This window comes from Crinia signifera, chromosome 11 (assembly GCF_055691185.1).
Source record: "Crinia signifera chromosome 11, ASM5569118v1, whole genome shotgun sequence".
Classification (NCBI taxonomy): domain Eukaryota; kingdom Metazoa; phylum Chordata; class Amphibia; order Anura; family Myobatrachidae; genus Crinia; species Crinia signifera.
Genome location: NC_139227.1, coordinates 73905047 through 73977135, shown reverse-complemented (window position 1 = coordinate 73977135; position 72089 = coordinate 73905047). Strand labels below are relative to the sequence as shown.

The 72089-nt window shown below is 44.7% G+C and overlaps 1 protein-coding gene across 1 annotated transcript; it reads right to left on the bottom strand.

Moving 5' to 3' along the window:
• Positions 1 to 27295: 27295 nt before the first annotated feature.
• LOC146045784 (solute carrier family 22 member 6-A-like) lies at positions 27296 to 65108 on the bottom strand. The gene is made up of 12 exons (XM_083164840.1): positions 64782 to 65108; positions 49068 to 51342; positions 47787 to 48656; positions 45492 to 45595; positions 45226 to 45380; positions 41822 to 41990; positions 36141 to 36264; positions 34391 to 34506; positions 32858 to 33072; positions 32668 to 32776; positions 27559 to 27762; positions 27296 to 27405 (listed from the first exon to the last, which is right to left on the bottom strand). Exons 3-12 carry the CDS (start codon positions 48177 to 48179, stop codon positions 27321 to 27323), a joined length of 1674 nt encoding a protein of 557 aa, XP_083020966.1. The 5' UTR covers positions 48180 to 48656; positions 49068 to 51342; positions 64782 to 65108; the 3' UTR covers positions 27296 to 27320.
• Positions 65109 to 72089: the final 6981 nt, after the last annotated feature.

Below are 72089 nucleotides of genomic sequence, written 5' to 3'. Positions count from 1 at the left end.
CATTATTATTATTTTTATTGTGCATCTTTATTGTATTTGTTCCTATACAGTACATGTTTTTATTCAATTATAGTAAAATTATAACCTTGGACCAAACCATTGCTATATTAGCGCTGCTCACATGCCTTGTGTGTGATTGGTGTTGTGTGCTTTTCTCTAGGTGGGGATTGACTACCCCCCCCCCCCCCCCCCCCCCATTTTGAGCAGCTGCTTCATCTGGAACTACTGCCAAATTATAAAACCGGTTGTGGCACTAGGCTAAGGTTCAAAAGTGATAAAATGGAGAGTGATAAACATCCAACCAATCAGCTCCTACTACCTGTCATGTCACACACTGTGTTTGAAAAATGGCAGGCAGGAGCTGATTGGCTGGCTGTTTATCACTCTCCATTTTATCACTTTTGAAGCTTAGTGCATGTGGCCCTATATTTGTTTGCAGATATCTAGCTGTCTATGTTCATTGTTGTGCGTCACTTATATATAACTGGAAAATTACGTTCAGCATTTGGGTTAACTTTATTTAAAAATGATACTAAACATTAAACATTCAAAACACAGCACACAATGTAGTTAATGGGTGAAACACACATTAATTGAGTCCACAACTGCAAAAAGGGACCACTGCTGCTTTGTGCACTCTGTTGTAATGTCTGTGCGCACGCTCATTGAGTTGTGTGCGCGCGCACGCGCGCACAGCTTAGAGGGAACACTGGTCACAAGTATTTGTTGATGACCTGAAGATTTGTGGCAGGAGCCATTTTTCCCAGAAACTGGTAGCAACACCGGAATGTGGAAATACTAATCACTCACTTCTCTGATTCTTATAGGAAATATGCTGTGCCTGTCAGCAACATCTGTAGTATCTACACATCATAGAACTGGCCATTGAGGCAAGTCATGTCATAGCTGTCAGTCATATCCTAACCACACTATCCTCTCTATGGAGTACATTTAATAAAACAGAAGTTCTAATGAAGATGGGATGTTGCCCATAGCAACCAATCAGATTCTATCAAGGATCTCATAGAAATAAATAAGAAGTAGAATCTAATTGGTTGGTATGGCCAACATCCTATCTTCAATAGAAGTCCCATGTTAGGAAATGTACCCCTATGACAAATGTTGTGATGAGAGTGATTTACATGAGCACACAATAAATATTAAGCTCACTCAGTGGCCACTGTAAGTGGGAAGAATGCCGGTACCACTTCCATTCTGCAAAATGCTAGCATGTGGCAATTGTGGATACATATAATATCCTGGCATAAAGGCTGTGGGCGGTCAAAAGACCGACTCTGGCATCCCAATATGGAGAATCTAGACAGGAGATCCCTTCCCCACAGCCTAATGTAGGGTACACACCAGGATGACCCGCTCACGATGCACATCATGAGCGGGTCGTCAGTGGCTCGTCCGACCCGCTCACGGTGACGCGGGGGGGGCACGACCCGCTCACGATGTGCACCGTGAGTGGGTCCGATCCGATGGCGACCCGCACCCGGCTGTATGGTCGTCATTGAGATCCTACCTGCAGCAGGTAGGATCTCAATAACGACCGACCGACCCGCGGGACCGCGCATCGGTCCACACTAGGACAGAAAAGGGCCCAATCAGCACACAATCTACATCCAATTGGTCGGAATTGGATCTAGATTGAGGGGATCGGGCCCTAGTCGTCCTGGTGTGTACCCAGCATAACTCTCCTTGCTAGTGCCTAACCCTAACCTCTGTACCTCACCACCTAAATCTAACCCCCTGCCCTACAGCATAACCATCCCTTCTAAGTGCCTACACATAACCACTCCTCCCCACAGCCTAACCCTAACCTTTCCTCTGTGCAGCCTAACCCTAAGTCCCCCTACTAGTGCCTAAACCTAACCCCGGCCTGACCCTAACTCACCCGCATACTTACCTATGGGGTTGTTGGCTGTGGGTATTCCAGTGTCGGCATCATGATAATTTCGAGGTTCTGGTGCCGATCTTTGGGCGACAGCCGATACTGGTGCCAGTATATTGAACGATGCCATCCTGACTGCCAGGATGCTGACCACATCCTGGCTAATGTACTTATGTATGGTGCAGCATCCAGATACTTAGGGATGAACAGGGGCTTTGTGCTAATGGACTCCCGAGGCCTTGATGAGAGGAACACTTATTGATGAACACATACAAATAAGTACTATAAAGACATTCAATATACTGACACTGGCATCCCAACTGCTGTAAAAAGACCGGCACTGATGCTGGAATACCGACAGCTGTCATCTCGATCGGTGAGTAGGCAGGGTGAGTTAGGCCCGGGATGGTTTAGGCACTCATGGGGAGATTTTGGTTTAGGCTGCAGGGGGGCATTAGGGTTAGGCTGCCAGGAAGGGGGATTAGGTTTGGGCACTTAGAAGGGTTAGGCTGCGGGGGAGGTGTTATGCTTAGTCAGTAGGGTACAGGGGTTAGGGTTAGGCATTAGCAGGGAGGATTAGATTAAGGCAACAGGGGGGTTAGAGGTAGGCTGCATGCAGGGAGAATTAGGGTTAGGGGTGTAGAGGAAAGAGTAATCTCATGGTTAAGATTCTCCATGTCAGCATGCCGGGGTCGGCCTTTTGATATTGTATATATCCCATATCATTGTGGGGACCCCCTATTTGTAGACTGTAAAGAGAAAGTCAGTCCATATAAAATCCCTCAGCGATTAGGTTCCCCAAATATATTAGGAAATTCTTGGCTGATCCTTGTTGCTAGCACTCCCTTCCATAGGAACATCAAGTGTTATAAGTGAAAAGTTGTGATTGACCACAAAAGCATACCCTGAATACTAGCGGACAGGACTGGCCATTAGTTATGGCTCCACTGGACTGCAAAATGCTGCAAATAGAGACACATGGAAAGTGGAATCCTCTTCTTGTTCATTTTACTCACAGGGCGCAATCCAGTTAGGTACAAGTCTGTGAATGTGAGTTTGTTAATGAAACTTGCATACAGTGCATAGCACAAATGCGTTTGTCTCAGAAAGGTGAGATTAAATTAGAAATGCTAAAATTCTGGTAGTCACGGCGAGGATGTGCAAATGTTCTACAAAATACTACCTGGGGAACTGCATGGAAAATTGGGAGACCTGACTGGACCCCAAAACATTGACAACTTCATTCGAAAATCATACAGAAAGCAAACAAATGTAATTTATTTACAAATTAATTAAACATAAAATTCAAATAAAAGTGGGAAAAGGGTTAATTTGAGGAGTCTCAATAAAAACATGTATTAGAATAAAATTACAAAAAGCTATTTTTTTTTTTTTTGCTGAAATAAATACTTAATGGGGCCTACACACATGCCGATTTTGTGCCATTTTCTAAGCGATTTAGCAAGGTCGCTTAGAAACTAAGCATACATCTGTGTGTGTGTGGGGGCTAAACCGATATAGATGCGCGGCCCCGCGCGTCTAAATCGCATTAAGATGAAGAATGAGCATGTCCCATCAATCTAGCAAAATCGTTTAGCAAGACCCTGCATATCGGGTGCCTTCTGTTTGGTGTCTTTTTTTTGTGCTCAAGTGACCACCGATTTTGCTCATCTGGACACTCCCTGAAGCCCTCCTCTCCATTCTGCACATGCTGCTGCTGTCAGACACCACGCGCTGTGAACCCTCCGGAGCTGGTAAGTACTATGCTCTCCACTATGCACCACCAACGCACTGATCACAGGTGGGGTGGGGTGGTAATGAGAGGGGTCCACTGTGCCACCAATGTAAACTTCATGGGTGAGGGTGTCACGTGATGCGCGCTGCACCCACTGCGCGCTGCCCCCCCAGCGCAAGAATATGGGCACAATGATGTTTGGGGGGATGAGAGGCGCCCACTGTGCCACCAATGTTATAAAATAAAGCATGGGTGAGGGTGTCACGTGATGCGCGCTGCACCCGCTGCGCGCTGCCCCCCCAGCGCAAGAATATGGGCACAATGATGTTTGGGGGGATGAGAGGCGCCCACTGTGCCACCAATGTCATAAAATAAAGCATGCTTCTGGGTGAGGGTGTCATGTGATGCCCGCTGCCCCCAGCGCAAGTTTGGAGAGGGGTGATGGCACATTGCTAAGCTAGCCATGTGGTTTTTGCTTGCATGCTCTGGGGTGTTGGCACATTGTAAAAGCTAGCCATGTGGTGTTTGCTTGCATGCTCTGGGGTGATGGCACATTGTAAAAGCTAGTCATGTGGTGTTTGCTTGCATGCTCTGGGGTGATGGCACATTGTAAAAGCTAGTCATGTGGTGTTTGCTTGCATGCTCTGGGGTGATAGCACATTGTAAAAGCTAGCCATGTGGTGTTTGCTTGCATGCTCTGGGGTGATGGCACATTGTAAAAGCTAGTCATGTGGTGTTTGCTTGCATGCTATGGGGTGATGGCACATTGTAAAAGCTAGTCATGTGGTGTTTGCTTGCATGCTCTGGGGTGATGGCACATTGTAAAAGCTAGTCATGTGGTGTTTGCTTGCATGCTCTGGGGTGATGGCACATTGTAAAAGCTAGTCATGTGTTGTTTACTTGCATGCTCTGGGGTGTTGGCACATTGTAAAAGCTAGCCATGTGGTGTTTACTTGCATGCTCTGGGGTGAAGGCACATTGTGAAAGCTAGTCATGTGTTGTTTACTTGCATGTCTATGATGGGGTAAATTGTCTTACCAGACCCCCTAAAAAACAGTGAACGTGTGCGCATGCACATGTGGTAGGGACAATAGATTGTAAGCTGACCTAGTTTGGACTGTTTATGTACATAATGGTGGATGCCTATTTGTTAATTATGTATTTACATTTTATACCATATTATTCACACAGAAATGGCAAAACAGAATAGCTCCAAGAAATTCACCACTGGGTTCATCGACATATATCGGGCCCACGAATGCCTGTGGCAAATTACAAGCAAAGACTTTTCAAACAAACAGAAAAGGGATCAGGCCTACAATGCTTTGCTGGCCTATGCTAAAGCCAACAGAAGTGATGCCACCATGGAATGTGTGAAGAAGAAGATAGCGAATTTGAGGACCGTCTTTGTGAAGGAGCACGCAAAAGTGACTGAGTCGCAGAGTTCTGGAGCCGGTGCCGATGACGTATACAAGCCAACGTTATGGTACTACGACCAGATGCACTTCCTGCTGGAGAAAGAATCGAAGACGCATGGACAGAATAGCATGGATCCTGTGCCTCCAATTAGGCAAGAGGAGGAGAGCCAGGATCTGGTAAGTGTGAACACATATAGATATGCTACATGTCATCATTATTCATGGTCCTAAAGTATTTTATTTTACAGGATGCTACTCCGGAGCTGTTTGCGGAGACGTCCGAGACTACAGCGGCTACAGATCTAGAGTGCGAGGAAGTGGAACCCTCGACCTCTACCCCCCTGCCAACGCCAACGCCACCACCCAGGCAGAGGAAGAAGGCAGCCAAAAGATCTGTAGCCGGCAGCTCAGAGCAATTTTTTCAATTTGCGGAGGCAAGGCTTAATAAGCCTATTGATTCAATTCGGCAATTTTCAAACACGGTAGACTCGGAGATGCGTTCTATGGATGACGACACCCGTCGGAAATTCAAATGCATCGTGTACGACGCAATAATTCGGGCACAGGATAAAAACATTCCTGATGACCTCAAATTAATGCGCGACCCGATGCATTACGCATCTGGCGGACCCTCACCACAGTATCCCTACCACCAACCCTATATTAATCCGGCGGCAAATCCTCCGCAGCTTGCCCCAGCTAACACGACGGGAGCCCCTTCACCCAACCCGCCCACATCAGCCACCACCAGCAGTCTGTCCAGTGGAATGTACTCAGCGTTCTCGAGTACACAAGGACAGGACGATGCTGTTTATTATCCATTATAAATTTCAAAACCAAAAAAATTCCAAATTTTAAAAGTTGAAAAAATTGCTCTTCCATGCGTTTTCGATTCCGTGTAGACTATAATGTCTGCTTGTATACGTCATTAGGCCCTGACTCCAGAATGATGCGTTATCAGTCACTGTTGTGTGTCCTTCACTGAAGACTGTCCTTACCTTTGCTATCTCTTCTTTGCACATTTTGTGAGTCATCACTTCTGTTGGCTCTAGTATACTGTTGTGAGTTTGTTGGCCTGATCCCTTTGTTTGTTTGAAAAGTCTTTGGGCCAGAGGCATTTCTCGGCCTGATATTGTTGATGAACCCAGTGGTGTTCAATTTTATACTTTTATAGTATTTATAAAAAATTATAAAAAACACGGTATGGTGTCATTTCATTTCAAAATGTTATTTATTGTTAATTTTAAGTTCAATTATGTACAGGTATGGTTCCTGTTTGCAACACTTCTCCTGACTTCTCTCCCCTTGAAAAATAATCTTTTTCAAGGGGTGAGGAGTGAAGAGAAAGTGCTGCAAACACTCTGGTAAGGTGCTATTATGTACAGGTACTCTTTGCAACACTTCTCCTGACTTCTCTCCCCTTAAAACTCCCCAAGAACTCCCCCAGCCCTTTGAACTGCCCATTTTTATTTAAATGAGTTTTTTTTTCTTTTTCACATGCTTGAGAAGAATCTGGCATGCTTAAATCGCTAAGCAGAATCGCTGAGGCATATCGTTGACACATTTTGCACGTTCTAAGCAATATAGATGATTTTGTGCTTAAAGGAAATCTGCTATGCTAAATCTGGCATGCTATATCTCTGGCCAAAATCGGGATGTGTGTAGGCCCTATAACTTAAATTTGAGATGCCTAATAAAAACAAGTACATATGTTTGGGGTGATTTAAGGCCATGGCATGTAATTATTGACCCAATAAAGCTAACTGAAATCTTTCAAATGCCGGTAATTATGTAATATCTGGGCTCCCGTTTTTCTTATGAGACCGTGTGCGCTCGCCACGCTTCGGCCACGGTGGCTCGCTGCGCTCGCCACACTATATAAAGTCAACTCCATGCGTATTTGGATAGTAGGGGTATGAAAAAATGGGGTGCATTTAACATGGGAGTCCAGATAATACATAAGTACCTTCATATGTTTTTGTTTCCTCCCGCAGTTTTGTCCCGCTCTCATCTGATGAATAGGGAGCCATTGAGGAAACACTGAACCAGCTACTAATGGTGTGATTTCCGATCCCTCCTATTTCATTTGTTTGAAAAATTGCTCATTATCTGTATTTGAACCAGGTTCTAACCATATCAGAAGAATCCTTATTTCTCAGTAAAAATGTATCCAATTTCTGCTTTTGCCGGCTCTTATTTAAAGATTGATCAGCACTGCAGATATACCCCTGATGAAGTCTCTGTATCCGCAATCTTCAGTAACGGTAAGTGAGGAAGGCCAATTTTGAATACAGATTTTTATACCATTCTGTTTTAAAAAATGAGAAATATTGTGACATTTTTAATTTTCTAAAATCATTCAGCGTCGTGGTCCAATATTGACATGGTCCAATATTGACCTTGTAGAAACGTTATAGATCAGAGGGCACACACTCATTATATTCTCTCATCGTTTCTTGTAGATTCTTGCTAACAGGGAGCCAACTGAGGGTTGCTGCCCAGTTAACATTATCACACTATGCAAAGTATTAAAATTAGCGCAATAGGTGGGTATTGTTTAATTTATATCAGCGGTGTAGCTTTGTTTGGGGAGCCCCCCCGCCGTTATTGGGAGGGCGCCCCCCCTCCCCGTCCGTCCGGCCGCCCCCCCGTGCCCCCTCCCCCCATTGCCGCATGCTTACCTGTCCACGCATCCCGGCTCCCCTCCTGGCTTCAATAAATTATATGCAGACGGACCACGATAAAATGGCTGCCCGCAGACAGTTTCAGAGAACAGTCTGCTTTATGGGGCGGCCATTTTATCGTGGTCCGTCTCCATAGCATTGATTGAAGCCAGGAGGGGAGCTGGGACGCGCGGACAGGTAAGCATGCGGGGGATGGGGGGCGGGGGGATTACTATAGCACCGCAGCCCCCCCGGCACCCCCATATGCACAGCGCCCCCCCGCGACCGGGGGGCTGCGGTGCTATAGTTACGCCACTGATTTTTATATATATAGATATATATATATACATATATATATCTATATATATAGACCTATATATATCCTCCAAAAATATTGAACACATAGTCATATTATATTCATTTAACTACAAATCCGCAGCAAGTTTTTAAAAAAACTTTTTGCCACTTGACAACTAAGAAGGATATTCAATCCCGGGTCACGATTGTCAGGCTGGCCCAACAGCTGTGACCCTGTCCTGTTCTTGGCTGGCTCGACAAAGAATCAGCAGGCGGGATTCAATGTCTCGCTACCATACACCGAAAAGGGGGCATGGCCGCAAGATACGGCCGTGGATCGTTGAGCTGTGGCTTCTAAAGTCGGGTCCGTCCGGCCAAGATCCCTCGGGAAAGACAGCATTGAATAGGACCCCGCCGCTATTTCCCCCATCGGGAATAGTGGCGGGAGATTGAATACCTCCCTATAAATTAACCTCACGTCTCATGGGACTTTGCACAAGAGGTCAGAGGCTGAGAAGCTTGTGCTGCGCTCTGATTAATGATGCTGGGTATCGGGAGCTAAGGCTCACTGACTGCACAAGTGTGCAGTGCATTGGTGGAGCTCATCATATGCTTCTCAGGCCCATGAAGGACAGCAGCAGCAGCGGTCTAGTCATAGGAGGGTTTTTAATCAGAGGCAGTGCTGAGCCTGTCAGGACTCCTACAGAGTAAGGTACAGAGGGACAAACACAGGCTTTTCATGTAATATATATATATATATACATATATATATATATATATATATATATATATATATCTCTATATGGATATATAGATATATCTCTATATCTATCTATCTATCTATCTATCTATCTATATATATATATATATGTGTGTATATTAACCCCCCCCCCCCCTTGCAGTTACCCATTGAGACCAAGTTTATACTGCTTTACTCTGTGTTTTGGCAGTGTAATATTTTCCTGTGCAGTTTGCGGCCAGTAATGGCAAGTGGTAATCCAGCCTTGAGCGAAGCGCATTATTTGCTGGACCATAATCATGGCTTGCCAACACACTTCATTGCAGACCTTGATGAGTTGCATGTGGGCTGTCTACCCAAAATTACCCAAAGTGTCCCAAAATTCAAGAGTATCCTGGACATTCAAAGACATTCAAAGACAGTATTCAAATATGGCTTAATTTTTCTGTGCTGCTGCAACACCAGGTATACACATAGGATAAGGCCCCCATACACTATGTGTTTTGGGCACGATTTCACCCGATTCGAATGAATTGGGTCGTGAAATCGGCCTAAATCGCACTTGTAGACCCGATGCACGGTCCCGTGCGCATTGGATCGGAGTCGGGAGGTCGGATAGGCTGCACATAAGATTTTCTAAATCTTATGTGCAGCCCAGCCCCGAAGCCATGCGGGGGACAGCAGTGGGCGGGGGATGCCGGCTAATAGAGAGCCAGGCGGAGGGAGCAGGTGGAGGCTGCGGAGGGAGCCGGGTAGGCAAGGAAGCTGTTGCGCTCAGAAGTGCCAGCAGGAGCAGGGCGCCAGGCAGTAGAAGACGCTCCCTGAGAGAGGTCTCAGCCAATCAATGGCTTTCTAGTCATCTGTATGGGCTTTTTTTTTTTCAAGCTCTCTGCTCCTCCTGCCTGGCACCCAGTGTCTTCTACTGCCCGGCGCCCTGCTCCCGCTTGCACCGCAACAGCTTCCTCACCTCCCCATGCTCCCTCTGCCTGGCTCTCTATTAGCCTACATCCCCCGCCTGCTGACGTCCCCCGCATGGCTCCCTCCTGCAGCTCCCCGGGGACTGCATGTGATAAATCCATGCGATTTATCATATGCAAAACTTGGCACATCAAGTGCCTAATTTTGTGTCCCCCTCCCGGGGAGCTGCAGGGGATATCAGGTCTGACTTGTCCCTAGAACAAGTATGGGGGCCTTTACTGTGTGCCTGTAAATCAAGGGATTTGGCCACAGGTGCACTTGCACTTGTCATTGTAAGCTAATCATATTTAGTTAGGGTAATTTCTAATTGGTAGCGATGCATGCAAGTGCAAGAATTGTTAGTAAAGTACTCTAAACATTTACTAAAAAAATATATTTACACAAATCAAAGGAAGAGAACAAGGAGTTCCAGTTAGATGTTAGCCAAGGGTAACACTAGAACAGCATACATCCAAGTTTTTGTTGACACAGACAGGAACATGTCTCTGATGCTTTATTAATGTGTAACTCAGCAAACCACAGTGCCACCATATGCCAATAGACAGGCACATCTTTATGTGCACGCAGAAATTTCTCACCACTTAATGATAAACGGAGTTGAATGTTTCTCACCTGCTGATTATATATCATACTTGCCGACTCTCCCACAATTTGCGGGAGGCTCCCGCTTTAGACACCATTCTCCCCGTCCCCCGCAAAGCCCCCCCAATCCCCTGGAATTGCAAAGCTGAGCTTAAAAAAAACGGACTGCGCTTGCGCTAGTCCGGCGCGATGTGGTCGGGGCTTGGAAGTACTACGCATCGCAACATCAGTGTGAGAGCCGCACGAGACCCTGCTAGCAGTCACAAGCAGGGAGACTAGGAGCAGCAGTGAGTGAAGCCCGCCCCTCTGACCTCTTCCCCTCTGCCTCATCTGAGAGCTGCTGCTGCATGCTGGAGACACAGAGGAGGGGGAGAGACGGGGACCAGCATAGAAAGCAGCTGTGAGGACTGACAGACCTGCCAGCTGGGAGCTCGGAGGAGAGGCTGGGGGAGGAGCAGGAGTGCTCCGTTCCCAGGTTAGTAGTAGTACATGATGTTGTTCTGCCACAGAAGCTCCATGCTGGCTGGTCCTGTGTGTAGGCAGATATGTCATGTGATCTGTGTCATGAACCTGACTTGTTTCACATTTATTTTCTGATGTTCCATGCCTGTCTGTTTCCTAGCTGCTGCTGCTGCTGTTGCAGCTGCTCTGCATTCTCAGTGATTAAAACTCCAGTGAGGCTCCCTGAGTTCAGCACCAGTCACATGATCCAGGTAACTCAAGGCATACTTCCTGGTTCTGTCTGTTGCTGCAGACAATCAAGCAATCACCTGGAGGAATATAAGCCGGCTTCCCAGACTCCTCCTTGCCTTGGTGGTTACCCCAGAGACAGAGAATTCCAAGGCTCCTTGCTATCCAGTCTCCAGCGATACCTTCTCCAAGTGTCCTGCTGCTACTTACCTGGTTCCGTTCATCTCCAGAGACTCCTGCTAATTCCATCACTGCGGTTGAGTGAGCAAGGTATCCCCTGCAGAGGATACCGCTGGCACTGGCTAGCAAATCCCCACTAGCTCCTAGGCTAGACCCCTTGGCTCCCAGGCCAAACTACCTTCAAACCTATCAGTGACTTTTTACCATCACAGTCCTGATCTGTCGACAGGCACTGTCTACCTCACAGTCGACACTCAGCTTCTGCCGTCTATCCCTGACTAACAACATCTGTGTCATCCCTGACGTCCATCAGTTGCTGCATCCGAGTATTGTCACATTATCGTCTATTGTCGACATTGTGTCAACTGTTTTCCAAGTGCCTCCAGAGACTCTGTGCTTCTGTCGTCTCCTGGTGACTAACATCATCTGTGTCATCTCCGACGTCCACCAGTTGCCGCATTCAAGTATTGTCACACATACACCTGTTGTCGACATCCTGTGTCAACTGTTTTCCAAAGTGCCTCCAGAGACTCTGTCATTCTCTTATGGTTATCGACATCATATACCACCGACTCCCAGGTCGTCATCTCCGGCTCCCAGGCCATCCTGCAGCTCCCAGGCTGCCAACGGTCATCACCGGCTCCCAGGCCACCTCGCAGCTCCCAGGCTGCCAACTATCACCTCCGGCTCCCAGGCCATCCCACAGCTCTCAGGCTGTCTACTATCACCCCCGGCTCTCAGGCCATCTCCAAAGACATTCTCTCATATCTCCTGTGTCCTCACTCCCAGCCTGCGTCCAGAGGACCAGGGCAGGGGGCCGCGACCTGCCTGTCAGACGCAGCTAAGCCCAAAGTTCCTTGCGGGACTCCCTGGTGAATACCGCTGGCAAGTTAGACTCCGCGCCCCTGCTTCTGGTCTCTGCCAACCCTCTGGTTCGCTGTGCCCGGGTCCCCAGTGTATGTCATATATAAAGTCTCTTGCTCTATCTGCTCCCAGAATTACTCCTGTGTCAGTGAAGCTCCCAAGGCTCCAGGCTTCCCAGCCTCACCTGAGAATCCATCCTGTGTTCTCTGCTGTTGCTATACCTGTGCCTCCACTCGCCTCCCATCTGACTGCCGACATCCTACGTCGACAACTCCCGCAGCTTCCAGGCTGTCCACTGTCAACCCCGGCTTTCAGGCCGCCTCAAGGCACATCTCCAGTCTCCGTCCCAGCCTGCGCCCTCCACTGGTCCACCACGGTCACAGCCGGGAACACAAGAAACCCCGGTGCTGACAATCTGTTTGTTTTTTTAGCTTGGCATTGACTTTAATGTGTGTATGTAGGTGACCTATGGGTGTATCTATTAAACCTGGCACTGTGTGTGTCATTGTGTGTGAATGCACTGTGTGTGTATAGCCTAACACTGTTCTGTGTGTGTGTGTGTGCGCACGCGTTTACTGGCAGCGATCTCTGTGAATTTTAGGCTGGCACTGAGCATTTGTTCATATGTGTAGGTAGGATCCCTGTGTGTGTGTGTGGGGGATGGCAAGGTAGTGGCCCCTGTGTGTGTTGGCCGCTAGTGACCCCTCTGTGTGTGTGTGTGTGTGTGTGTGGGGGGGACGGACGGTAGTGACCCCTGTGTGTGTGTGTGTGTAGGCTGGCAGTGACCCCTGTGTGTGTGTGTGTGTGTGTGTAAAAATCCAGACCGCACAGTGCGAGTCTGTCCGCAATGGGGACATGATCATGCCTAATAGGCCACGCTCACTTTGCTGTGGACCCCCCCATTCTGGGTCGGTAAGTCACAAGTTGGGAGGTATGGAATCTCCCTGAAATCCATTTAAAAAAGTAGGCAAGTATGTTATATATAACTATCAATAACCTGCACCCCTGCTTCTAAACAAAAAAATTTGAACTGGAACCATGTCAGTTGAGACCTTAAATTTCTGATATTTGATCTTCATCAGAGATCTGCCCCTTGTTGAGTACTCCGCTCCCCTGCTGCTGGTGCAGCTTTCTCTGGAGAGCCCAGTCAGCCCAGTCATTCACTGCCAGTATCTTTAAAGACTGATCAACAGTACTGGCTGGAGCAAAGTGGAAGGCCTAAACATAATTCTACTATAGTTGCTTACCCTCCTGAATTTTGCAGGAAGCTCCCTTTTCAGTCATAAATCTCCTGCAACCCAGCATTGTACTTCAAATCTCCCAGATTCCTCAGATTTTCCCAGGGATCTCACTAAGTTTTTTTCAAAGGACAACAATTTGCTGTAATCATTTTTATTAAATGAGAGAAGGGGTCTCTGTTGAAGACCTCTTATTATCTCATCTTGTGTCAGGAGAGACAGCACAACATGATCACACTGTCTCCCTATCTATTCTGTGCTGGTGTGCACTCATCTATAGCGTGCTGCTTCTGCTAGTGAGCTGTGACGTAAGGTAAATATTGCTTTTAGTAATCTTTCTTTAGATAAACACTTTGGTACTTGTGTATTATCACAGCTCCCACGATTTCCATCTTATGGCATCTTATACAATTTAAAATTGTATACCATTGTATATGGCATACGATGAGATGAGATTTTAAATTGTATAAGCACACTAATGGGTGCTTTCAATGTTAATTGGCCCCCCTATAAGATTTTTAATTGTATAAGCACCCTAATGGGTGCTTACAATGTTAAATGCACCCCCACGTCACCACCACTATCAACGCCAACCCGAAGCGTGGCGAGCGGCGGCGGTACGCGTCCTCCGACCTTTTCATACCCCCACTATCCATGTCGGCGTGGAGTTGATTTTATATAGTGTGGCGAGCCACCGAGCCCGGAGCGTGGCGAGCGCAGCGTGCCCCGTGAGGGGCCGCGTTTTACTTTACATGTATTACAGGCTCGGTGGCTCGCGGCGCTCGCCACACTATATAAAATCAACTCCACGCCGACATGGATAGTGGGGGTATGAAAAGGTCGGAGGACGCGTACCGCTGCCCCTCGCGCGCTCGCCACGCTTCGGATTGGCGTTGATAGTGGGGGTGCATTTAACACTGTAAGCACCCATTAGGGTGCTTATACAATTAAAAATCTTATAGGGGGGCCAATATGCCATATACAATGGGATACAATTTTAAATTGTATAAGATCGGGTCCCATCGCAGCACATCTCATCTCATTGCATACCATCTTAAGCCTTATGGTATGCAATGAGATGGGATGAGATGGGAGCCGTGATAATACACAAGTACCAACACTTTTTTAAATTACAGTATCTGGTGTATGTAATAATTAGTTTAATTATATTACTGCTATAATGGTATGGAAAAGAGCACATCCAACAAATATAGGAAGCCAGAAACACTTATGGTGTTGGATCCACATGATTATTGGAGGGGCACATAGGTGTACCCTATGAGGATCCTTACTGCTTAGCATTTTTGAGGTACAGTATCTTGGATCTGCTATCTATCTGGATAACTAACAGACTAACAGGATAAAGGACTTTTCTGACTCTCAATTAGCAGGTGGTGATAAATGCAGGCACCCAACTGCACCCTATTTGAAGCACAGGTATTTTACATTCCTTTTTCTTTTGTTAAATATACAAAGTGCTTAGAATACTAATATGCTTAGGGACGAATTGCATAGGCATCACATTAATCATGTACTGTTGATTAAGAAAATAAAGTAAAAGAGAAGAAAATAAATACAGTATGGGTGACCCTTTTTGTCCACCATATATTTTTGGATCCAGAACCAGTCCAGGAGCCCAGTGATGGATTCTCTTATACAAGAGGGGGGGGGGGGGGGGGGTAATTTTACTTCCGTATTTGGGAAACCAGGACTGGCTCAAGGAGCCAAGCATGCATGTATGGCGACCATTGCCGGGCAGGGTTCTAGAGTATCCCTCTTCCAGTAATGTGCAATGTGCGGACTTCTTACCTATAGGATGCTATAGGTTAAAGCTGTCTATACTGTAGATGGCATTATCTGATTTGGGTGGTTTGCGGTCCCTGGGAAGACAACTTCTAGGTTGACAGTCACTAGATCGACCACTAATAGTTGACAGTGACTAGGTAAACAGGGCTGATTAGAATCAGGCTGCGGGGCATGGAGATAGGTTTGGGTGGCAGGTTACGGGAGTTTGGGTTATGCACTTTTGGGGAGGGTTAGGCTGCTAGAAGGGAGGGTTAGGTTTGGGGGATGCAGGGGAAGGGGATGTATACTTACCTGACCCCTGTCCTTCCTTTGGGATGCCGGCGTCCGTATTCTGACCGCCAACATCATGAACGCCGGTCATCCATAGGTATCCTGTTTAAAGCATTAATTTTACAAAGCATCACTATTATACTCTGAAAAATGTGACCTGCTGGGTGGACTAGAAACTATGAAAATGGGTAAAATGTTCCTCCCAGCAAACCTGTGCCCGTTTCGATGCCCCTTCCGCTAGTTAATATTATCATTGTAAAATATATTTGTATGTTTGTTTTAAATTTTGCTTTATAGTTAAAACATTTTAAAGAACAGACAATCTCTTGTTATTGCTGAATTCTGCCATTAGTTGTGTACAATAAAATATTTAAATTGCCTATGAATTTTAAAGTGCCATTCAGTTTTACTGTAGCTGTTGAGTTGAATGCGATCTCTCCATTCAAAATGCAGCAAGTTATTCTGTAGGTTTTGCTTGGTGGAGTGATATTTTCTCATCAGTTTCAGTGGTTTATATTGTAAGAGGAAATCCTGATTTGGGCAGATTTGAGAAGAGACTTGGCAACAAAAAAAACACGCGAAACTCGGCTCCACAACGAACTGACAGGAGGAGATGCAGGATGTATTTACATCCTGCTGCTCCTCCCCCGAATAGCGTTATTGGCCACCTAGTGGCCAGTCAGGAGTTGCTAGGCCGCTAGGCGACCAATAGCACTATTCGGGAGACCACAGCTTGACACATATTAGTAATACTTCTACCTGTTCTCACTGGTGATATTCACTTGCATGGTATGGTCACATGCAACAGGTAGGTGGGTTTTCTCTGACGCGATCACATCCAATGCGATCACAGAATCTGCTCCTCTGCCAGCCTATAAGTGCTCACAGCTGGCCTGGTTTCCCTATTCTTTACTTCCATCTCGGGCCAGGTTGTGATGTCAACAGGTTGTGATCCGATTTTGATGGTTCAGGAATCTTTGAATAGATCGTGATGTAGATCTGCAATAAGTTTGCATCATTTTGATAAGTGGTCAGGTTGTAGAGGAATAACACATAAAAGTTGTGTGCATGTTTTCCCTTTTGAGTTGTAAATTGCAGCAAAGCCCTGGCCAAATTCAGTTGATATAATGAATTATTTCTAATAATTTTGATACAGTACAGTTTAGATGAAAGTAGTATATTAAAGATAAAAAACACAGTAATTCTTTTTATTTTGCTCGATTTCGAGCAATGCAGTTAACTTGTTACAGTATGATTTATGTCAACAAATATTTTCCTTATACTCATTGCTTCTTCATATATTTCATTAAATTCTGCATTCTAGTTTGCTTTCTTGATGCCTCTAACGTTCCTGTGTTTTTCCAACACCTACTTGTTTCAAAGTTCACTTCTGCATCACCTTTTCCCAAGATACAACTTCTTGTTGTTACAAGGTGTTTACCCGCTAAAATTCCATCTATGAAAGTTTCTGCTATTTTTCTTCTAGGTCTCTACATCAGAGGTAGCCAACTCCAGTCCCCAGGAGCTACCATCAGTTTAAATATTCCACTGCATGTTTTCGCAGGCTAACGCCGCCCTGGTGAATGACCCCCCTCCCCCCGCACCACACAAATCTCTGTTCACATGCATCCACACAGAGGACCAATGATTCAATGGTTGAATGAATCATTGAATGATTTTTTTCCTGCTGTGGCCACCGCTCGCAGCCGCCATGTGACCCAGGAGTCACTTTGTGGCTGCATGCATCCATGCAATTTTGGAGCAGGCGCCAACGTCGTTCACTGACCCCGAACAAACAGGAGTATGCCTGCGTTCGATGGGGCCTGCCTAGCATTTCTATGGGTGCGCTCACCGGTTTTGTGAGCACGTCCATGAAATGCTGGAGGTCCACCAACCGCTGCCTGTCACTCAGGCTACAAAGCTGGCGACAATGCGCATACCGGAAAAAAACATCGGGGGCCAAATTCGTATATGTGTGAATAGGTCTAAATCAGCTCCTCTGTGAAGAGAACTGAAAAACAGTAACTGCAGGTAGCACTCGAGAACTGAGGTGGCTACAACTGTTCTACGTCATTCTCCATTTGTTATTTAATTTGGTACATTGTGTAATTTCAAGGCGGCAGTTATGCCGTTAGCGTAGTGTCCCTGTCAGAATCAGCGTAATGTTCCCGCGCCAGCGTAGTTAGAGTAGTCATTCAGAAGTAGCGTAGTGTTCCCGCGGTCCTGTCAGATCCTGAAACACCCCCACTATCCACGGCAGCCCGAAGCGTGGCGAGCACAGCGATCCCCATGAGGGGCCACGGCATGCGTCCTCCCAACCTTTTCATACCCCCACTATCCACGTCGGTGTGGAGTGGTTTTTATATAATGTGGCGAGCGCAGTGAGCCACGTGAGGGGACACGGATTATGTATGCGCTCGCCACGCTTCCGTCTCGGTGGCTCGCTGCGCTCGTCACACTACATAAAGACAACTCCGCGCTAACGTGGATGGTGGGGGTATGAAAAGGTCGGGAGGAAGCGTAACGCGGGGCTGGCCGCGCTCACCACGCTTCTGGCTGCCATGGGTAGTGGGGGTTTGAAAAGTAGGCATTTGCTAGTATGTAACATGGAACACTGGCAAATGCCTCCTTCATTGTGAATGAGACGCACTTGCGTCCGCACCCCCTCTTTGGACAGAAGACACACGCACTACAGAACCCCTAACCCTGTCGGCTGGGTTGATGTACCCTGCCGCAATAGCTACTCAGACGCAGGAGCGTCTCATTGCTGGAGTGTCTGAGATGCTCCTGCGTCTCAAACAGATGAGCACCTCTCCGCCGGCGCCAACATGATCTCCTCTCCGCCAAAGAGAAGGGATCATGCTCACATCAGCGGTGTGAGAGAGGCGCTGACTAGGCTTGCCACACACGCCAGGGACAGAGATGCAGTTCCCGTCAACAGTACGGTAGTTACTTGTGTAGTTTCATGGCGGCAGCCAACGCTGATAATGTAGCTTAGGCTGCCGCCGTAAAACTACACAAGTAAGGCAGCCGTTGAGCTACGCTATTAGCGTAGCTTCAAACGTAGCGTAAGCTGCCACCGTGAAACTACACAAGTACCTTTAATTTTCCTGCTCTTATGTTCCCTCTTGTTTTTCTTCAATTGCCCATTTTACATCTTGGCTGTAATTTTTTTTTATATTCAATAACTCTGTTATATCTTATCCTCTATGTCAAATCCCTAAGCCCTCTGCTTTCCCTTTGCATGTCATTTTTTCTTATATTGCAGTCATTACTTCTTACTATTACTACTAATACAATGGCTACTATTGCTACTACTACTACTATTACTACTCTTACTACTACTACCACTACTACTATTACTACTACAATGGCTACTATTACTACTACTACTATTACTACAACTATTACTACTACTACTAATACTACTACTGCTACTACCACTATTACTACTACTACTACTACTGCTACTACCGCTACTATTACTACTACTATTACTACTCCTACAAATACTACCACCACTACTACTACTACTACTACTACTACTCAGGGGTGTAAGTATGGCGGTATGAGGTGGTACGGCGAACCAGTAAAACATATAGTGCCGGTACCCCCTACCGCCATAACAAATACCCCCTGTGTAATGCGCATTCTCGCATATGTGGCCTCCGCCGCCCCGCCACAGCTGATTCCCTTCGGAGTCCCTTCGGAGTCCCTTCAGAGTGCTGTCACTCTGCTAGTGAGTGGCACTGCGTTCTAGGCTAAGGATATCTCCTGGCTGGGTGGCATTGATCCCTTTGGGCGGAGCGAGCGGCAGAGTGGGCGGCACCCCTCCAGGGCTTCTGTGAGGCTGCTATAGGCAATGTCAGCGTGGTGCCTCTCCTCTGGCTGGATGGGGCGTGAGTGGGCGGCACTTCTTACCCCTCCTGGGCGGAGCTTATATGCAGCTGCTATAGGAAGTGTTAGCGCGGCGCCTCTCCTCCGGCTGGATGAAGCCGAGAGTGGGCGGCATTTCTTCCCCGGCTGGGCGGAGCTTATATGCGGCTGCTATAGGCAGAGCAGCGCATCTTCTCCAGCAACAGCCAACAGCTCTTCCACTCCCCTGTCTGACTGGGAACTACAGCAGCGGCAGCAGCGGCTCTCTCTCTCTCACTCTCTCTTTGCAGTCAGCTGGGAGCATAAGTTCAGCCTTCTCCCCATGTATATATATATACGAGTAGAAAAGTGGGAGACACTCACCGGACTTGCTGAAGCAAAAGTTTTTAATGGTACATACCACCTTTCAAGTCACCATGTGCATAACAGTGGGTACAGGTCGACGTTTCGGTCCTGGCTGGACCTTTATCAAGACCCCCTTTCTGCCTCCTCCAGTGTGCAACTACCCATGCTCCATGTGGGTCTTTTATACCAAAGGTACACCACTCCCCCTACTCACAACAGGAAGTGTACTATAACATGTTAGTCAAGCAATAAATGTATATATTTTCAAGATATATGAGCGGGGACCACATCCCTGTCACTCATATTCACATATGATAAATCACAGAATACATCAATATTATTTTTATGCTCTTACCATGTGTTAATATACATAGCGTGCAATTCATAATCAGCAGCCGGAAGTGTGCAACAGGAAAAGCGCTCCTACTTTAAATGGGAATTAGGTCAGTAGCTTTTACATTGCCTTACAATGTTAAGCAGGCTGTCAGTGCACACTTAACTGCGGCGCTACAAACATCCGTTCATCAGAGCAGGATATCTCCTGCTGCGTACCTGACGCGCATCCACCCTGTGCGCGTCACTACGAGCTCCAAGATGATCACTTCCGCCCTTTGACACGCGGAAGCGCATCGCCAGTTGGAGCGCATAATACTAAAGTCATGTGCGCTTCTACTTAGTGGCTCAATGCTGTTTACTTCCGCCTTTTGACACGCGGAAGCACACTATTGGAGCGCATCGTCATATTATCAAAAGGGCCAGCGTCTTTCCACAAATCATGCATGCTCTGTTGCACCCTTGGTATTTTAGACCCACATATTGGAGCACCCCCATCAAACATTATACAAAAATAACAAACAAGTTTATATACAATAAAAAAGAAATACATTCTCTAAGAAAATATATTTCTTTGAAAAAACTTAAAAACAAGTGAAATGTGTGCCAGACGTAGCACAATATTTAAACAACAAAAATAATGCGAAAAAGATTCTATTTCATTGTGCACTACTGACGCCTATGATCTAGCGGGAAAATGGCTTCCTTTAACGTTTCAGAAGCTATAAAAAGACATTAAGAGGATTAACTTCATTTAGTCCCCTAGGGGCGACCATATCCAGCCTCATAATCCATTTAGCCTCCTTTCTCAGGAGTAAGAGGCCCCTGTCACCACCTCTCTCGAGGGGGGGGACCCAATCGATGATCATATATGTCATGGCAGACACTTGATGTTTCAACCTGAGAAAGTGGGCTGCTACCGGTTTGTCTGTGCTTGAGGTGGCATAGGCCAAACGGATCGAAGAACGGTGCTGATTCATACGCTCCCTAAATGTGCGTATCGTCTTGCCCACGTATGTGAGCCCACACGGGCATTTCAACGTGTACACCACATGATCCATGGTGCACACTAAATGGTGGCGGATGTTAATTTTCAAGCCCGAATGTGGGTGGCAAAAGGTGCTCCCAGTGATAAGCGCCCTGCAAGTCACGCATTTTAAACACTTAAAGCACCCCATTTTCTTTTTAAGCCACCCTTCACCACCTTGGGTGTGGCGCATATTTGGGCGCATGAGGAGGTCTTTCAGATTTTGACCTCTCTTGGCTCCAATGAGAGGGGGAGCTGAAGAAATAGATCTGAAGGCCGGGTCTGTCGCCAATAATGGCCAGTGTCGTCTGATGGCATTGGTGACTGTACTGTACCCACTGTCGCACTTCATGGCCAAGGTCATACGAGTACTGTCAGTTTCCCTTTTCCTGACAGTCTCTGGGGAGCTGTAGATCCTTCTGGCCTTGGTCAAGCATCGGTTAATGTCCATTACTTTGTATCCACGATTTTTAAAACGAGTCGCGCACTCCTCTATTTGCTTCTCAGCTTGAATCGTATTGGAGTTGTTGCGTAGTACTCTAAGGAATTGGGACACAGGCAAATTGGACTTTAATTTATCCGGATGATGGCTCGTTGCCCACAATAGAGCATTCCTATCGGTTGCCTTCCTGAATAGTGTGTAGTCCAAATGCGAATATTTGTTAATCACAGTCACATCCAGGAAGTCGACAGTATTCGCGTCGACATGGGCAGTAAATCTAATGGGACTATCAATCTCATTTAATTCTTCAACCATTGATAAAAAAGACTCTGTAGTCCCCCGCCATATCATAAATAGGTCGTCAATAAACCTTTTGTAGTGCACAATATTTGTAGCGTACTTTTGCAAAATGTGGACCTCTTCATACTCGGCCATATAAAGGTTCGCGAACCCCGGCGCGAGGTTCGATCCCATTGCCGTCCCCGATATTTGCATAAAGTACTCCCCCTGATACTGAAAATGATTCAGGGTTAGCACTTTATGAATCAGGTCACAAATAAATTCTATTGGTGGACCATTATAAGGGCCAAGTGTCAGGGCCCTCCGTACAGCCTGAATACCAGCCTCATGCGGTATTACCGTGTATAGCGAAGCTACATCAAGTGTCGCAAGTACACAGTCTTCAGAAAGCCCCACCACATCACGCAGTCCCCCCAGGAAGTCACCCGTGTCCCTGATGTAACTGGGTACTATCTGCACGCATGGTTGTAGATAAAAATCCACTAATTGGGCCAAAGGTTGTAAAATGGACCCACATGCGGAGATAATGGGTCTTCCTGGGGGGTTTACTAGCGTTTTGTGGATCTTGGGCAGGGTGTACATCAGGGGGCACCTAGGAGAATCCACCACCAGAAAGTTGAGTAGCTGCTCATCAATCCACCCCATATTAAGTGCAGATCTGAGCATCTTATCTATTTCTTTTTTTATCCGGGGCATAGGACTGTACTCAATCCTCTGGTAGGTGTTAACATCTCCCAATTGCCTCCTGACCTCTCTGTCATAATCAGCAAAATTTTGGAGCACTATAGCACCCCCTTTGTCAGCACTTCTTATTACTGTTGATGTATTATTTTTTAGCTCATCCAAGGCCAGTCTCTCTGCGCGAGATAGGTTGTCGAATGTGCATTGATTCTTCAAACCTTTCTTCACATCCTGATCAACCATCCGCATAAAGGTTTTCAGACTGGCGTTGGTGGAAGGGGGGTCAAAATTGCTCGGTCTCTTAAGACCAGGTACACCACTACAAATTTGTGGGGTGTGTTTATCCGAGAAAAACTCTTTGAGCCTTAGTTTACGGCCCATTTTGTACTGATTAATGGTCCAGTCAATCTTATTAAAACTACAAGTCGGTACAAACTTTAAACCTTTTTTCAGCAAGGTCTCCTCAGCCGAGGATAACGTATGATCAGATAAATTGAATATGAGTTGCTCTACCTCCCTCTTCTTCTGCCTCCCGTACCTCCCCCTCCTCGGGTGCGGTCTCTGCCGCTTGATCTTATACCCGTCTTGGGTCTGGTATCTGGGCCTAAAAAAGACCCAGATGCGGAATCCTGTCTCAGGGGGGGTAAACTACCCGATGCGTCGGAATCAGCAGAGGAATCAGAGTACTGAGAATGGCCCGCCTGGTCTTGGCCCCTCCTATTATACCTTGTTCTGGGTCTGAATCGGGTACCTTGTGAGTCTCCACTTAGCCACCGATAGACTGTATGTCGCTGGTAGTCTGATTCGACCGTTTCCCACTTTTTGCGTTTAAACGCAATCAGGTCAGTTTTATATTTATCAACCAGTGCCTGAATTTTAGTCAACCAGTCGTCAGTCTTATCTTTGGCTAGAGTGGGTTTATGTTTTTTCTCAAACTCTTTGATCTCTGTTCTCACCTTCTTTAACTCACACCCAACCTCCTCAATAACCAGGATCAATAAATCAGCAGAACATTTATTTAATATACCGCACCATTTGACACAAAAAGCGGAATTTTTGCGTCCAATGGTGGGGGCGTTGCTGACTCTGAAGCCCCTTGGTATCCTTTTTTTCCTATAATATTCGGATAGGAATTGCCCGTGTAAAATCAGGTCTACTTCACGTTTTTTCAAACGGGTCAATTTAAAATGGAGGTCCAAAGGGGTCTCAGCAGGCAACCTCTCAAACTCTACCTGATCAAACAAGACTCTATCAGCCTCGTCATCAGTGAGGCTTACAAATATACTCTCCGCCTCATGCAAGGCCTCATCATCAAGAAAACCTGGTAATTGTGACATCTCACACTGGTCCACACTTTGCAAAAAGAACAGCTACACAGTTTTAGCGTCTGGTCCACACATACACAAAAATTCACAATAATTGGCGACAGACCCGGCCTTCAGATCTATTTCTTCAGCTCCCCCTCTCATTGGAGCCAAGAGAGGTCAAAATCTGAAAGACCTCCTCATGCGCCCAAATATGCGCCACACCCAAGGTGGTGAAGGGTGGCTTAAAAAGAAAATGGGGTGCTTTAAGTGTTTAAAATGCGTGACTTGCAGGGCGCTTATCACTGGGAGCACCTTTTGCCACCCACATTCGGGCTTGAAAATTAACATCCGCCACCATTTTGTGTGCACCATGGATCATGTGGTGTACACGTTGAAATGCCCGTGTGGGCTCACATACGTGGGCAAGACGATACGCACATTTAGGGAGCGTATGAATCAGCACCGTTCTTCGATCCGTTTGGCCTATGCCACCTCAAGCACAGACAAACCGGTAGCAGCCCACTTTCTCAGGTTGAAACATCAAGTGTCTGCCATGACATATATGATCATCGATTGGGTCCCCCCCCTCGAGAGAGGTGGTGACAGGGGCCTCTTACTCCTGAGAAAGGAGGCTAAATGGATTATGAGGCTGGATACGGTCGCCCCTAGGGGACTAAATGAAGTTAATCCTCTTAATGTCTTTTTATAGCTTCTGAAACGTTAAAGGAAGCCATTTTCCCGCTAGATCATAGGCGTCAGTAGTGCACAATGAAATAGAATCTTTTTCGCATTATTTTTGTTGTTTAAATATTGTGCTACGTCTGGCACACATTTCACTTGTTTTTAAGTTTTTTCAAAGAAATATATTTTCTTAGAGAATGTATTTCTTTTTTATTGTATATAAACTTGTTTGTTATTTTTGTATAATGTTTGATGGGGGTGCTCCAATATGTGGGTCTAAAATACCAAGGGTGCAACAGAGCATGCATGATTTGTGGAAAGACGCTGGCCCTTTTGATAATATGACGATGCGCTCCAATAGTGTGCTTCCGCGTGTCAAAGGGCGGAAGTAAACAGCATTGAGCCACTAAGTAGAAGCGCACATGACTTTAGTATTATGCGCTCCAACTGGCGATGCGCTTCCGCGTGTCAAAGGGCGGAAGTGATCATCTTGGAGCTCGTAGTGACGCGCACAGGGTGGATGCGCGTCAGGTACGCAGCAGGAGATATCCTGCTCTGATGAACGGATGTTTGTAGCGCCGCAGTTAAGTGTGCACTGACGGCCTGCTTAACATTGTAAGGCAATGTAAAAGCTACTGACCTAATTCCCATTTAAAGTAGGAGCGCTTTTCCTGTTGCACACTTCCGGCTGCTGATTATGAATTGCACGCTATGTATATTAACACATGGTAAGAGCATAAAAATAATATTGATGTATTCTGTGATTTATCATATGTGAATATGAGTGACAGGGATGTGGTCCCCGCTCATATATCTGGAAAATATATACATTTATTGCTTGACTAACATGTTATAGTACACTTCCTGTTGTGAGTAGGGGGAGTGGTGTACCTTTGGTATAAAAGACCCACATGGAGCATGGGTAGTTGCACACTGGAGGAGGCAGAAAGGGGGTCTTGATAAAGGTCCAGCCAGGACCGAAACGTCGACCTGTACCCACTGTTATGCACATGGTGACTTGAAAGGTGGTATGTACCATTAAAAACTTTTGCTTCAGCAAGTCCGGTGAGTGTCTCCCACTTTTCTACTCGTATATATTTGGAAGCACCCAGGATTGGGACTTTCTGGCTTCAGGCACCCCGGCAGTTGGCTCAAGGATTGGGAGAGTGCTATCCTCTACGATATGGACATGTATGTATATATATATATATATATATATATATATATATATATATATATATATATATATAGTTATATATATATATAGTTATATACATGTCACATTAACCATACAGTATACATGTAAACCTGAAATAGGGTTACACTTGGCATAAGGGGGGAAGTAGGTGGAGCGAGGGGGTTATGCCATGTGTTTGCTGCTTTCAGAGCAGTGTGGGGGCATATATGTATGGCACTGTGGGGGCATATGATATCTGGTACGGGGGGCATATCTGGCACAGTGGGGGCATATCTGGCACTGTAGGGGCATATGTGTGGCACTGTGGGGGAATATCTTGCAATGTGGGGGTATATAAGTAATGGGCATCAGTTGTGCGGCAGCAGCGCAATGGGCATTATAGTGTGGGCCACAATGGGTAACGGGCATGGGTAATATGTATTTGGTGTGTGACGCGTAACAGGCATTACTGTGTAAATTTTGTCCAACCACCTTCGGTGCAAAATATCCCTGTTTGTAGTTAATCTGGCTACTACATGTTGTGTGCAGGATCCAATGCACAAGCCCAAACAAAAATGTAATTGTGTTCTAAAGGTTTGTCATGTAGCCCCTCCCCCTCATGTCATATGAACATGCCCCAACCCACGCCCATTTTTGCCGCACGCCTTCGGCACTCAGCACAGTACCACTAGGTCCTTTTTTCTACTTGCACCACTGCTATTTTACTGCTGCTACTACTACTACTGTTGATATTACTACTACTACTACCACTACTGCTGCTACTAGTACTATTACTACTACTGCTACTACTGCTATTGTTATTACTACTATTACTACTACTGCTACTGTTACTACTACTACCACTACTATTACTGCTACTACTACTACTATTACTGCTACTGTTACTACTACTACTACTACTGCTACTACCAACACTACTATTACAACTATTACTACTACTGCTATTACTACTACTACCACTACTATTACTACTATTTCTATGACTTTAGCTTAACCCCATATTTGCACTTTGCAAGTAAGTAAATATGTGTTTATAATATAGAGTCATTTTAAATTAGTTGCATCTCTTGCAGCAGAAACATGCCTTGGTTTTGCACTGGAGTGCACTCAGCTTACTTTAAGGTATATGACTAGACTCCATGTTTAGGAGCCATGCTCCTCATCAGTTGGTGCACTCTCTACCTGGCTGGAATCCATCCCTATATACACAGTACTAGCAGAGAGGATTTCAGAATGTCCCTTGGCCATTGTACACCTTGGAAATGAGGACATGTACTATTTTAAGTATAAGAAGACTGTTCAGTTATGATTAAGAAGTACAGTAAAATGTTTGTTGTATGATCTTGCCCTTCTACCAGATCCTCTCCAGAAACCACCTGCATGCAATCTGAGCTGTCTTTCATTATCTCGTCATAGCTGTAGGGAGGTGGTCCCATGGATTTTAAAAAGTTAGTAGGTAATTGTGTGCCCCCCCCCCCCCCTAAAAAAGGAAAAATGTGACAGTAAGACCCAACCTGCACTCTATATTGTGCTGGAGGAAGGGTTGGTGTTGGCTTATTTTTATACAGTTTCCTTAAATCAGGTTAATTCTATTTTTGATGGTATTATTGACATAATTAAACATGCTGAGATACATTATGAAGGCTATGTTGTTCCATGTCAGGCAGTATTCTCTTCAGGTTCCCACAGTGATCTTCACTGGATAAGTCTCGTGAGGCCAAGTAAGAACTCACATACAGTAAATAAGCTAAGATTCTGTTATCTTTATTGACATCACAAAACATCATGTACAGAATTTGTGGTCACTGCCTTTAGAGGTGTTGTGTCCTTCTTCTCTTCAGCCACATGTGGCTTTTTTCTGTATTACAACAAAAATGACATTATTACAACCATTTTGTGATTACAGGATTTGCTCAATTAAACTCATATTTTACTATGTTATACATATCAGCTCTTGTTCCATGGGTTACACTTAAAAATGCTTAACTGGTGTAATAGAGACTGGACTTACCCTGTTACCATCTCTTCTATGGTGTCTGGCAGGGGTTTGTTGACTGTCTCCGGTAAAAAGTAGATGAGTATTCCAGATATTATAGGTGCACCGCCGTATATGAGCGCAGGCAAGAAAGGATAGAAATCACTCAGCATCTTTACTAGAGGAGCCACGATACCTCCGACACGTGCCATGGTGGAACCCAAACCCAGACCACTCTGTCTGAGAAGAAATTATGTCATTAGTGTCCCATATGCTACATATGTGATAGATGTATTGTACATATGTATAAAACATTGTATAAAGGATACACGAAGAAGGCAAATATAACCTAGAGGGAGAGACACGTAAATCTTTCTTTGACACTTTATATTGAAACACTATTTTTTTACCCATTTTGAGCTCATGGGTAGCTCTCACTTAGATCACTCTGCAGTCTCATATTCCACTTGTACCCGTTATCTGACAGACCCATGATACAAGGTGTCCCCTGACTTGCTCTTGATGTGTCAGCCTCTGTGTTTCTATTACCCCTTTTGCACCGCACACCGGACGCGGGTAATTGCCGGCCCAGGTCAAAGTGCGGTGTGAAAGCACCAAAGCTTATAATTCTGGTCGCCAAATCCGGCAATTCGACCCAGGTTACTTAAAAGAAGGGTTAAACCAGGACTGCTCTCTGTATAATGGGAACCTCGGGTTTAATGTGAAAATGATAGACCTGCATTGGACCTGGGATCACGTTCCTGGCTCTGACCCGGCATAGCGACGTGAAAGGGGGTATCTGCAGGATAGTTATGGTTTTTATAATTTGTTCTCCTACATCACATTTTTTCAACCACTGAGCAGTTCTCAATTGTGCTGCCACAGCCAGAGATGCATTTTTAACTCTACACCCTGGGGCACATTGAAAACAGTTGGCATTGGCATAAGGTCTCTCCTGTGTTCTGCAAGTGTGAAATATTGGGGTTTTTTTTATTTTTTTTTTACGTGGGGGCCAATTAGATTTTTTTTTCATGTGGGGGCCAATGTTTTTTTTTTCCTGTGGGGGGGCAGTGTCTGTGTGTTTTTCCCTGTGGTTGACAGATGGTGTGCCTTTGCAATTTTAAAATCTTGTTCGGTGTGCCGCAAGTTGAAACAGGTTGAAAATCACTGTCATACTGTAGATCCCTGTGGGAGAATTGTGAAAGCTAAAATGGGCCTGTTAGATGCAATAGAAGCCATATACTGTATATAATATAACTATACTGGTATCTGTATTTTTTTTGTATTCATGACATTACATGTTCATTCTTGGGTAGTGACCATGCTCTTCTATTCCCTGTCTTCCCTTGGTCCATGTTTTATGGCTGCCTAAAAGAACTTTGATCTTTGAATAAAGCGTTGTACAAATCGTTTAACATGAACAACTGTATAATCTTATAGCAAGTCTGTGCAATAAGAGCTACTCTGAGCTAGTTTGTCTTCTATATCCCGTTAGTCTGATGCATAGCCTTGGGAATGGACCTATCAGAACAAACGGAATGTTCTGTGAGTAGCGGAATATGTGGGAATAGTATAACATGCATTCTACTGTGAATTCAAGCAACCTCCTGATTGCGGAGGGTGAATTCTGCCAGAGGATGGATATGTTTATTTAATGTATTACATGTACATGTATATGTAGAGAAATACCTAAACTCAAAGGTTTTTAATAAGTTATATTATATTGTTATTTATTCAGAATCCTCAATTTGGATAAATCCTTTTAACTGCAAATCTTTGATATAGAAGCAATTCTGCTTTAATTATGTACTCACCCAAAAGGGCTCATATCAGGCATATCTTACATTTAAACTCAGACGTAAAACACAATAAGAGAGAAGGTGCAATGTATGTCAGTGTAATGATCCGACTCTGCGACTAGCTAGATGTACAGTATGGCAGGAGAAAGCAGCATACAGTACATTCCAGAAGTGACCAAAGCACAGAAAGGTCACATGATACAATACCTCCCAACTTGTGTCCTGTTCTAATCGGGACCTACTGTGTTGAAGGCGCAACCTGTCTGATAAGAGGGTAGAGCTACATGTGTTGTGGGTGTGGCCTCAGGCAGAAGGGCGCGTGGTCATCTATTCAATGATCACCGGCTGCTCTACACAGCAGCAGTGATCACTGGCTCCCTCAACCTGCCCCCCTATCCGGGGGAGGCAATGCAACCTGCGGGAGGAACAACCTTCAATTATTGGGACTGCCCTGCTGTAATTCAGACAGTTGGGAGGTATGTGATGGTAAATGCTAACATCAAATTTCCCAATTTGTACACAATATTATATAAGACTAATCTTACTAATAGGATGTACATATGGTTTGATTTTGTCTATTTTGTCAATTTGATCCAAATGCGCTGCCCCGTGGCATTAAAATCGAATAGAAAAATAGACTATACATTACAGATCTTACTATATAGTGAGCCTGCTCAAAGCAAATGCTTCGAAAGCTAGTCTGTTATCTTGTGATTGCCTCTGTGTTCATGCATGGGTGAGAGTTCGCTGCCAACAGATGGCAGTGTTTCGAAGACACACAAACAAACACTAGAGTGACTGGATATATATATATATATATATATATATATAGTCTGAATCGAATGTGTACATGGTATTGAATTGGGATTGAGTAGCAAGTACATTGCACCATTTGCACAACCCTTAAATATAAAAGTTACATTTACCAAAACAATAAAAAAGACACAATACAAAATAAGAGTACAAAATGAATTCAATTAAAATCCGTCATTTGTTGTCTCACCCGTTATAAATCTACATGCTGAACTCCAAATGCCAATATCAAGAAAGTAATGTGATTTCATGGGTACAAGTTGATACAATACAACAGCCACACTTATTATTTTTTTTGGGGAATCAGTGGGATGGATCCGATTCCAGACACAATTAGCCAATCAGAAATCGCTGTCTGTTGAGCAGGGGTGTGTGTTTTGCATCCAGCACCAGCAAGAGATAAGTATCCAGGTATAATTTGCTCAAATTTGTATGACAGCACCATCACTGTACTTGGCCTATGCTTGCCTGCCTGCCAGCTCCCATCCCTGAGTTGCCTTTGGGCCAGATGTATCAAGGTTCAAAAGTGATAAAATGTAGAGTGATAAACAGCCAGCCAATGAGCTCCTACCTGTCATGTTACAGGCTGGGTTTGAAAAATAACATGTAAGAGCTGATTGGCTGGCTGTTTATCACTCTCCATTTTATCACTTTTGAAGCTTGATACATCTGGCCATAAAGTGCATAGTTACTGACTCTCTGGCTGCTCTCTCTCTGGGAAAAAGCAGCCAGGTCGACTCAGCAGGGGGCGGTGCAGGGGTGTGACTAATCACAGCGGGTGGGGTGGAGGCCTGATCAAAGAAAGGAGGTGGTATGGGGCGTAATGGCGATGATTGCCTCATTGTAGCTATACAATGCCGGGATGTAGATGGTCTGTCATGTCATCAAGTAAAGCCAAGATAGAAGTTCGTCGGTCTGCAGGTAGCGGGCAATGGCTAAGTGATGTCAGAGTTATCTTTTGCATTATCCCCTTCAGAGTGTCATTAGGTTTGCAATGCTTTTATCCTCATCCTGACAGCATCACTAGGAAGTGGGCAGGATGCTGCAAGATATGGAAGAGCCAGCTTAAGAGGGTAGGCGGGCATGTTGTGTATGTACATAGGGCCTATTTCATGTATGTATGCTATGGCAGACCACATGTGCTGAGATCACTCTGCACATGCATCAATGTACAGTACTGCTGTGATCCCACTCACAATGATAATTTCATGGAGAAGTGAATGATAGGAGGTATTAATGGGTAGTGGTTGCAAATATGCAGGTGTTTCATAGCCGTTTTTGGGGCAAGCTTGTACAAATAAACACATGGCACCTGTATTGCTACTGCCATGTCCAGTCGGTATAGTCATAGGACTGCCCTTAAGGACCTCATACACTATGAGATTTCACCCGATTCTGACGGATTGGGCCAAGAAGTCAGGTGAAATCAGCCTACATCGCACATGCATGACATCCGATGCCCGTGCGAATTGGATCTGAGCTGCAGGTTGGACCTGCTGCCTGTCCGACCTCCGAATTGGCCCCCTCCCGGCGGCAGGGAACAGGATCAAATGTGATACCTCACATGCAGAAGGACCACTTGCAATGTCTCGGGCAGCTCAAGGGGGATCTGCAGGTCATACACTTCTGCGACTTCTCACAATAGCGTATGGCCTCCTTTAGACTCAATATTTCACTTTTTGTATATAGGCCGTGAATGTGTGCACGATTGCAAATGAGTTTGCAATAGTTGCAGTAGTTACCTCTTTTCATTTCTGGTACTCACTCGCAGAGCAAAGCAGCCGTGAGCTCCGCCTCCCCCCCCCCCCCCCACAGGCCATTGCCAGCCGCGGGAGGAACAGCGGGACAGTCTTCATATCATATAGTGGCACTGGCCTGCTGTAATTGGGACAGTTGGGAGGTGTGGTTATAGGCACAAATATGTACATTGGCATCAGTGCTGTGTGCACGTTTAAATCTATGCGCAGAGATCCATCCAAGAAAGGATCAGCCGGAGAGTGTACATGAAAAGTTTCTGTGTAATGATAGAGATGTAGAGAATACAGTATATATTTTAGACTGCTAACATGATGAAATTCCTTGCATCGGGCATGTACAGTAAGGTCAATAAAGCAATTACAACAGGAGAACACTTTTTAAAGCAGCATTTGCTTACATGACATTTAAATGTTTAAATAATCATCTAAAAAATCAAAGAAAAAAATAATAGATTTCTTTTCTGTTCAATCATAACTATATGTAACATACAATTACATTTTCTGAATGCAGATGCAGCAGCAGTGCCCCCTTGTGGCCTAGCATCAATTCTGTTTATGATACAGTTATTGCATGTACTAGCTAATGATTAACTTTATTTATTGTTTTAGCACTAGCTAATTACATAGGGGCAGATGTATTAAGCCTGGTTAAGTGAGAAACTGGCCGGTGATAATGCACCAGCCAATCAGCTCCTTAGTATCAAGTTACAAGTATCAAGTTAAAAAATGACAGTTAGGATCTGTGAGGCAGAAATGCATGTAAATGGCGCACTCACCTGATGACTGTAGGATACAATTCTGTGGTGTAAAGAAAAACACAACTAAATGAAGCAGCCAGACAGCCTTTCCCAAATACTGCCAGGCTGGTCCTCAGTACCTGAAGGTCTAAAAACACAACATAAATTAGATTTTAGATCTATTTGGGAGACACTTTTAGAGAGTGCATTAGCTTACTTTATCTCTCACCATTTGGTACAAAGATGTTTGCTAATATAGCCAATCCACCAAGGAGGAGCGAGAAGAACTGTGTAACTCTCCGACCAATGTAGATCATACTGGTAGTAGAAACTAGCTTGGCTGGGAAATCAACAGACCCAAAGATAACCTGAATGAGATAGATGCTGACCCCAAAGTTTTGTAGATCCATCGCCAATCCATAGTAGGCAAAACTAGTGGAGAACCTGGGAAAAAAAGTGAAAATGTGCAGCTTGGTCAAGTTTTCTATATATAAAAACCACGTGTTCCTCGCCTTGCAATACCCTGTGAGGCTGACTGCTCTATGGCTGCGTGCCTAAAATGACCTCTACATCATACTTACCTACTCTCCCAGATCCTGCAGGAGTACCCAATTTACCGGCTCCTGCTCAGTGACAGCAGCTAATGCCGAAATACTGACGCTGGAATCCCGACCGCCGCACAATGCCGACAAGGGGGGGTCGAGGATCGTCGACCCCCCCCCCCCCCTTCGGGCTCGGCAGCACTCGCCACGCAGCAGGTTCGGCACACTATTTTATTCTCCCTCTATGTGTGTGGATACCCATAGAGGGATAATGTGCCGGCATTGCGGCGGTCGGGATTCCGGCGGCGGTATTTCCACCCCCGGGATTCCGACCGCCGGCATATTGACCGCATCCCCGTGTAGCACTATGCTTCTGACACAGTGCAGGAGCCAACACAGCAAACAATCTATAGGAGGCAGCCAACATCTCCTGGACCTCAGGAGTTATAAAAACGGAGATCAGGCAGTGATGCAATGTATCTTCCCATTCCCACAATCCATTCCCTCTATTTAGTAAAACAGAGCACACATTGACACCTTTCTTCTGTGTCACTGAGGTGAGTGATGCTGCGGCTATTGTATAGTCTACCAGATAGATAGATAGATTTATCAGTTTGACACCCTGTACACTAGAAATAGCTTCATTTGTACGTAGTGTCATGGGAATACTGCCCTTCTGCTCCACGGGAGGATTCTGTCCTACCTGAGCTCGCCTTAGGACCCCTGCGTCTGACAGGTGTACCGCCCCAGTCAAACTCCCCACCTGCCACTGTCCCCAGAGTGTAATGGGTGTAGCCAATTATTTTAAAACATACCATATCCTGAGACGATGGCAGCAGCACTGCCGTAATAACTGGGAAAATACCAAGCACACTCTTTTCACGGAAATCTGCACATGCCAATTAGAGTCTGCATCCTCGAGCTCAGACTTGGTACTGCACTGCTAGTAGCGGATAGGAGGGGGCATGCGGGACTCCTCCTCTCTTAAAATGGCATTTCTCCTGTGACAGTGGTCCTCAACTTCAGTCATCAAGGCACACTATCAGTCCTGGCTGTTTATTTGCTTTATTATTATTAGTATTGTTATCATTATTGTTATTAATATTGTTTGCTACAACTACTTTATTGTCTGCATGCTGTTTTTTGTACTTTAACAAGTGGCTTTGCTATTTTCTTTGTGGTCCATATTTCGAGACTAGGGAGGACGACTGCTTTCTTACCAAACAAAGCTCAAGGCAAAGGATATCCTCCGCATTATATTAGTTCGAACCAAATCCAAAACTGTATAGGATGTTTTTGCACAAGCCATCTCTTTCATCATGTCAGCTTTTAGCGTCTATATGGAGAATAAAGGAAACATCTAATAAGATGCATAAAGGACATATAGCTACAGTTTATGCATAGGGAGAGGTATCAGCCGGAGCAAAGAAGTATTAATGCCACTGTATAGGTCATTGGTACGATCTCGTCTAGAGTACTGTGTTTAGGTCTAGAGGCCATGGGGGAGATTCTCTAAGAATCTCCGCCCCCCTTCGCCACCCATCGCATTTATAATTATCGCATATGTTCTAACATATGCGATAATTATAGCAAAGGACAGCTCTTGTGTTAAGAGCTGTCCTTTGCGGTGAGAGTCGCCGGGTCCCAGCAGGTCCCGGCTGCTCCCCCCTCCCTCACACACCCAGCGCTGCTGCGCCGGGCTCTCCTCCTCCCTGCACCCAGAAGAGGATCAGTGCAGGGAGGAGGTCACAGGTCCGGGCAGCACTGCTCTGTGCTGCCCGGACACAGGTGAGGGGGCGATGCGGGGCGGCGGGGGTCCGTGCGGGGCGGCGGTGGGATGCGGTAGAAGCCCATTGGCTTATATGGGGCATTGCCAGAAAAATCTCGGTAAAAACCCCGATAACTGGGTTTTTACTGCATTTCTTGTTTAGAGAATCTCCCCCCATATCTCCAGAAGGATATAAATATATTAGAGGTGGTGCGAACAAGGACAACTAAAATGGTGCATGTCCTACTGTACATCACAAAACATACCCAGAAAGCCTAAATCATCTCAATATGTATAGTTTGGAGCAGAGAAGGGGCAGGGGGGACATGATAGAAACTTTCAAATATATCAAGGGTTATAACAAGGTCCTGGAGGGAAACATTCTCCAAATAAAGAGAACTATTAGAACACAAGGACATGCACTGACACTGGGGGGAAGGGAGGTTCAGGGGAAAATCTGAGGTAAAATTACTTCACAGAAAGGGTAGTGGACAAGTGGAATAGCCTCCCATCAGAGGTGGTAGTAGCTAAGACAGTAGAGCAATTTAAACAATTTAAACATGCGTGCGATGCGATATCGCATCGCACCGCTTAAGGGCTGAGAGCAGTGGATTAATTACATACATTACATAGGGAAAAATCGCATCGCATCGCACGCCCAAAAAAACAGCATGCGATGCGATTTTCTTACGCAGAATAGCCCACTAAGCAAATAGCTTAGTGACTTTGGGGGGTTGGTGGCACTCGGAATGAAGTCAGACCACACAGTGAATAATACCGATGGTGCACCTTGATAAAAGAGCCGCTGGGCTCAGAAACATCGGTATTATCCACTGTGTGGTCTGACTTCATTCCGAGTGCCGCCAACCCCCCAAAGGCTATATGAGGATTGCTTAACTGGAGGGAACCGGGTCTGTTTGTACATTATAATTAGTCTTCACTTATTGGTCGTGTGGGAGTGCCTCCTATCCAAGAATATATATATATATATATATATATATATACATATATATATATACATACATACATATTCGCTTTATCTGTTCTCTTTATCTACATAATTGACCACCTACATCACTATTCTGCTTTCCCACACATATGTAGCTATGATTACTCTGTCCTCACCTTGAACATCTGTTCACATTTTGGCTACAACCACATACCAGATCAATATTATCCTTCTGTACATTACCATTGCATACCTCTAGTGTTATGCTCTCACCCTCTTCTTCCTTCCCATTGTACTTGGCTACTCTCTTCATCTCTTTGACAGCCTTAGCGGGATTACCAGAGAGGACAAGCCAGCGGGCAGATTCAGAGAACCACCTGTGGAGTAGATTAGTAATATATTGTAATATATAAGTTAGAGGCTTCTGTTTACAGTTATTGGTTCTTAAGCAATAGTTATGCTGCCCTGTGCTTGCACTGCACCTAAACCTTTGACATCATGCTCAGTAGACAGCGCCACCAGTTCCAGGAAGTAGCGCACTGGCTAGAGCAGGGGTGGCCAACCGGTCAGAGGTAAAGAGCCGAAAAATATCGGTAGTCAAGCTAAAGAGCCAACATCATGCGCGCGCCTAAGGCGCATGCGTCAAAAAAGGGGCGTAGTCTATTTTGACCCCTTGGGTGGGTGTGATACAAATATGCCTCCAATAGTGCAGTGCCATATATACATATGGCCCAATAGTGCCAGATACACATATGCCCCCCACACGGTGCCAGGTATGCCCCTATGGTGCCACAAACTGCTATGCCCCCACAGTGCCACAAACTGCTATGCCCCCACAGTGCAAATTTCCCAGCAGCAGCACTCACCGTTGTTGCTTCCGGGCTGGGAGAGGACAGTCTGGTGTCCCCCTGCAGTCCTGTGATGTCACCGAGGGGAGGAGAGCACAGCACACTGCGCGTCTCCTTCCCCCTCACTTCCCTGTGACTGGGCCGTCCACCAATCAAAGCTCGCTGGCCGGCTCCTGATTGGCTGCTGGCCCACGAGCTCTGATTAGCGGACGGCCCAGTCACAAGGATGCACAGTAAGGAGTAGGAGAGATGCGCAATGCGCACTCTCTTCCCTTCAGAAGGAGAAGGGATTCAGGGAACCGGCAGCAGGGGGGACTGGGACAGACGGTGGGCAGCGGGCAGCAGTGGGAGCAGGAGCCGCACTTTACAAGGGGGAGAGCCGCATGAGGCTCAAGAGCCACGGGTTGGCCACCACTGGGCTAGAGGGTCATTCCCTGAAAATCACAGGTTAGCACTGCAGCGCTATTGGTTGTAGCGTGCTTTCCCAGGCTTCCTGCAAGCAGGTGATGTGGGGAAATGTTTGCGCCACTCCCAGTCCCTGCTCACACACCCCTAGTTATGGCCTACAAATTAGTATTATTTAGGTTTAGACTATAGGTTTAAAGCGACAATAATTTCAAAGGCAGAACGGTCCGCATTCAGAGATGCATGTAAATCAGGCCCAGAATGCACTTCTTAAATGATGACCCTTGTTCTATGTAGATATACAAATACTGAACATTTTAATCAAGATCATAAAACATAATTCTACTATTACAAGGGGAAAATTGCCAAGCAACACTTTTATTCATTATAATGACCTGTAATGGTTACCTTATATAGGATATATCATCTTTTTTAACACAACATTTTTTTATTTAAATTTATATAACAAATGTGAGCAACGTTGGTGTTTTTAGCGGATATTTTGGACATCTCTGATAGAGATGTTGACACTTAAAGGGTTAATACGTTTTCACAATCCCATGCATAATTCTTTACATACAGATTAACATTTCACAACATTTAATTTTTCCATACCAGAATTAGTACAAAGTGCGAGATGATAATGCCGTGCAATTTCCTATCTGCCCCATGGACGCTAGGCATTGAAACCACATTTGAAGTCTAAAGGTTAGCAAACCATAATCACATGTGGCAAGATACAGATGTGTCTATGTGGTGCCCCTGCCAAACCCACTTTGACTACATTAGCATAAAGTAAGAGCGGTCATTCTGTAAGACCTGATGCATAGTGCATGGTCTTCTAGGGGTGTAAGACCTGAGGCCATGTGGTAAAGGGCATGGTCTTCTAAGGGTGTAAGACCTGAGGCCATGTGGTATAGGGCATGGTCTTCTAGTGGTGTAAGACCTGAGGCTACGTGATAGAGGGCATGTATTTTAGGGGCGTAAGACCTGAGGCCACGCAGTATAGGTTTTCTAGGGGTGTAAGACCTGAGGCCACGCAGTATAGGACATGGTCTTCTAGGGGTGTAAGGCCTGAGGACACATGGTATAGGACATAGTCTTCTAGGGGTGTAAGGCCTGAGGACACATGGTATAGGACATAGTCTTCTAGGGGTGTAAGACCTGAGGCCACGTGGTATAGGACATGGTCTTCTAGGGGTTTAAGACCCGAGGCCACGCAGTATAGTGCATGGTCTTCTAGGGATGTAAGACCCGAGGCCGCGTGGAAGAGGACATGGTCTTATAGGGGAGTATCTGCAACTACAAAGTAGAATCCCAATGTTGAGTATAGCTGTGTACCACATAGCTCTAACATGCAAGCTCTAACATGCACGTGGACACTAAACTATGCCTTGTAATGCCATCTAGTATATACTGAGGTAAAACAAAACAGTAAATGTTGTTATTAAACATTATTCTTCAAGGCCTCTCTATAACTTTAATTTTATCTTCATTGCATCCCTCACATCAAATAAATGCTGACATTTACGCTGTATAGGAAATAGAAGCCTTGCAACATTTATATGTGAGCTAGCTGGAGTAATCTGTGTTATACACACATTTACATAATGTGATAACATTTCCCATTCATTTTATATTTCTGAGATAAAACAAGGGCTGTTTGTTTGTAAGTATTTTATCTGATGTGCGAATGATTGCAGAATAGTGTTGAGCAGATTGTAGAAAGGGCGCTAATAACAGATGTCCTTTACTTTTCTCATGGAGAATACAGACAGGGCTAACAGATGGTTTGGCTGCAGCTACATACAAATCTACATTGGGTTAATACTGAATAACTGCTCTGCTTGTTCCAAATTCTCCAGGGCTGTTCTTTACCACACATGCGCAACTGTGAGAAACGCCACACCATCTATCGCCAAACACATTAACCCACTTAGATACAACACAGCTACAGAAAAAGTCTCCTTTTCATTTGGGCACACTATATATACAGGGGGAAACCGGGCTGTTTCCAGGTGGACCAGTCCAGACATGGCCGCTTTTCCCCCTGGCTGGGCCACGGACCGCGCTACCACAGCAGTTAGCGGCTGCAGCGTCCGATTCTTGCCCAAACCAAATATGGCCGTGGCCGGCCGCGGCTTTGACCGGTTCAAAGATGGCTGCGGGAGGGCTGCTGCACATGCGCGGCCACAGGTTAAAAAAAAAAGACAGAACCCTCATACAGTAGGTGTTCACCTGACCTTTATGTGTCAGACAGATGCACGGCCCACTCTGTTCACAGTGGATTTATTTTTTTGAAGTCCGAATGGTTTAGATCAGCTTTCTTTATAAGATTTTGGTATAAACCTTAAGGACACAATACTTGTCATTGTATTGTTTATATCACTGATATAAACATATTTATGACAGTTTTAAATACACATCCAAATATCTGTTATCCAAATTATTCCAAAAACGATAGTCTCCAAAAAATTTATTATTTTTTGCTAAAAGGGGCATCTGTAACTGGCACTACTGGGGAAATGATATGTAACTGGCACTACTGGCACAATGATATGTAACTGGCACTACTGTGGAAATGATATATAACTGGCACTACTGGGGAAATGATATGTAACTGGCACTACTGGGGAAATGATATGTAACTGGCACTACTGGCACAATGATATGTAACTGGCACTACTGTGGAAATGATATATAACTGGCACTACTGGGGAAATGATATGTAACTGGCACTACTGGGGAAATGATATATAACTGGCACTACTGGGGAAATATGTAACTGGCACTACTGGGGACATGATATGTAACTGGCACTACTGGGGAAATGATATGTAACTGGCACTACTGGCACTACTGGGGAAATGATATGTAACTGGCACTACTGGGGAAATGATATGTAACTGGCACTACTGGGGAAATTATATGTAACTGGCACTACTGGGGAAATGATATGTAACTGGCACTACTGGGGAAATGATATGTAACTGGCACTACTGGCACTACTGGGGAAATGATATGTAACTGGCACTACTGGGGAAATGATATGTAACTGGCACTACTGAGGAAATGATATATAACTGGCACTACTGGGGAAATGATATGTAACTGGCACTACTGGGGAAATGATATATAACTGGCACTACTGGGTAAATGATATATAACTGGCACTACTGGGGAAATGATATATAACTGGCACTACTGGGGAAATGATATATAACTGGCACTACTGGGGAAATGATATATAACTGGCACTACTGGGGAAATGATATGTAACTGGCACTACTGGGGAAATGATATATAACTGGCACTACTGGGGAAATGATATGTAACTGGCACTACTGGGGAAATGATATGTAACTGGCACTACTGGGGAAATGATATGTAACTGGCACTACTGGGGAAATGATATGTAACTGGCACTACTGGGGAAATTATATGTAACTGGCACTACTGGGGAAATGATATGTAACTGGCACTACTGGGGAAATTATATGTAACTGGCACTACTGGGGAAATTATATGTAACTGGCACTAAATATGCCCAAGAAAATAATTACTTCAAGGTCAGTGTTTGAGTTTGTACACAAACTTTGATTCATGTTTTAAAACCTTATTTCATGTACAAATAAAATATATTTGTGTGTATTTCCTGTGTTTCATGTGATTATGCAACATAAATGCAAGTTACCTCACTGAAATATAAAAATATTCCAAAATACGGAATAATCCAAAATGCTTCTGATCCTGAGCATTTTGGATAAGGGATACTCAAACTGTACTCAGGAAGAAGAATTCATTTCTAAGGGAATTTTGCTGTAGGATGCTGACCAATACCACGAATCTGCTGGTGGCTTGGCTATTTGCTAGCCATTGTGCATCGCCTCCAGGCTGCTGAGAAGTAAATCTGATGGTTTGTACAGGGGGTCTGCACATGCACAAATATGTGCATGTGGAACATCGCCAAATTCAGCCCCTTCTGCATGGGTTTGAATTAGGCCCATTACGTCTTATGGTTTAGCACTACACGGGACAAATTATATTGTTGCTGGTTCAAATCTAAAATATTTGACATGTACCCATTAACTGCCAAAATGAAACTAAACCGTTGATTTTCTAGCAGCTGTAGGCTTATTAGCAATATAGCCAGCATGATACAGTAGTTTGACAATATCCTATTATACATAAATCAGCAGCACAGTCCCCCCCTCTTTCCCAAATATTTGTGTATATATTGTACACTGAAGGTAAGGCTCCTTCATTCTGGCACTGGCACCCCTTCCATCTACCCTCAGGTGTTTTAATTAGCACAGGTTCCTACATTGCTGACTGCATGTTAATATGGGCTCTATTTGAAGGTAAGACCTAGATAAATTTATATAATGTGTTAGTATTAGAAATGTTAGGGACCCATCTAATGAAGTTCACCTGGACGCGGTGGATGGGCCCACATATTTGCGCAAATGTGTGCTAAGAACTTCAATTATACTCCATGTTAATTGTAAGAGTTATCAAAATTATTTTTACTATCAGTGTTCTTAGCACCTTGAGTGTGCATCAGTATTGTTCTTTTTTCCTGTATGGTACTAGAAGCCTTAACTTGGTAGCACCTCTCATTATGTTTAAAAATATGGTGTGCAGTCCAGTCCACTCATCTTTCCCAGAACATAATACTTGCCAGGAGTAGAGGAAGTATATAACAAATGGAAGGGAGACAGACAGTTGTAGCCATCGCCAGTCTCTGATGCCGTATGCCAGGCCTGCCAAGATAAGTTGCCCAACTGTGTATGAATATCCAGCCATGGTACCAGTGATGGTGCGTACTTTGGTTGGAACCCACTCTACAACTGCAATGATAAAACAGCATAGGCACAATGTAAACAGCATGGAAATAAATGTAATAAATGAAATGGCCCGTCACTTTACTCTGCATATGCATGCATATGCATGCATGGTATTTAGTGGCGCACCCAGAAACCCCCCAGGGAGTCTATGCTGAAAGCTGAGGGTCCTCTCTTTCCAGAGGTACAAGAATTTTAAAAATCGGCCCTTGGGAACCGGAGATATCTGACTTCAAAGTAGTGGTCCCCATCCAAGCCTGTTAATTGCTTTTCCCAGTCAGATATTTCAGGTTCTGTCTGACTTAGAGTTTGTCTGAGGATATAGTCCAAACGCTGGGACTCTCCTCCTTGGATGGACACTAGCAGCTTGTCTCTACTTTTCCCAGAACCAGAGATATCAGCCTTCCTGCAGCTGGTTACTGCTCCAGCTCCACACACCTGGTATGTAGTTTTATATACTCGTTGGCAGATTGCTCTGCCTCCTAATCCCCTAGTCCCCAATACCATTTGGTAGGTGGGATTCTCTAGTTTTTAATTCCATTAACATCTAAGAAATCTATTTCTGAGAACTGGAGATATCTGCAGTCAAGCAAGCTGTCCTCCCACCAGAAAATTATGAATAATAAGCCCACTCCACTATACACCCCTCCTCTGCATATTAAACATCCTCTCCCACCCTGGAAGCTATGTATCAGGGCCCCTTCATTCAGCCCAATGCCCCCTTCTCTCACCCCATCTCCCACCATCTGAGCAGTAAAGGGGTAATTACTGGAAATTACTGATCCAGGCCCTACATGCTGAGCGGTTGATATAATACCCCCTACCACCCGCGGGACATCAAAGCTTCCCCTACCGCTGGAGGATTGGTAGGGGCCCCAATACATTGCTATGTGTGTGTGTATATATATATATGTATATATATATATATATATATATATATTTTTTTTTTTTATTATTATTATTATTATTATTATTATTATTATTATTATTATTATTATTATTATTATACATTTGGTCTATCTATAATACTTTAACTGACCCGGCATATACTGGGTCACCTAAGTGTCCATCTCCGTGCTTTGCTCCGCCCCTCTGGAAACCCCCTTCTGAAAATCCTGCGTTTGCCCCAGATTGTATTTACTTTATTTACTGTCTGACGAGACACATCAAAAAGGGACTGTAGTTGCTGGCAGCAAAGGAAATTCTGCCTTATGCTAATGCGATAATACATACACCCATTTATATAGTGCCCACCGCTGCAATAGTCATCTTGTCAGCTATTATCGGCACTATGCTGGGTCCATGAGATTCATCAGTAACAGGATTCCCCTCCTTGAACACACTACAATGTCTTGGACGGAGCTTGTGATATGCTCCCACAAGCCCCCCATGATGCTCCATGCAACAGCATTGCTGCTTTCCAGTTGATGCCACAAAATGCACAATGTCAGAGTAAAGGGGCATACACATGTAGAGATGTGTGCTAAGCTATTTTGTTAGGCTATTTAGGGTAGGCGATTTCCTGGTGTCCAGATCTCCCATGGGGAGCACATACACATGCAGAGATTTGTGCAAAGCAATTTTGCTTAAGCAAAAAAAGGCGGGTAGTGGTTCAGAATGAGAGATTGCAATCAATATCTCTCATGTACACACACAGAGAGATCTGTGCTTACTTTCTATGCACTCTAGTCAGGGGCGGATTGGCCCACCGGGAAACCGGGCCATTTCCCGGTGGGCCGACCCAAAACTCATCAAAAAGGGGGGGCGCAGCACTTTGCCCAAATCCAAAATGGCCACGAGAGGGCTGCTGCGCATGTGCGCACAGCACCTCGCAGGCTCCCAGCTCCCGTTCCCCCTCCGCCCGGCCAGCAGAAAAAAGAAGCAGCAGGTGAGCCTACTGTAACTGCTGTAGAAACACCGGCTCTGGATCGTTGAAAGAATCAGGATATTGATGCCTGAATACCAACAACTGGCACCAGGGAGGAGGGTAGGTTTAGGCACTTGTGGGGGGGACATAGGATTAGGCTACGGGGGGAAGTAAGGTTAGGGCTAGGCTTCGGAGAGGAAGGGTCAAGCATTTATAAGGGGGTGTTATGCTGCTGGCATGGGGGGTTGACTTAGGCAGTGGGGTACGGGGGTTTGGCACCAGCAGGGAGGGTTAAGGTCAGGCTCTTGGACATATACGGTTGTTGGGTCGACGCTATAAAGATTGACATTTATGGGATTGACCACTCGGATGAAGGCTTCTAGTTAGATGCCTCAAGATAGCTGACAGGATTTAGAGCAACAGTGATGGGAGTTAAACACAAGCGGGAGATCGACGGAGATAAAGTCAACAGTCAACACACGTTTTTTTTTTGGTGCAGTCCTTGGTTCATACTATCCAAGTGGGCATAGTGTAAGAATATAATAGTATGCCAAGAGTAGCAAGGCACCGTGCCCGAAGCATGAGGAGGGGACACAGAGGGGACAATGTACAGTATCCATGGGAACCCCTATGTAAATGTATAGACTGTTGATTTAATTTCCGTCGATCTCCCACTTACGTCTAACTCCTATCATGTATGTGTGAAAGTAGTGTGTATAAAATGTTTACGTTATTAGTGTGTCTGTGTTTTTTCTAGGTATTGGTTATGTTGCGGAACTACAAGAACCAGCGACCTATTAATGCCCCACATGCTGGGACTTGTTGTTCTCCAAGGCCCTGCATGCAGGAGAGGCTTGCTGGGATTTGTAGGTCCACAACATAACTGAACTTCAGCCCAGGCCGAAGTTACCCTAGAGGGGAGACCCATTTTGGGGGGGTCCCCAATCCCCCATGTTTTGGCCAGGGGACCTTATATAGTAAGTGTCCCCCCGGCTGTGGCATGACACCGCTGGCTGTTTGAGCACGGTGCTGGTTTCCAAAATACAGGGACCCCTACTCATTTTGTCCCCCGTATTTTGGGAACCAGGAACAGGCCAAGAGCCTGGTGCTGGTTATAGAAATACAAGGGGACCCCATCCCCCCCCCCTGTATTTCTGCAACCAGGACCGGCTTAACGAACCTGGGGCATTACTGTACATAACACCTGGTACATGTGAAAATGTAATATAGAATATTTACATGTATTTACAGCACTAGGGGTTTAATGTCTAAGATTGTACAGCTGCTAATCACAAGGCCAAAGTGTCCCCCAAACCTTATACACTGTACTTTCCAAAATAATAAATAATACTGTATAAATGCCCTTCTACATACTTAATGCCGTAGTGTTCATGCCAATCCCAGACAGAGCCATTCCAACAAGGAAGCGGAACACACAATACGAGAGGTAATTTGGGGAAAAGGCTGTACAGATCCCGCTGACAGCCATTTGTAAATAAGACCAGATCAGCAATGCCCTTCGACCATACCTGGGAAAGATTAAGAACTTTCATAATGATGGTCTGCATCATTGCATTGTCAGAAGATAGGTGACATTCAATTCAGTTAGAGACCATCAGCGTTTACCAAATGTTACTCACTTGTCTGATAGACCTCCAAGAATGATGGCTCCAACCAGCACCCCTGACATATATATGGACTGAGCCAGCTGTCTTCTGTTTTTCTTTCCGCATACCAAATCCCACTATAAAAGTCATAATTTATACATTTAAAAAAGTTGTCTACTCTTACAGGCTTATAGATATTTGAGAACAAATTCCCTTTCGGATGTAAATACATCTGGGGATAGCAGCGTCCATGACTTAACTGGGTTTTGGAGCTTGGCAGGGACCCCTGCTGAGGCAAACTGTGTCACCAACTACAGGGAGTACCCAGCAGATGATATAATTAGAATACCCATCTTGCAATGAGACCAAACAAAGGCAAAACTGTTTTTTTCTGTTGATGGAAATTCTATAATATTGTCCTTAAAGGCCCTCATACACTAACTTGATTTGGGTCGATTTCACCCATTCCTTAGGAAATGGGATAAGAAATCGCCCCAAATCAGGTCAGTGTGATGTCCCCTCAGGTCCGATACACAGTTCCGTGCGCATCAGACCTGAGTTGGAGGTCGGACCAGCATGCACGTCCGACCTCTGACCTCAAACCTCCCTCGTGGTGGAGGGCCAGGCGGGCAACAGGGGTGCGATCCATCACAAGTATATAAGTCCAAATGTGATGGATCACATGGGACCCTGCCGCCCGGAAAGGTCCTGGGCAGACTTGAAGGTGATCGGCTGGGCATACACTGCTGCAAGAAATTGCAATAGTGTATGCCCAGCTTAAGGTGCAAACAAACCTGCGATCCCTGCAGCCGCCGATATTGACGGCTGTGGGAACCCGGTGAGGTGCCTGCATCAGCAAGTACGGTACTTGTGTAGTCTCACAGAGGCAGTTAAGTAGTCAGCGTAGTGTCCCTGTCAGAATCAGCGTAGTGTTCCCTCGGCCAGCTTCCCTGTCAGTATCAGCGTTGTGTTCCCACAGCTATTGTAGTCAGCGTCCCTGCAACTGTGTGTACGTTTGCGGCTAACCGGAGCTTACGCAGTTAGCATAGTCAGTCAGCGTAAAATCCATTTGACAGTTAACACGTGTCATCATTATTGTTTCAGATAGATGACATGACAGGTGTGAATGTGTTCATGAAATACCCCCACTATCCACTCCATCCCAAAGTTGATTTGATAAAGTGTGGCAAGCGCAGCAAGCCACCGAGCCCGAAGCATGGCGAGCGGACGCGTAACATGAGCTCGAAGCCTGGCAAGTGGACGCGTAACATGAGCTCGAAGCCTGGCAAGTGGACGTGTAATCGGCGTCCCCTCTCCACGCTTCGGGCTCTGTGCCTCGCTGCACTTTATAAAATTAATTCCACGCTGACGTGTATAGTGGAGGTATAAACAGGTCGGGAGGACGCGTACTGTGTACCCTCACTGGGCTTGCTGTGCTCACCACGCTTCTGGGCTGGCCTGGATAGTGGGGGTTTGAAATGGAGGCATTTGCCAGTATGTAACATGGAGCACTGGCAAATGCGTCCATTATTGTGCATGAGACGCACTTGCGCAACGCACCCCCCTTTGTGCATGAGACGCACATGCTACTGAACCCCTAACCCTGTCCGTCTCCCTGAAGCGGATACGGGCAGGGTTGCCATACCCTGACGCAAGAATGACTGAGACGCACAAGCATCTGAGATGCTCCTGCATCTCAGACAGATGGAGCACCTCTCCGCCTGCGCCCGCGTGATTGCCTCTCTGCCGGTGTCCGCCAGCGCAGGGTATCTGGCGGTTACCAGCGCTGTGTGAGAGGCACTCACTAGGCTTGCCATGGACGCCGGGGACAGAGCTGCAGCTCGCGGAGACAGTACGGTGACTACACTGCCTGACGTGGACACTACGCTGACTACGCAGGGCTGCCGAGGGGACACTACGCTGACTGCGCTAGGGTGCCATTGGGCTACGCTGACAGCATAGCGTAAGGTGCCGCTGTGAAACTACACAAGTACCGCAAGTACATACACATGTGCCAATGCCAGCAGGCGATGGGGGGGAGCATTCTGCATGGCTCTTGTTAACAATCAGCTCCATCATCTATGCATGCACAGATGATGGAGCACGTTGCAAACAACCCGCGGGGGCACACATGGGCTAATATAACTCATCTTGTCCCACCGTATGTATGCACCTTTACTTGGTAGCCTATACAGTAGCTTTCCTCCCTCAGATTATTAATCCGGTGAAGGTAACAATAAATAACCAATATTTACTTGATACTGTGGTAATCAAAAATGTTCCTTAAAGACTTGTTATCCTCGCCTGACAGTGCCATGGAGCACTTACCTCAGTGATTATGGTTGAGCTAAATTCATCCCTGTTATATTCCCAACCACTCATGCACGCTCTCGTCTGCACATCCGAGGCATTATAGAATGTGCTGTTGGAATCACCCATCCTCCATTGTACTTCAACGAACTCCAGACATGATTCGGGCCTCCCATTTTCATCCAGGGGACTGAGCACCCTCACCCAGCCATCCCTGATAAAGCTACTGTTAGGAATCCCAGGAAGCCCAGTGTCATTTATTTTGCACTTGTGACTTGGAATTGCAGCACTGAAGTTCTGTAGAAGGTTGTGACTGGCCATCATTAATATCGGAATGCACAGCAATATAACCTGTGTGATCTGGAACCGGCCCATGCCTCCAGTTTTCTCCAGCAGATCAGCAAACGCCATGACTGACTCAACTCAAATGACCTCTCAAATATGTACAGTAGATAAATGTATTTATATTTGTTTGGGAAGTGAAATTTAATGATAGTTTTTCCAAAACATAACTGGACAATTCCACACAAAAAGTTGAGTTCTAAGTTCTGTATTGAGAAGTACTCATGCCATTAAATCCACAGGCATTCTTAAACAGGATTATAATAAAATCCTTTCTTCTTGCTCAGAATTATGTTCTTTATTCTTTGAGTATTTAAAGCCCTTGTAAAAATTCTTAAATAATCACTGCTGTTTTATTAATAATCCTTGAATTTCTTTTACAGCAAGATCATTCATTAAAACGTTCAATACTGTATATTTGTTTTTCACACTGGTTTTTGGGTAACTCTAGTTTCAGCTTTTGCCTTTTACACTTTTTAGTCTGTTTCATTCAGATGATGTAGCCGTCATTATTTCTACAATGCTTCCAATAACTTTGGTCTTCAGCTACAAAACAAACAGAAGGTCTTGAGAACATCAAAACACCTTTATAAAGATAATTAAAAAATTATAAATAGCAATAAACAGTAAGCACCTCAGAGTGGTCATATACAAATTGTACCTACTGTATGCATGTGTCACGTGGCAAATATACTCATTTGTATGCGGTTGTTACTATGCCCATTAGTAATTACACCTGGCTATGCCCATTATGAATTACACCCTGTGAGTATATGTGGACAAGCCTGCTTTTTAAGGAAGGGATGACATAATTAGTTTATATAATCAAAGATAATATCTCAGTACTGACTATGAGGATCTGCCATACATGGCTCCTGTTCATACCTGTAATGTTACATTGTGAGCTCTGAATAAGAAATGACTGAAAGCAAATAGTATGAGATTGGAAAAACATACCTGCAGTGTTTGCAATAAGCCCCAGGATCCGGTCAGAAGCTCAGGGAAAGATTTCTAGATTTCCCTATTTAGCGGCTCATGTAACGGACTCAGTGATTCATTAGGAATGAAATCAGGGTGCAGCATTCCCAAAGGTAGAGTGTGGAGGGACTTGCAGAGCAAGTCACAAGCAATACAGGTATTTGTGTTTCAAGTCTGGGATTATATAGAGAGTCAGAGTCCAACAGAGTTAAAGTATCACTGCGATCAGTGGGGGATTAATGAGAAGAAGCTGAAAATGAGGGGAATGTACTATTAACTGCATGAAATATATGGGGTAGAGGGACAACTGTATATTATATAAGCAGCTTCTCAGGTTATAGTATAACACTGAATAGAGGTCAATATACTGTAATATAAACATTGTCCTCATCATCAGTACAATTTGTTTTATTGGTAAAAAGTTAAAAACATCCCAAAACTCTGCAGTGCTGGGTGGTTGGAATAACAAATAATACTGAAATCATGTAGAAAAATAAATACATAGGAACTTGTACATAGAACGTGATAAGCTGCACAGAAGAGGTCTTAAAACTGGGATATGCACTTATTGCAGTACGTACACATCAGAGGCAGATCTACAGAGTATCTCTTGATGAGGTCAGAAATGTATGGTGGAAGGTTTTGGTGAGAAGAATGGTTCGTAGCTTGGGTTGGGGCTATGAGAAGCAAGTGTGGAGATTTGCAGTGGGTGTGAAGCAGTAGACTGGTGGAGGGGGGGGAATCTGTCACATTGAGGCATTTAGAATGGATCATAGCTGGGTTAGACAAGTTAGGGGAAGGTCGGATGTGTTGCCATAAATATTAAGCAAATACAGATGGAGCGCCTCTCAGCCAGCGCTTCAGAGAGATGGGCAGGTTTGGGGGGGGGGAGCAGGGAGGTGGGGGACCACATCAGGGACAGACAGCGAGGCGGTGGGGACCCGGGGGGAGCTCCATTAGAAGGGGATGCACATGTGTCCCCTTCCGGTGGCTAGCGGGGGCTGGCAGTTGGCGGTCTGACCGCCAGACCCCTTCTAGAAGAGGCTGGCTCCATCTGTAGATAAGGGCTTCTGTAACAACGAAAATAAGAAAGGGGCATATACTGGCAATGTTTCAAAGGAAAAGTGGACATCACAGCAAAAGTCAAAGATGACATCAAGGTACTGGGTTGGGGGTGGCTGTTTACATACACTGAGACAGACTGGAACATCAACACTTTGAGGAAGGGTATGTTGAGCTTCATCTAGCTCTGGGACAGCTCAGTGGCGATGGTAGATTGGAGGTTGGCCACAAGCAATAAAAGAGGTCAGATAAGGAGAGGTGGATTTTCATAATGGTGTTAGGCAAGCCTAAAATAGCATACTGTATTAGTTTACTGAGAATAGAAGACCAGGAATATAGCCCTGAGGGACTCCAACAGATAAAGGCAGTAATGGAAAGGATGAGACAAAATTAGAAGCACCGGTAGATCATTTACAGAGATTGAAGGATATTTAGAGAACGAGTATAGTTGACTGTATCAAAAGTAGAAGAAAGGTCAAGTAGGACGAGTATGCAGAAGAAACTTCATATTTATTGTGGGTAGAATAATGGACTCTTTAGTGACTACAATTCAAATGATGAGAACTGATTAGGCAGGACAAAGGAGGATGATATGGGTGTAAAATATATAATCAAGAATTCTGGAAGAAAATTAAAGGAAACGTAGTTTGGAAGAGAGGTTGGGGATATAAGACATGAGAGAAGATGAAATCACAAGTTACAATGTAAAGAGTTATGCTAGGTGCCAGCAGACATTTGCTGGGGAGGAGAGTGGAGGAGGTAGGTTGGAATAGGTTGATGGGGGAAGATGAACAGGGGCATGAAAAGACCTGGGAAATGGAGACCAAACAACTGAAGTAAGTATAAGGTTCTGGATCTGTTTAGAGATAATTATTGATGGAGTGTCAATTTATCCTTTGAAATCAGTGGTGAAGTAAAGAGCAGTGAGTAAAGAAGCGATTGGTGGAGGGGTGGACAGAGAAACCAGAAGTGAGGAGACATACTCTACGGCGTTGGATGACTAAGTGAATATTAGGCACTTAAACCAGGGGGCCTATGATTAGAAGACAGTATATATTGGTAGTGGAAGTTGGTGTTAGAACAGGTTTTCTATTGAACTATCTTTCTGGTGCACAAGTATTGACTGAAGGTTGGTTCATGGAGTTCCATCATCTAGGACTGCAGGTACTGTATTATTTTTAGAAGAAGAATGCTGCAATAAAAAGGAGAGAGGTAAAAGTGAGGCTAGAAAGAAAATTAGGCCCATGTCATTATGAGTGGAAGACAAGGTTTTTGTTTTCATAAACTGTGCAGGAAATGGGAAAACTGAATACGCCAGTAATGTATGGGTGAGGTGGGTGTCTTTATTTTTTAGGGTATGTACCTAGCATACCTTACTGTAGTATCCAGTTTTGCCATTTCCTGTACAGTTTTTGATACAAAAGGGTGTATTGCGACTTTTAAATCACTCTGTATTACAAATCTATATATGCTTGAATAGTCGTGGCTTCCCTTGGCTCCGATGCATCACAGGCCGCCCTATCACGTCCATCTGCCCGCCCATCCTGTACACAGTAGCCAATAGTGGGCTCTGTACACAGTCAATTGAAACAGTGGAGGGATTTTTTATCTCTGCCATGGCCGCACCCACGCTGCGGCTGACTAGCTTCCGGTGCTCAGCAAGTGGGCAGCAGCAGGCAGCAGCATATCAGTGCATTGAGCGGGTGCCGGCGCCCACACAGACCCCACTGTGGCTCGCTCCCCCAAGCGGCAGCTGGGGCTGCCTTACAGTAGTTACGCCACTGTGAATAGTGCACTTGCATCTTATTTTTTTTGTTTGTGGCAGCCTTGAGATTAGTATAGCTCCATAATTGATCTCTCAATGCATTTTACTGTAAAATTGGTTAAAATTTTAGATTAGTCTGTTTAGGAACATGTGTATTATAAAAATGTTATTATTATATGCAGTTTGATAAGATGACCACACAATCTAGTGTTAGGAATATGGTTCCTAACAATAGATTGTGTGGTCATCTTACCAAACTGCTGTATCTTTGCCCCTGATGAAGTCAACACCATGACGAAACTTATTGGGCTAACTACATTGTCTGATTGACTGCTTTGTCAACTCGATAAGAGGATCTCTTATAGTTTATTCCCTGTACTGTACTAAAAAACCTGTATGCACATTGCTATGCCCCGAGGGCAATTTTTATTAAATATTTTGGTACTTGTGTATTATCTGGGCACCCGATTTTTTTCATTGCATGCCACTAGTTAAGGCATGCGATGTGATGCGATTTTTCATTGTAAAGACCTGATTTTTAATTGTATAGTCAACTATGGGTGATTTCATACTCCCAATATCCAACTACGCATGGAGGTGATTTTATATAGTGTGGCGAGCGCAGCGAGCCACCGTGCCCGAAGCGTGACGAGCGCAGCGAGCCCCGCGAGGGGACGCGGATTACTTTACATGTATTCTGCGTCCGCTCGCCACACTATATAAAATCAACTCCATGCATAGTTGGATAGTGGGGGTATGAAATCACCCATGGGTGACTATACAATTAAAAATCAGGTCTTTACAATGAAAAATCACATTGCATGAATTGTATGTCACTATATTGCATGCGATGCGATGAAAAAATCGGGGGCCCAGATATTACACAAGTACCAATATTTTTTTTTTAAATACTTTTTATTGAAGAATTTTCAATAATAACAATAGTGATAAGTTGTCTTAGAGTATAGCATTATAGATTACACTTTACTTGTTATACATAACAGTTATTACAATGCATATCAGTATATATATTCGCATTTTGTGTTAGACAATAAACCCTGTGACTTGACATGTTGGTTTTAGCCTCTCTGTAATAGAGAATACTAAATGGTGTTTTCCTATACAGCACATACTGTGTACGGATTATTGATCATCCAAACTACTAATGACAAAACAACATATCTAGACAATTGACAGAAAATAGGGGTTTAGGATGGGGGGGGAAGGAAGGGGCAGCAATTAAAGTAAGAGTAAGAGGTCGTTCTTGATCACTTTGATTTTTCATCCTTTTTCAAATATAAAATATAGTCCGTTATACAATGTCAATTACCGTAACATTTACAACAACAATTATAATTGCAATAAAAATGATCACATATCGAGGTACTTTATAGTTGAGTTTGTCCCTTCCGAAAGGGACAATACGATGAACATCAAAATGTTTGGTCAAATTTTTAAGCTGTGTCGAAAACCGAAAGAATATGGGATTTGGTAGTAGAGTCCAGAGAGTCAATAAACAGTCTTTCTTGAAAAATTTACTGGTTCCATGTATTAGGTCCAACTTTGCATACTTCCTTTCGAAATAGAGAATTTGTATTAAGTTTTGTTTAACTGAAATCAATTGTGGTGCAGTTTTTGCAGTCCAGTGGATCAAAATATACTTTCTCACTATCGTCAGAACCAAAATTAGTAGTAGTAGGTTTTGCTTTTTGACCATGTCCATTTGAATTTTTATTAAATATTATCTGAACATATTTTGTCTAGATTTTAAGGTTTAGCACACTCTAAATTAGAGATGAGCAGTTCGGATTCCATGGAATCCAAACCGCTCCGAACACAACCGGCCCGATGACCCACGAGCCGCACTCGCAAGTTTCCGGCTTTGTTTGGAAACCCGAGTGCGGCAGAATGCGGGAATCTGGGGTCGGATTCTTGTGAGACGGCGAGTCTATAAAAGCTCAGCGTCCCGAGTATTGGCGCCATTTCACAGTCACGCTTCCTGCTTGCCACAGTTTTGCTATTAGGTAATGCTAAAACTATGGTAAGGCATGCTGGGATGTGTATTTTCACAACAGCTGGAGGGCCATAGTTTGACCATGCCTGTTCTAGAAGGTGCTAAAAATATGAAAAGTAGTTTCTGATTGGTTGCCCATAGCAACATCCCATGTGAAATACAACTCACATCTTAGTAAATTTCCCTGAGAGTGTATTTCCAGAAATCTATGAACTGTAAAATGCACTTGTTCTAGGAAATAGAGTTACCACCTACAGACGGCTAATGGTAGCAAGGTTTATGAAAATTATTAACATGTTTGTAACTCGTCCTTAGGGCCCCACACAGTTCATGTTTTTTTAGGTCACCCGACAGGTGCACTGTGTACAGATATTACCAACTGGCACATTTTAAAAATCCACAGGTGACCTGGAAAGCATGAACTGTGCGGGGCCCTGAGGATCGAGTGTTATAACCTGTTAACATTTTTAGTTTACTATTGTTTCTTTGAAATCTTCAGACAACATGAACTTTGTGTGAACACATGAAAAAGATATGTGAGCTTAAAGTGAAGGCCTGGAATTAACATGTTTGACAATAAAGTTTGTGACAAAGTAAACTTACTTGATTTGAACAAATAAGAAATCGGAAAATGTCTATTTACTTATTGTATTTCGTAGCAAATGTTTGCAACTTTTTTTTTTTTTAGATCCTTCTGAGGACTATGAATAGAAGGCAAAACAAAAATGAATTATCTTTTATTTAGAAGAACAATCAACAGAGCTAGAAATCGGAATAGGATAAAATTGAATCGTTGCTGTTGCTAGGCGGCACATACATGATAAAAGTGGTATTTTTAGCCTATTCCCATAAGACACATAAGGCACCATTTACAGGTTGAGTATCCCTTATCCAAAATGCTCGGGACCAGGAGAATTTTGGATAACAGATTATTCCGTATTTCGGAATATTTTAATATTTCAATGATGTATTTTGAAGTATCTTGCATTTATGCTGTATAAACACATAATATACACAGAAATATATTTTATTACCACATAAAATACACACAAATATATTTTAATTGTTCAAAAAACAAGGTTTCAAAACATGAAACAAAATTTGTGTACTATCTCAGCACTGAATTTGAATGCCAAGCAATCATTGTCTTGCACATATCATGTCCCCAGTGATGCTGTTACAAATGTCTCCAGTGAGTTTTTAGCAAAAAAATGTCTGGAATGTCCGTATTTCGGAATAATTCGGATAACGGATATTCGGATACGGGATACTCGACCTGTACTACCTTTTCCGGTGAGAGTTAGTTGCTATCTTGGTAATTTTGTGGGCACATTGCGGGGCGTCCTTGCCCTGGGCTGGATGCCCCCACCAGTGGAGTAACTATTTTGCTCTCCCCTGCCAAAAAGTTTGTGGTGCCCCCCCCCCCCCCCCCTCCAGGCTCCTCTCCAGCATGTTTCCCCAGCATGTGACGTGATGACATCACAGGCATAACGGAGAAGGGGTAATTTGACATCTCTGCTATGGCCCCACCCACGCTGCGGCTGACTCGCCTCCAGTGCTCAGTCAGTGGGCAGCGGCAGGCAGCAGCATGTCAGTGCGTCGAGCGGGTACCGGCGCCCACACAGACCCTACTGTTGCTTGCTCCCCCAAGCGGCTGCTGGGGCTGCCTTACAGTAGTTACGCCACTGGCCCCCACCAAATGCTGGGGCCGGGAGTGTAGTTTAGCAATACTTGCTAAACTACAACTTACTCTGAATCAGGCCCTTAATGTGGCATGAAGCAACTACTGATTTTTTGTTTAAGATCCACTGGAAGAGTGAATATTAACATTTCCCATATCGGAAAGAAAGTTTTAGTCTTCTGTTCTTTGATAAAAGATATTTCTCACAAATCCATCTTAAGCTGTGTAAACATGGTGCAATATCATTGGCAATATGGTCGCTGAGCTACCATATTGGCAGTGATTTGTTTGTACTGTGGCGATAAATCGCCGGTTGCACGCTCCCGTGTTCAGCCCCCTAATGGTCGCTGGACCAGAGGTTTTCCTCTGCAGCTCCCCCGGCAGAGTCTCCTTTTCTTCAGCGACCATCTCTGGTCTCTGATAAAAACTGGACACTGAGCAATATATTGCTGAACAATATTTTGCACTGTGTGTACACAGCTTTATACATAATAAACAATTGCCCATTAATCATTTGTAATAAAGTAGAAATATCTATCCTTTGTTGCCAAAACTATAGGAAGTAAATGGCCATTTGCACAGGGAGATTTCTGCTTAATTTCTAAGTGATCTGGTTTGATCAGTTAGGAATTATACACAAATCGCTCATTGGCATGTATTCAATGCTCCTATGTCGCCGTAAATAACGGTGAGTGTGCATGTTTTTTGGAGAGTAGTGAACTTTTCTCTCATATTTTGTGCTTCCCTGTATTCAACTTTGTTGCTTCTCCAAAAATATTTTGCGAAGCTAACTCAGTTCACCCTGCACTTCTCCCCATGTCTGTTCAATGGGGATTTTAGTGTCTCTCTCAAAAAGTGTATTCAATGCACAAATTGCGAGTCCTGCTGGTTTCTTTTTTTAGAGATGTTCTCCATTTTTCCCCTCGGCATCTTTTTTAGGTGAACTGCAGGGTTATCTTTGTTAAAGTTGTTATTTTTTTTGTTTTTTTATGGCTTATAAATTAAAAAAAATGTACTCTAATGTATTTATTGCAAGTGCCATAATGCTGTACTTCTATATTAATTTATTTGGAATTTAATAAGTTATTTTAATGGTAACCAATAAGAAATCATTTTGGAATGCTCCTACTAATTTCCCATGCTTCCTCTCTTCTTCCTCACCTAACCCCCAAACAGGCTTTTAAACACGCTAACAATTATAAAATAAATTAAATAAAAACACAGGGCAAAGAAACAATGCTAAAAGCACAACACAAGGATAAAGGCCAAACAGAACAAAATACACCCGTCTGCACAAACCCAATTAAAATAGTCACACTTGTTGTAAAATAAATACTGAACAAAACATTAACCTTTCTAAACCTTTGTAAAAAAATACAAGTCCACAAATGCGAGGAACACGCTGCTGAGATGAACACCCAGCTCAGGAATATCCCAGTCTGACCAGCTCACGTGGAGAGCAGGAGAAAACAGATCTCTCCAGTTACAGCACTCCCATTTGAACTTGCATAATTATACTAAGTTCGCAAAAGGGGCCGGCGAGCTGGCCACACGTTGAATACTGAGGAAGTCAGAAATGAGGAGATAATAAAAAGTGCCGAGCACTTCAGCGAGATCACAGGGACACAGAACAGTGAGCGGTGAGCCAGACTCTCAAAAAACATTGAATACTCCTCATTGTGTGTGCCCCACCGCGATGGTGATTCGCAGCCCCGCATGTTGCTATCGCCGGTCTAGATCAATGAAGCATGCAGCATATATCTAATCAGCGATCTGAGTGATCTACGTCCACCCTCCTTTAATACCAAACCATTATTTTAATTTGTATTATAATTTTTTTTGCTTAACAAAAATCTATGCTAAATTGCTCAGCACAAATCTCTTGTGCAAATCTCTCAATGTGTATAGGAGATCTGGACTGTGGGAAATCTCCCACACTAAATTACTCAAATCTCCATGTGCGTATGCCCCAGGAAATCTTTGTTTATGTAGATAAAATGCCCCAAACAGCCAATTCATATGATAAAAGCAAATAACTAACAAGATCTCATACCATGAACGACCCGCCTCAGCTTCGCACAGGAGTAGTGTCAACTTCACTTTTACTATAACCTATATTTACTTTCTGTCTCGGCATTATGGTAATACAATATTTCATTTTTATTAATGAGCTCCTCCGCAAAAAGGGATATGTTGATGCCACAACAGTTGCATTTAGTATGGGTGATCCCCCATCACTAGCCGGCCACTGATGCGCCTTTGATCTCAACTAATCAGCTTTTATCCTCTAAAAGCCAGAAGGGGTGATGTACTTAGCCTTGGAGAGTGATTTATATGCCAGTCAGCTCCTAACTGCCATGTTACAGGAAATGTTTTAAAAATGATAGGAGCTGATTGGTTGGTTATCTCTGTCTACATTATCACTCTCCAATGCTTGGAACATCTGACCCAAAGTTAGAGAAATGGAATGAGAAACTGATTGACAGCAATCCCCCTTATTCCCCTCTCAGCAGTAAGTAACCCTACTTGTAATAGGAGTCCTCACCAGGAAAGACATGGATGTTCTAATACGAAAACCCTGGGCCTTCCCATGGGTATACGGGTGGACCGATGCCTGCCGTGAATGGGTTGCTGACATCACAGGACGTCAGCCAACAGCTCCGTCTGCAAATAAAAGTCAGCGGAGGCATGCGAGGGGACGTGTTCTCGTTACACATCCCCTCACATGTTACCGAGGGGAATTGGTGGCGGCAGGGGGATGTTCGCAGCTTACTGAGCCAACCTGAATTGGGCCCTTAAATTGCAGCTACATTTACAACAGAAGAGGTGGCTTGGGCACTATCACGGCGCTGTCCAGTGAGAGTATCTTCACATGAATCTGGGCTATGCAGCAGAAATGTGCCTGCTTGCAGGTGTACATCTTGCATCTGATGATGACTATACTAACTGTGCTTCAGGCGCATGGTGTGCTGTTGTATTCCATTACGCTATGTACAACGTTCTCAGGTGGATTTACCAGCAGGTGGGAAGCTGCATGAAAACTTATTAAAATTCCTTACAAAGGGAAACAGAAATAGCACACACTTCAGCCAGAGAGAGTGCTACTGAATGGGACAATAAACTGCACACCCCTTATGTACAGACAGTTGACTAGAGTACGGTATGAGAGGGCAACTACCAAAGAGCAAATACAGTATGTAAGAGATTATGGTGAGATGTAAAGGGGCATATTTATTAATTATGGAGTTATAACCTCTTATCACTGGTAATCTCACTAAGAATTGATGTATTGCTACATACCTCCCTACATGTCCCTCTCCAGGAGGGACACAATGCTCTATTCCTGGACTTTCCTCTTAATGTATGATGGCCATCACCTGTGTTGAACAGATTAATTGATAACGTTGTTTCTCCACAGGTGATGGTAATCATACATTAAGAGGGAAGTCCAGGAACAGAGCTTTGTGTCCCTCTGGGAGAGGGACATGTGGGGAGGTATGTTGCTACACCAGTGGTAGCCAACCCTAGCCCTCGAGAGCTACCAACAGTTCACATTTTCCAGACAACCTAGCTGCTGCACAGCTGCACTCATTAATCACTGACACATTTTAAAAGATACACAGATGGAGCTAATTAGCTCACTTGTGATTCTGTGAGGAGACCTGCAAAACATGCACTGTTGGTAGCTCTCGAGGACTAGGGTTGGCTACCCCAGTGCTAGCATTTCTAAAATGTGAATTCACGGAGAGCGACTGCCTGCGATTCTATAGCAGCTTATACTTTATAACTCAGGCTTACTGACACATTGCATGTATCTATAGCAGTCTACCCTGTTTACCACTGCCTTACTGACACATTGCATGTATCTAATGATCAGGTATTAATTAGGACTATATAAATGTTAGTGGCTAATGACTAAAACCCAGGGTTGCCTACCTGACCCTCTCCTTCAGGGAGAAAAGCTCTGTTCCTGGACTTCCCTGGCAATGTATGATTGCCATCACCTGTGGCACACCCTCCAACATTCCATTAGGTGCAAAATGCTCTGCTTCTGGACTTCTTCCTTAATTTAGGATTGCCTTCACCAGTGGTGGAACACCGTTATCATCACTGAACTAGTTAAACACAGGTCAGTGCAATTATCAATTAAGAGGCAAGTCCAGAAGCAGAGAATTTTGTACCTAATGGAATGGGTCATCTTCGAGGGTATGGTGTGGTGAAACACCTTTCTTGTCAATTTCCTAGGGGTGTGTGCAGTGCACAATAGATTGCGATGGGATGGGAGCTCTTCCTGTTGCCCCTGGAGTTGGGGCTGAGCAAGGTGAGATCTCCCCAGGGAACTGTGCCTGCAGGGATTGCCAGTGTTACAAGAAACTGTGATTGATGCCACTGTTGCCGTCGCCAGCACTGCTAGGGCTGTAAGTGGCAATATGAATGGAGCCCGTTACAGATTTTTAGCTGAATATGAGCGGAACAATTGGTGGTGGGGAAGGGAGGGGGCGGGCACTTCTGTATTAGCCTAGGGCTCTGGAACCCGCCTTAATAAGGTCTGAAGGGGTACAAGATAATCTTCTTTCTAATGTTACTAACATTTACTTTGGAAGGTATTTGCGACAGTATGGTCTGGAAGTTATATTCTCACTTTGGTCTGTCTCCTTCATCAGAAGATTACGGTATAAATAGAAGTTCATGTAGATCTATATAAGCGAATATGAGTCCAGCTGTGGGGTCTGGCCTTCCAAGGTCACCAGTCTCCCACAGACCTGCCCTTTTCTAATCAAATGTCACATTGCTAGCTGACAGTGGGAGCCGTCACAGCCAGTGGGACCCAGGAGACATCACTGAGTGACTAACGATGAGGGAGAGGTGATTTTTCCATTAAAGAAATCATTAGCATACAAGGTGCTATAGCAGTTATGTGGCAGGAAAGGGGTTAAGTCTCATTCTGTCTGAGCTATAGCGCAGTTGGGTTTTGCAAGGCATCCTAGTCTTGGGAACTATGTAGTTCATGTCACAGGTCTGACACGTTACATGCAGTCACAGACTGCACAGCATCCAGACACTGTTCTAAAACAACCTTTCACATTTGTAAATAAATGATACTCAGGGGCAAACGCAGGATTTTCAGAATGGGGTTTCCAGAGGGGTGGAGCAAAGCACGGAGATGGACACTTAGTTGACCCAGTACATGCCGGGTCAGTTAAAGTATTATAGATAGACCAAATGTATATAAATAATAATAATAATAATAATAAAAAAAAAAAATATATATATATATATAATATATATATATATATATATATATATATATATATATATATATATATATATTATATATATATATATATATATACACACACACACATACATACACACACATATAAATATAACAGCAGTGGGGATAGCTTTGATGTCCCTCGGGTGGTAGGGGGTATTATATCAACCACTCAGCATGTAGGGCCTGGATCAGTAATTTCCACTTATTACCCCTTTACTGCACAGATGGTGGGAGATGAGGTGGGAGAAGGGGGCATTGGGCTAAATGAAGGGGCCCTGATACATAACTTCCAGGGTTATACAGGATGTTTAATATGCAGAGGAGGGGTGTATAGTGGAGTGGGCTTATTATTCATAATTTTCTGGTGGGAGGGCAGCTTGCTTGACTGCAGATATCTCCAGTTCCCGGAAATAGATTTCTTAGATTTTAATGGAATTAAAAACTAGATAATCCCACCTACCAAATGGTATTGGGCACTAGGGGTATCAGTGTTCAGGAGGCAGAGCAATCTGCTGCCAACGAGTATATAAAACTACATACCAGGTGTGTGGAGCTGGAGCAGTAACCAGCTGCTGGAAGGCTGATATCTCTGGTTCTGGGAACAGTAGAGACAGGCTACTAGTGTCCATCAAAGGGGGAGAGTCCCAGCTTTTGGAATATCCCCTCAGAAAAACTCTAAGTCAGACAGAAACTGAAATATCTGGGAAGAGCAATTAACAGGCTTGGATGGGGACCACTACTTTGAAGTCAGATATCTCCGGTTCCCAAGGGACGATTTTTAAAATTCTTGTACCCATGGAAAGAGGGGACCCTCAGCTTTAAGACTAGGATCCTAAGACCCCTGGGGAATTTCTGGGTACTCAGAAACCCCCCTGCGTGTGCTACTGATACTGTACAGTATGTGGCTTTTGAGAAACATAAATAGTTCTGTGTGCATGGTAAGACGCGTTATCTGACCCCTGATATAATGGTGGATAGTCTGTTGGTCATTGGTTATAGTTGTGGCATCCATTTATATGTATGTACAATAACTAAATGCCACTCTGAGGAAGAAACCTCATAACCCTTTGCAGCTTGTCTTGGATATATTGTAGCTGAGATGGGGAGAATGGGATTGGCTGGTAATGGCTGCAAGTCTGTAAGTAAAGATTGAATAAAAGGAAAGGTATGATGCATCGGGTATGGTACTAGGGAAAATAGCCTGTGTACGTCAGGATTACGATCGTGGCAGTCGGGATTCAGATGTCGGAGAAATTACTGAATCCCGACTGTCAGTAAATCATCCGGCACCTGTTGCATCCAGTGGAAACTATAAAGACAGAGTTCTAGGGGCAGATTTGTCATAGTCCACATCTGAGGATGCGAATGTGATAACATTGCCCCAATCTGTATTGTGATAATTGATTACATTGCATGGATGTATCAATAATCACAGGCAGGGACAGAGCTTATGGGGAAGCTCTTACGCTGTGATTACACTCTGCAGTCGGGGGTATTTAAAAAAAAAAAAAAAAAAAGACACAGAGTATGTGCTGCACATGTGCCGCCACCATTGCCACCGCCAGACATCCCCTATCTGGTGGTGGGTTAATAGTAAAACTATCTGCGATAAAGATGCAGCTAGAGCACAGGTTCTCGAACTTGGTCCTCAGGACCCCACAAAGTGCATTTTTTGCAAGTCTCCTCACAGAATCATGAGTGAAATAATTAGCGCCACCTGTGGATCTTTTAAAATGTGTCAATGAGTAATGAATGCACCTGCTGGGTGACCTGGAAAACGTGAACTGTGTGGGGTCCTGAGGACCAAGTTTGAGAACCCCTGAGCTAGAGTCAACATGCCACTGTTATCATCATTAACTTTTTCCAGTCCCAAGTTGGGGAATGTGAGATAGTAGCAATGGAAAGAGAGAAAGTAATAAGAATGAGAGAGAAATAAATAGTATCCACTATAGAGGGGCAGGACTCCCTGATATATTACATCTAGGCATCAAGCATCTCCGATAGTCAATATAGTGATGTCACGTTTCATCCATGCACTGAATCCCTATGGAAATGGAATGCTGCCCATACATATGTGAGATATCGCATGCAATCATTCGATTTCGGCCACATCTGGCCGATAAATCGAATAATTGCATGCATTTTTAATCTCACATTCGACGCGATGCGCAGGCACGCTGTCGAATGTCGCATCGATAAATATTATGAGCTGCACATAATATTTATCGAATTGCATGAGCAATCGCTGTGTAGCAGGGACCGGAGCGGTGAAGCTTTTTCAGGCGGTGGGACTCGGCAGCGGCAGCAGATGACTGAAACACTGGACGGCCCTCTGATTGGCTGAGGCCGCCCCTCTGATTGGCTGAGGCCGCTGACAGAGAGCTCTCTCAGCCAATCAGAGGGCCATCCAGTGTTTGCTGCTGACAAGTCCCGCTGCTGACAAGCTCCGGTCCCGCCTAAACAGCCCCACCACTCTTCCAGCACCCGATGTTCATCACAGGATGGCATGCGACATCGGGTGCTGCACTGGGCACCACTTGATGCGATCAGATGCGATGGGACATTGCATTGTGATGTCGCATCACATCTGATCGCATAAGTGTATGGGCAGCATAAGAAGAGTACGGTATGGAGATTTCGCTTGGTGCACGTGTAGTTGGTGGCATAATTGGTTCACACCATCTTACCTTAAGGCTGTACAGGTAGAGGAGAATATATTGAAAAGGAACAATATGATATGAGCAATTTGCTTCTACAAAGCAGATTGTCATACCCTGGGAACTTTTGGCTTAAGTAAAAATCATCGCTTGCACTTTTGGCGTCAAACTCCAAATTTCACCTGTTAGTGCTCACACACCAGGTGAAAATTGAACCCTGCACTTAGGAGCAAGGCCTACTGTCCAGAAGAAAGATGTGAAGAAGGCCTGAAAGCTCTCTACTGGGAAGAACCAGTTGTACAAGCAGGTGGAGTTGCACAGTTTGGCCACCTCTACTGTTCAATTCAGGAGATTTTGACCTTGGCCTAATTCCCAGTGTGATTTAAGTGAGTAAAGGCTAACAATTTAATATAATCTAAGTACCCTAGGCTTAATTCCCAGAGCCAATTTTTTTTATGGTAAATCAGGACCATTGGCCTGCTTACATCAGGGGCAGAGTGATCCGGGCCTCATGACCAAATTACCTTATTTGGAGAGAGGCTCAGATCCTTTGGAGTGTCCTGGGACTAGTGTCCAGAACCAATCTTGTTAAGGGGCCCTCTGGAATTAAGCCTGCTTAATTGTGAAAAGACAAAAAAAAAAAAAAAAATATATATATATATATAAAAAGAACAAAGGGTACCTAAAGATCCGCGCCTCAATGGTGAACAGCAGCAACTCTTAGAGTCCCCTGTTAGCCGGGACCCAGAACAGATAGAAATACAGAGCAGAAACAGAGTGCGCTAAAAGGTGAAAGTACACAACTTTTCCCCAGTTTATAAAATATTTAATAAAAGCCAACACCACGGCTTATAAAAGATACACAATTAACATGGTCATTAGGTGGAATCAATTAACAGTGTATAACGATTCAACAGCAGGCCCAACGCGTTTCGTCAACTACGTGACTTCATCAGGGGCATTTGATGACAGAAGCAGTTGCACTTCTTGTAGTGTCTCAAATTGATTGTATACAGAGAATTTTTTGTGGGTATAAATATTCTGCCAGATAACTAAGCTCTTGTATAGAACTGGCCCAATGGTATAACCTTTAAATACCCTGGTTCTCCCACTCAATAACAGATGTCAGCATCAAAATTCAATCTTGATTAGGATAATGCTGGGTGACCGGTAGTGTACTCAAGTGTATCCAAACAGCTGTTGTGAAATAGCCCATATACCTCACAGATGGCCTACCCAGTGTGGAGTTTCACAGTGCTCTTATGCTTCCCACCACTGTAAGCTTATCTGGTCCTCAGTTAAATCTTCTGCAACTGGCCAGTTCTGGCACTGCCTCTTATTCTTCAACTTCAGGCACCGCTTCCAATCTTTTTTGCTGATTCCACCTTCTCCTGAAGTCTTCCACGCCCACTGAAGCTATTCCCACAATTTTTTCTCTCTTTGACCACTGCTGCTCAACTGGTTCTTCTGCCCGGCGGCATCTGACATCAGAGAGGATGGAGCTACTGCATGATGCAGCCCTCTGTGATTGGCTCACTGTGGTCATTTCCTATTGGCTGCCAGTCCATGATCTGTGATTGGATAGAGGATTGCACCAAATTCAAAAGGTCACCATCGCATGCAAGCTAAAATAAGCATCAAATAAGTGCAGGCCTATTGCAGCATGTTGGTCATGGGCACTCTCCTGTAGACTGACTATTGTGTGATTGCTTAAATGCATACCTCCCAACCGTCCCGGATTCGGCGGGACATTCACGATTTACGGCCAATGTCCCGTCGTCCCGGTACTGCTTACCGCAGTCCCGGCTTCCCGAGACGGTTGGGAGATATAAACCACGCAGTTGGGAGCCCCCCCAGCTTGCCGAGAATAGACGCTGTGCGTATGCGCAAAAAAGTTGGGAGGTATGCAGAGGCGTAGGGAGGGCGGAGCCACCGGAGCTCATGCTCCAGGCGCCGATTGGTGGAATGGCGCCGCAGGCCCGCCCCCCCCTCCGCAAATGATCCCTTCAACTAGCAGGGGCGCGTAACTACAATGGGTGCAGGAGATGCAAGTGCTATGGGGCCCGAGGACCCAGCACGCTATCCCCTGCTCCCTTTTCATTATTTTATATATTGCCGCGCTGCCGTCCGTGCCCACCCCCCACCCCTTCAGTGGCTGTGCGCGCAGATGACAAGCAGTGTCCCCCGCCAGGGTGCAGAACATCACACTCGCCACCACCGCGATCGCTGGAGCCGGCGCTGGGGAAGACAGCTACAGCACAATATTGGTGGCGCACAATAGACCCGCCGGGGCACAGTACACCAAACTCACCACCTCTGTGATTGTTGGAGCTGGCGCCAGGCACAGGGAACAGGACACTGCACCGGTCACCCAACAGCTGGTGTACAAAAGAACTGCCGGCGTTGGGACGCAGTTACACACAGCGGCAAGTGCTGGAGCTTAGGCTTTGACCCGTTGACGCCTGGACACAGTACCCCCCCCCACCCCCACTGCCGGAGCCTGCTTGAGCAGAGGACATTCATCCACTACTTCCAACGCAGGTGAGAAATAGACCAGTCTGTACTTGGAGGGAGGGAGGTGAGGGGAATTAAAGTCATGCCTGGCCACTGTTCCAAGTTTCAAATCATTGCACACCCCTCTGTCTGCTCTATCCTCTCCCCTCATGTCTCCCGCTCTTCCTCCTCCCTCCTCTTCTGTCCCCCTTTCCCCTCTACTCCTCTTTTCCCATTCTACTCTCCGCCTCTCCCCTCCCCCTCTTGCCCCTCTCCTCCTCTCTCCTCTTCTTCCCTTGTCTCCACGTACCTCTTGCATTGTCTCAGCTCCTCTATCTCACTTCCTCCCTCTCCCCCCTTTCCCTGTCTCACTCCCTCTCTCTCCCCTCTCTTTTTCTCCCACATCGTTTTTACTCTCTACCCATCCCATCCCCTTCTCTCTCCCCTTTTTTTTCTCTCCTCCTCCTTGCAGCGCAGTACAGCAACATTCCAGACTCCTCCCAGAGTCACCAGCCTGGAGGAGGAGAAGGTTTTCTGCTGCCACCCATTCCGCCCTGTTATCTCATTATTCAAGGTGGATTTCTTTTTTTTTTTTTTTTTAACAGCTAATTAATGATGTTACTAAACATAGTAATAAACTTGGGCTTTGGGGGATTCGTGGGGCCCAGGGGAGGGGAGGGGGGGAGAGTGAATATCTCTGGCTTCTGCTGCCACCCTGCTGTGCTGTATATATCTTTATCTGTATATATATAAATTTAATTACAACTGTCAGCATATTATATAGCGCAGCAGATTCCGTTACAGTGTCTTATATAGCGCAGCAGATTCCGTTACAGTGTCTTGTATAGCGCAGCAGATTCCGTTACAGTGTCCTATATAGCGCAGCAGATTCCGTTACAGTGTCTTATATAGCGCAGCAGATTCCGTTACAGTGTCTTATATAGCGCAGCAGATACCGTTACAGTGTCTTGTATAGCGCAGCAGATTGCGTTCCAGTGTCTTATATAGCGCAGCAGATTCCGTTACAGTGTCTTATATAGCGCAGCAGATTCCGTTACAGTTTCTTATATAGCGCAGCAGATTCCGTTACAGTGTCTTATATAGCGCAGCAGATTCCGTTACAGTGTCTTATATAGCTCAGCAGATTCCGTTACAGTGTCTTATATAGCGCAGCAGATTCCGTTACAGTGTCTTATATAGCGCAGCAGATTCCGTTACAGTGTCTTATATAGTGCAGCAGATTCCGTTACAGCGTCTTATATAGCGCATCAGATTCCGTTACAGCGTCTTATATAGCGCAGCATATTCCGTTACAGTGTCTTATATAGCGCAGCAGATTCCGTTACAGTGTCTTATATAGCGCAGCAGATTGCGTTACAGTGTCTTATATATTTTTAAATGTAACATGCCACACCCCCAATTAATTACAGGGAAGGGGGCGCGAAATATGCCCTTGCTCCGGGCACCATGGCACCTAGCTACACCGCTGGAGGTATGTAAATGCCCTGATATCGCCCCATGTGAAGAAGTTGGGCTTTTTCATAACTTATGGCAATATCTACATAGTTATCTACTGTGCAAGTACTTCAGTAAAGTAAGTAAAGAAGTGTAAAAGCTGGAGAAATCTCTGACTGCTGTTATCAGTCCTTTGTCAAATAGAGAGACGCTGTGATAGAGTAAATGCTTAATAATTGGAGCCCTAAAAATGATACATTTACAGAGCATGCTCTGTGGTGTGAAGAATGTTTATACAGTAGCTGCGATAACACAGGTATAACTGTGCCAGAGATCTACTGTTTTATTGTTACCCGTTATCTGTACTATTGAAAGTTCAGCATTTGCCGGTCCATCTGGGCATGTTCCCACAACTTATTTATACTTGTCATTTTCTGTATTGTGATGTCTGTACATAGGTACAGTTGTTTGAGCTTGTTTCTTTTACATTTTTTTTTATTCAAAGCTGGGAATTCCCTAGCCCTCATATAGTATACTTGCCTACTAAATGTGTCTTCTCTCTGCGAGATGGTCAGTGTTTCCACCCCTCATACAAACCACAGTGCATATAGCATACCTCCCAAAACTTTATTGCAACAACTCACAGCAGCTCACAAACTGCTATTTTTAAATATTTTTAAAGGTACTTCCTCATCTTTACAGCCACTGCTACGTGCTTAGCTGCTACGTGAATCACGATTGTCCCCTCACGATTACTCACCATGCTTCGGGCTAGGTGGCTCACTGTGCTTCACTTGCCACAACATTACTAATGGTAATAGATGGTGGCGTGGACGTCAAAAATAACCCTTGAGGCTCGCTGTATGCTATGTAAATATCGTAGCGCAACCGGTGGCCGCAAAGATGAGGAAGTACCATTTTTAACTTGATTTATAACAGTAGCAACAGGCTAATAACTTAAGTGGAACATAGAAAATAACAAAAAACGGTCCATACAGTGCAACATAGAACATACTGTACGTTGAAAAAACTGCCCTTTGTTTGTTGTAATATAGGAGTATACTATATACAGTACCTTTAATGTTCTCACTTCCTCTTTAGTTAATCTTTTTCTTGCTCTTCTCTCTCAACTGAAGTCTGTATCATCACCACACCGATGCACTAAGCTTCAAAAGTGATAAAATGGAGAGTGATAAACAGTAAAACCAATCAGCTCCTGCCTCACATTTTTTAAACACAGTCTGTGACTTGGCAGGTAGGAGCTGATTGATAAATCACCAGCCAATCAGCTCCTACCTGCCAAGTCACAGACTGTGTTTAAAAAATGTGAGGCAGGAGCTGATTGGTTTTACTGTTTATCACTCTCCCTTTTATAACTTTTGAAGCTTAGTGCATCTGACCCGTGTGTGTTACTGTTTTGTATGTTTTTTAGTTGTCTATGAATATAAAACAAGGAGTGGCCTGGCTGCTGAAATCAATGACAGCACCACACAGTGACACACACACACACACACACACAAAAAAAACCCCATTGCAGTGCGATGTCCATCGAACCCGATCGCATCTTGTGGTGCTAGTGTCCCCTTTGCAGCACCCGATATTGCATGCCATCTTGAGATGGCACATCGGGTGCTGGAAGAGGGCGGCGTTATGTAGCGCTAGCGTTGTGGCGGGGGTCAGTCAGTGGTGGCGGCAGAATTGTTTAAACACTGGGCTGCCCAGTGGTTTATACACTTCTGCCGCCACCGCTGACAGACCCCCGCCACCCGCTAGCGCTTCTTGTGCTATATAATGACGCCGCCAGCGGTCCCTCCGGCCCCCTCTCCCCATACCGACGAAAAAGCGTTCCCTCCGCCTAACACCTGCGGATCGCAATCGAACATCGCATGTGGTTAAAAACCACATGCGATCGCTCCTGCGATTCAATAGATATTATGTGCAGCACATAAGATCTTGAGACCCGACATTCGACCGGCGTGCCCGCGCATCGCGTCGAATGTCCCCTTAAAAATGCATAAAATCATTTGATTTCTCGGCCAGATGCGGTTGAAATTGAAGGATTGCATGCGATATCTCACATATGTATGGGCAGCGTTACCGATGAAACATCCTGTGATTACCCATCCCTAATGACTGTGATCTGTAATGCTACCTAACATTCTGCAATCTCCTGCATTATGCTACTGGTACATAGCAACAAACCATAACTTTATGCAGAAACTTCAGTTGGAAATGAAGCTTGAGATAAATCAGGGTTGCCGACTCTCCCGGAATGTCCGTGACATCTCACGGACTCCCGGAAGAGGGCCCCTTTCTCCCGCAGCTCCGCTCTGTGCCTCTGCATTAGCTACTGCGCAGACACTAGACATCATCGATGACACGATGACGCCGCATCATCACGTTGGCGGCTTCATCGCCATTATCTAGCGCATGCGCAGTAGCCATCGCGGAAGCCAGGCTGAGACCTGGTGACCTCAATCAGTCACCTTCCGAGCGCTGCCCCTGCCCTGTCCATCAATTGGCCAGGCTTCCCCATCCACTGTTAAAGGGCATGCATACCCCACAGAGCCGATTGTATAGTGTATACAAAGCCTGAACTTTCCCTAATGTAGGGTACACACCAGGACGACCACCGTCGTCCACGACCGATAGACGACCATGGAACGATTTCCCTTGGACTTCCCGGGAGCTCCCAGGCAGTCCCCAGCAAACGATTAGCAAAAATTGTGGGTTTTTTTGCGGAACGATCTCGATCCGATCCCAATGCGCCCGTGATGGTCGTTAAGACGGTCGGATCGCTGTTTTTTTTTTTTTTTTGCAAGAACACATGCGACCGTCGTCAGATTGGCCTTTGAAATTTGAATGAAGGGGCTGGACTAGCAGAGGGGGATAGGAATAGCAGCAGCCATTTTAAACCAGTGTATTTCTGCTTTGTTACTAGTGAGGCTTGGTTTTTTTTTTTTTTTTGCAAGAACACATGCGACCGTCGTCAGATTGGCCTTTGAAATTTGAATGAAGGGGCTGGACTAGCAGAGGGGGATAGGAATAGCAGCAGCCATTTTAAACCAGTGTATTTCTGCTTTGTTACTAGTGAGGCTTGGTTTATACCTGCTGAACGCTGGACATAGCTATTTACACATTACTTTGTTTTGCCTGCCATTACAAAGTGTCTTTTAACCCTGCACTATGGAGAATGCAGTGATGGGTAGTCACCAGCAACATTACCTGCTCTATTATGCAGTGCTGAAGCTCAGGCGTCAGAGGGCCCAGCGCAGTAGAGAAAGATCATGCTGGACAAAGCAGTGGCTACTGCAGCGTCAGACTCGTTCGCACGTGCCACTGCTCAGGGACATCAGGGAAAATAACCCAGACGATTTCCGGAACTTCTTGAGGATGGATGATGCCACATTCCAGGAATTGCTGCGTCTGGTGACTCCCCACATCGAGAAGCAGGATACCGTGTGGCAGAGGATGTCTGCTGCAGATATGTAAAGGCTGCGGCCCACATGGCGCATGGCGCAGATGCAATGGCCCCGTCCCCATTGATGTGCGCCATACGCCATGTGAGCAGTGGCCATCACATGTAGTATAAAATACTGGAGGTTTCCAAGGCGCAAAAGAAAAAGAAAACAGAAAAGCAGCTCAATATAACCAAAAAAACTTGTTCAACCAAAACAAGTAAGACAATATTAGCTAAAACAGGGGTAAGGATATATTCAAGCGCTGTCTGTATGTGTTCTATTCACTTCTCCCGTCCTCGTGAGTCGATATGCGGAAAAAGAGAAGAAAGAACACAATGTGTGGGACTGTATTTTACTTTTCAAAACATACAGGGGGAATGGAAGTAGAACGTACCACACTCACAAAGGGAGTGTGTATATCAAATACGTAAAGGTATCTTTTTTTTCCCCCTTTCCGGTGATAGTATAGCCTTCACCAAATCCACCCTGGTGTCCAATAGAATTAGATTGGGCGTACGTTTTCACTCACAGGAGCAAGATGTTACAATACATATAAAGGTTTCTTTTCAAGGCAAGCGTACCAATAACTCACAATTGGCAGGAATTTTCAAAGCACATCTGGGTTTCTTTAGCTTGAAAAATTTATTTTTAATGCCAAAAATACAAAAATTAATAAAATACACTAAGACCATAGGTACACTGTAAAAAAATCCAAAGGTGGGTGATGGATGTAGAATGGAACTCACACTAAGTATACACCAAAAAACTCTCCGGATAAGTTTAAAGATGTCGGTGAGTGAACACCCGGTACCTTTGTTTCAATGTCCAGCATAAACACAGAATGGTCCAAAGTTTAAAAAGAGGTTGTGCTGATCCAGAAAGCCACCAACGCGTTTCGATTTAAAATCTTTTTCAAGGCTTGTCTCTGAAGTGCACTGCATTCATATTTATACCATAAACCAGGAAATAGGTGCTCCAGGAAAAGGAGGGGTCAAAGTAAACTTATCGGATAAAACATATCAAAACAGTATATAGAGGCAGGTAATATAAAACTTATTTACAATAGATGGCAGTAAGTGGTTAAAAAGTGCATAAAAACAAGTGAAACCACATGAGCCTTACGCCGGGTGTTACA

What these genes read in the sequence shown, in the direction of transcription:
- LOC146045784 (XM_083164840.1), bottom strand. Translation starts at nt 48,179, where the DNA reads ATGGCGTTTGCTGATCTGCTGGAGAAAACTGGAGGCATGGGCCGGTTC. An exon ending in CTTGGAGGTCTATCAGACAA is followed by an intron (nt 45,381 to 45,491) that starts GTGAGTAACATT and finishes AATCTTTCCCAG; the next exon opens with GTATGGTCGAAGGGCATTGC. An exon ending in CATGAACACTACGGCATTAA is followed by an intron (nt 41,991 to 45,225) that starts GTATGTAGAAGG and finishes TTATCATTGCAG; the next exon opens with TTGTAGAGTGGGTTCCAACC.